Raw genomic sequence first — 72089 nt, 5'->3', positions numbered from 1 at the left:
TATTTCTTTTTTAAGGTCATTTTACATAAACTTTGTTTTGGTCTGTTTTGTAGAATTGGAGATTGAACCTAGGACCTTTGCATTGCACTATGTCCCATCTTTTTATTTTCATTTTGAGACAGGGTCTTATTAAGTTACTAACTTGCAGAGGCTGGACTCAAATATTATCCCTCTGCCTCAGCCTCCCAGAGTGCTGAGATTACAGTTCTGTGCCTTTATATTTGGCTATATGAATGTACTTCTTAAAGTTTTTAACTATAGTCAATAATCATAAAAATAAGGCATCAAATTCAAACATAACAACTTATTAAGCTCCCAATTACTAAAAGCATGAAATAAAGTCTTGACATAACGACTCAGATAGTAAATATTTCTGTAACATATGATAACTGTATTTTAACCTACAAAATTATGCAAGCACATAAACATTAGTGAACACAGTCTTGAATAATCAATGTGTCACAGAAAAAGTCAAGGTGGAAATCAGTTTCTAGTAAAACAGTAATACCATATAGCATACCAGTAATACCATATAGCATACCATATAAGACACAATGAATACAGTCTTCGGAAGGAAGTGAATGACCAGGTCAGTAAAACAGAAGAAGCTCAAATAAATAACCTAATGGTGCACTTCACAGTTTTAGAAAATAAGCACAATCCAATTCAAACTAGTACAAGGAAGGAAATTATAAAAATCAGACGATAAATTGATGTAAATGACACAAAAAAATTCAAAGAATCAATGAATCAAAGAGCTGGTTCTTTTAAAAAATAAATAAACTATACAAAATCCTAGTGGATCTCACAAACATTTAAAGATCCATATCAATACAGTGAGAAATTTAAAAAGGGGAAATCATGATGAACACTGTCAAAATCCAGAAGAGTACTAGTAACTACTCCAACAAATTGGAGGATCCAATAGAAATACTATAGGTAGATCCCTAAATACATATGAATTACTAAACTGAACAAAATTATATTTTAAAAGGCCTCAATAATCCAATAACATTGAAATTGAAATAGAAATAAAAAACTTATAAGAAAGATCAATACTTGGTAGATTCACTGCTGAGTTATGCAAGACTATCAGGGAAAACCTAGCACCAATACTGTTCAAGCTCTTTAATGCAACTGAAGGGAAGAGCGGCCAAACTGACTCATGGGAGCCAGCATACACTGACACCAAAACTAGAAAAAACATTGATGGAAGGAAGGAAGGAACAAGAAAGGAAGGAAAGAAGGAAGGGAAGAAAAAGGGAAGAAGGAGGGGAGAGAGAGAAAGAGAGAGACAGAGAGAGAGGAGGGAGGGGGGGAGAAGACAGCTTCAGGCTAATAAAACTTAAGTTATTATTTTTAATATAATCATTTTTTGAGATCTGCAGATTAGACATTGAAAATGTGGTTCTTATTATAAGTAAATATAAAATGGACAGATATGAAGAAAAAATTCCATATTATCCAGATAGGTACTTCTGACTAATTATAAGTATTAAGTCTCCTTTAGTTCAATAGTAGCAAAAGTATGGATCTCAGTTGAATATTTAAAAGAATATATTTCTCAAATGTCCTCACAGCTAAATTTAACAACATGACCAATATCTCTCAGGTAAAATAAAAATAGAAATATTGCCTAAAAGTTCAAAAGTCTTTTTAAAAGAATATGTATATGATATTTATTCCTCTATGTTATGTTGGTTCCTGGTGCAACTTGTTGAGAACTACCACAGTAGAAATGCAGAAGCCCTGGTTCCTGATGACCGTTGCATGGATCCACCAGTCCTGTATTTCCAATATTCAGACTTCCAGAGAAATAAACTACTGACTAATGATGGTTGTCTTCTGTCTCAAACTAATCCTCACCCTAACAAATATGGAATTCATCATCAACAAATTTGAACCACTGCATTTTTCCATAAGTACAGGGTTTTCACTCATTCAGTCTACTTCACCTGTATCAGACACAAGGACTCTAACAAAGGAGAAAAGTTTTACAGGCAGAGCTAGATTGTAGTAGGCAAAGAAACTGCACATTGAGCCAATTAAAACACTGTGATTAGACTTCGAGTCAGTTCATAACACTCAGTATCATGTGTTTTCATTTTTAATCAAGAATTCTAGCCATTTTCTTAGATAACTGTAACACCCACAGATTAACCACGAATATCTATAAAGATTGATGTCAACGATTTCAGCCAATAACTATGTTGCAATAAAAGCCCTCACTGGCAGAGTAAATACCATCGAGAAAACAAACTTGCAATAAATTGTGTCACTTCCTTTGAGTGTGAACAGCTTCATATTTCTAGTTTTACTTAAGTAAACAAGAAAATGTGACTCATAAAATTGTAGTACTGGCTTAAAGAAGAAGCAACCATCCCTAGGAGAAACAGGATTAGGAAAAATGGTGAGGAAATGGGGATAATAACTACATTGATTAGGGTTCTTGAGAGGAATATAATCAAAATCCAAGTAGGGGTTTATTGGGTAAGCTTTTGAGAAATTTGAGTGTCCACAATGGCCATCTGAGAACAGAAAGAGTAACTACTCAGTTACCTGGAATCCACACAGCAAGAAGTAGACAGATTTCTAGACACATACAAACTACCAAACAATGCAAGAAGACACAAATATACTTAGTGGTTTTTTTTTTTTTAACTAGGGATCGAACTCATGACCTTGCACTTGCAAAGCAGGTGCTTATGCCACCGAGCTAAATCCCCAGCCCCACAACAATGCTTAGAAACCCAATCATAAGCAATAAAATTGACACAGTAATAAACAATCTACAAGTTAAAAAAAAAACCATTGATGGATTGATTACTGAATTTTACAAACCTTTTAATGATGTTATATCACCAATACTCCTTCAGCTCTTTGAAAGGGATGGAGTCTCAAAATCATTTATGGAAACTATTATCTCCCAGATCCCCAAACCAGACAAAGACCTAACCAGAAAAGAAAACTATAGGCCAATCTCCTTAATGAACATAGATGCAAAAATTCTCAGCAAGATATTAGTGAGTAAAATGCAGCACATTATCAAAAAGATCATATATCATGATCAAGTAAGAGATGTAAGGATGGTTCAACATATGTAAGTCTATATATCACATAGAAGCAAGGCTTTTGGAAAAAAAAAGTAAAGAAAACAGATAGAGTAGAGCCATATCTGAATATGATGAAAGCTATATATAACAAATGAATAGCCAGCATCATACCAAATACAGGAAAACCAGAATCATTCCTAAATGATTCTTAACATCAGGAATGAGATAAGGACATCTCCTGTCTCCTCTTCTACTTAACATAGTATTTGAAACATTAGCCAGAGCAATTAGGCAAAAGAAAAACAAAAAAGAATACATACAAGAAAAGAAGAAAACAAATCATTATTAACTGAAGATGACACTGTACTCTATATAGAAGACCAAAAAACTCCACCAAAAGAAAAATCTCTTAGGATGAATAATAAACTTCAGCAACGTATCAGGATACTAGATCAACATGCCAAAATAATGGCAGTCGACATGTTGGTCTGTGTAGAAAACCAGAGAGCTCCATCAAAAAACCCTCTTAGAATAAATAATAAACTTCATCACTGTAGCAGAATGCAAGATCAACATGCCAAAATCATTAGCATTTGTGTACATCAACAATGAACAGAATGAGAAGGAAATTATGAAAATAATACCATTCACAATAGTTTCAAGAAAAGTGAAATACCTAGAAATTAACCTAACCAAAGATGTCTAGAAAGTAAATCACAATACTCTGAAAAATGAGATTGAAGAGGATATTGGAAAATGAAATTATATCCCCTAATCCTGGATAGGCAGACTCACTATATGGCCATACTCCCAAAATTGCTATAAAGAGTCAATGAAATCCCAATCAAATTACCAACAGCATACTCCATATATCTAGAAAAAACAATCCTGAAGTTCATTGGAATTAGAAGAGACCCAGAATATCAAAATCGATTTTGGGCAATAAGAGCAATCCATGAGACATAGCAATACGTGACTTCAAACTACACTACAAAACAGTAGTGATAAAAATGGCATGTTACTGGATCAAGAACAGATACTGCATCAGTGGAACAGTTCTGAGGATACAGAAATTTCCCCCAGACACATTCAGCTATTTTACCTTTGACAAAAGGGCCAAAACCATATGTTAGAGGAAAGATAGCCTATCCAACAAATGATGCTAGGAAAACTGGTTATCTGTGTGCAGAAGACCCTTGAAACTTGACCCTTATCTTCACCATAGATTAAATTGAAATCAAAATGGAACAAAGATGTAAACATTAAAATAGAAACATTAAACCTACTGGAAGATAAAAGCACATGAAGACATAGGAGTAGGAAAAGATTTTCTAAATGGAACTCAATTGCCCCCGAAATAACAGCAAGAATCAGCAAATGGGATTATATCAGACTAAAACATTTCTTGTACAATTAAAGAAGAGACAACTTACACAATTGGAAAAGACTTGGCCAGCTACTCCTCGGACAAAGGACTAATATCTAGGATATACAGAGAACTGACAAAATAAACCAACTAAAATTAAAGACTCAGTGAAGAAGTTGGCCAGAGAAATGAACAGATACTTCACAGAGGAAGAGAGACAAATGGTCAACAAATATATGAAAAATTGCTCAACATTTCTGATAATTGGAGAAATGCAAATTAGTTTTTCCATCTCTGAACATTCATTATTTTTTCGCTAGATTATGAATCTGCTCTTGGTAATGCATGCATTCTTTATGATCTTTAACAGTAGAGTATGTCTTCATATCTGCCAGGATAGATCTTATCTATTTATATTTTCCAAGATTTACTTATCTCTGTGTGGACCTTTAAATTTTTAAACAAATTTTTTAAATGAAGTTTATTGGTACAATTTTAAAATGCATAATGGTCACACTATATAGGGAATTTGTTCCCGTATCTGTATTTCAGTTCCTTTTTTCCCACCCCCTCCTCCACTCCTCAACTTCTCTTTCCCTCCTTATTTACAATGCTTTGTTTCCATTTTATCTAATTATTTTTTCTCCTTACTTTCCCCTCATTTCCTTTTGAGCAGTTATTTTCTACTTCACAAGATCTGTTATACATTTTGGCTCTTATTTACACTTTCAGTTTCTTATACTAGAGAGACAATGTGATATTTACACACATGTGTCTGATTTATTTCACTTATGAGTATAGTCTCAAGGTTTATTTACTTAGCTATAAATGTCTTGAGTTTATCTGGCTTTATGGCTGAGTAGTCCTATATTGTATTAAAAAGAAACATCCTTTTATCAATATGGTGGTTGATGAGCATTTGGGTTGTTTCCAAGATTTAGCAAATGTAAAAAAGTGCAGAATAACAGGGAGAAAAAACAAAATTTTGCTAGCAGATCACAAGAAGTAACTGGAAGTGATACCATTTGACCCACAAATTCCGACTATGAGGGAAATAGTAATGTACACTAAACACTGAATTAGAGCATATGCAGCCTTCTAGAGAAACTCTCCCCAGAAGAGCAAGGCATTGAGACTGGAAGTGTGCCTGCATCTGAGTGAGAAAAACAAAAGAAAAGAAAATCAGCAACAAGAAAATAATGCAGTGGCAAGGAAATAATACCATTAGTCAAAAAATGGGATCATCTCATATTAAAAAGTATAAGTACAACAAACAAAACAATTAACAGAGTGAAGATCCAACCTACAGAATGAGAAATTTTTCCAGCTATTCTTCAAATAGTGAACTAACATCTAGAATAGATGAATAACTTACAACTATTTGACCTCTCAAAATAAAGGATTCAAAAAATGGGCAACTGATCTGAACAGATATTTTTCAGAAGACGTAAAAATGGCCAATAAATACATGAAAAAAATTGAACATCTCTAGTCACTAGAGAAATGCAAATTAAAACAATGCTGAGATGTCATCTTACTCCAGGAAAAATTAAGAAATTAAATAATAAAAAACACTGGCAGACTCTTAGTAATGTTGCTTATGAGAATGTAAACTTCTATGTTGCTAGTAGGAATGTAAACTGGTGCAACCATTACAGAAATCAGTGTTGAGATTCCTCAAAAAGCTAAAGTTACAACTGCTATTTGAGCCAGCTATTCTCCTTCTAGATAGCACCTCCAAAGAGTTAAAAATATCATATCAGACACCCATGCAGACCAATGTTTATAGCAGCACATTTCTTAAGCCTTAAATCTTGGAAACAGTCTATATTCTATCAAAAAATAAAGAAAGAAAGCAGGATATTTATACCCACTGGCATACTTCTCTGACATAAAAAATAGAAGCAAGTCATTTGTGGGAAGTGGATGCACCTTAGAGCGTAATGTTAAGTGAAATAAATCAGGCATGCAAATTTGAATATCACATAGTTTCTCTTATATGAGAAACCCAAAATATAAACAAAGAGGGAAATAAAAGATAGTTCATAGGAAGTAGGGAGATGTTTTTCAAATAGGAAAGAGAATAAGGGATGAAAGGAGGGGCATCAGGAGAAGGAGAAAAGGATGAAAATAAAAAATACAAACATACTCCGAGTAAGTGTCTATTTAACTAAGGACAACTGATTTTGCTTTTTAGGACAGAAGTGATCCAGTATAATCTACCTGCCAACAGGTTACATTCTGGTCACTCCAGCACATGGTGCAATATTGGTGATTCGTTTTTAGTCTCTCCTGGCACATCAGGCATCAGGCATGGACCATAGCTAGTCCAGCGATGGGGAGTGGAAGCCCATGTTGCTGAGCCCACACAGAACTTCCAACCCTGCGACTTCAGTCATGAGCCTACCCCAATGTGTGAAGACAGGGAATACTGAGGAAAGAGGCTGATGGTCGGCCACAGAACAGATCACCCTATCCACTTGATTACTAAAGTCCTCTTCACTGAAGTCACCTTTTTTATGAGCATTTACATAGGACACAAATATCTTCATATCCTTTACCCATACAGAGAGCTCTAATCATGCACATCTGCCCCAAATTTCTTATTTTTATTTCTTACGATTTCTAATTTTCCAGTTATGTTTCTTCCATATCGTCAGCCACCCAGCCAAGCTGTTAGCTGCAGCATGAACTGGTACATTTTTCAAGCAAAATATATGACCAGGGGCATTACCCAAAGTTCTGCCTACTGAAGACCTCCCTTTACCTGTATCCTTCATTGATATTCCAAAAAGGAAATGTCTATAGTGCTGCAGCTGTCTACTTTTTGGAGGTACTTCCATACTGTGAAAATCATTAGCAAATTGGGCCCTAATCTTCTCTTCATCCATTGAGTGATCCTGGGGTGCACTTTATGAGGCCATTCGTGCAAGCTTGGGGACAGAGGCAGTATAACAGAAATAGAAACCATGCACAATTGGGCCACTTCTTCTTGTGACCTGCTTATCCCTTTGAGACTTGCATTTGATGACTCAGTAGGTCAAATAACACCTGTTCATGATGGGTAACTTGGTGTCCCATCGTAGAGTACTCAGTTTCTAGTACCATGGTAACAGGCCAAAAGGTTTTTGTCAAAGAGAGAAGACTTGTGGGCAGATGCTGGCAGAGACTTGCTCCAAAATCCTAAGAGCATCCACTCTGATTCACTGATAAGGGCCTGTCAGAGGCTCCCATTCACATCCTTATCTAATAGTAACAGCTTAAATACACCTGGGTCTGTTGAGATCCTGTTTTCTGTGAGCATTCTGTGAGGATGCAAGTGGAGAGCTCTATTCATATATATCTCTTCCCCAAATGCCTTATTCAACAATCTTCCAGTCATGCTCCTTATAGCCATAGATTATATGCCAAAGTGGCAGAACAGCCAGCACAGCAACTTGGATCTATTTTAGAACCTTTGTTTTAAGGGCCTTACTCAAAACTAGCAGCATCTGGAGTCACTCAGTAAATGGACCAGACATGTGCACTTGATTAATCTACAAGATATTTCCTTGCCAGGCAAGTGCTTACACCACTGAGCTAAATCCCCAGCCCTGCAAGATATTTCATAATCCAAAAAATTCAATGTAACACAATCAACTCTCATATTAACTAAGGTCTGCCGCCAACTTTCTTTATTTGCCCTCAGATTCTAGTTTTCCCTGAAAGATTATATCCAGTGAGCAACTGAATTTGTTTCTTCTTACTTGCCTATCATTATACAGCCATAAAATAAATAAGGGAAATCAGTTTACAGCATTCCTCTGAATCACCCTAATCCAAATATCATTAATGATGATGTTGCTTCAGTATTTAAGTTAGGCTGAGACATTGCTTAAACCATATCTGTCAGATTATGACTTGGTGTGGAGGAATTTAAATATCATTGAAGTAACAAGACAGGAAATAAAAATTTAATACTGCCAAATGAAGGCAAATATCTATTGGGAATTAAATTGCATTGTTCTTGGAAAGAATGGCTTCCCTTCAGTTGAGGACGATTTAGAGATGTTCCTAAACAAAAACAATACCAAGCACAGTACTTGCCATATTTGCTACAAATACCCCTTAATTTCTGTTTTCCACAGTTGATGTCTTTACATTCAAATACCAAAACCAATTAGTAAATTCAGGAGTAAGCTGCTGGGAAAGATAAGTATCAAGTCAATTGGCTCATCTATCACTATTTATCCAGATTTCTTCTCAAAATTCCCACTTCCCCCAGGATCTGGAACCACTCCACATTTTCAATTTGATAGCTTACTCCCAACATCCGGAGAACTCCTTGCCAGTATTCCGCACTGTGTGATTCTGTCCACTCAGGAGGACCTTCTTGTTTTACCTTCTTAGATTAAAAAATTCTCATAATACACACAAGATAAGATGAATCCAATATAAGAAACTTATTTGACCCTCTATGAAACTTGCAAAGCTAGCATACCCCTGTAATTCAAATATTTGTCCTTATATCTTTCAGTGACCAAATTAGTCTTCATCAGATCCAATTTCCCCAAAATTATAAAGTCCCAAAGTTCTTGACTATTACTTTCCCTCTCCTGCCCCCCAAATTGTGATCTTGTAATACCTCTGAAGGGAAGGGATACTGAAGTTATCAGCCAAAGTCTCTTTCAACTCAGAGAGAGGTAAATATATTTTACATTTTTCAAATAAATTTTAAAATAATATTTAAACACTAAATAGCACTGTTTTTATAATCAATTTTTAAAATCTTTTTGAGACAAGGTCTCACTACGGAGTTCAGGTTGGCCGTGAACTCATGCCAATCCTCCTACCTCAGCCTTCTGAGTGCTGGAATGACAGGCATGCACCACCATGCCCAACAAAAATCAAATTTAACTGGAATCAAATTTAAATTTCGTTCTAGGAGTATAATTATTCCAGTGCTGCTTCAGCCTCTCTTGTAATCTTATTAATTCAAAACCAGGCTGACTGAACACCACAGTTTGGGTATGACTTGAATGCCATATCAAAGCTTCACAGGCTGGAAGCTCACTCCTTAGTGTAGTAAGTAGTGAGATGGTGGAACCTTCAGAGGGAAAGTTCAAGGACCAAGCTTGATAACCTTGGAAGGTGCCAGCCTTGGAAGGGTTTAAAGTAGGTCCCTTGGAACCCTAGCTAATTCCTGAGGGTTTGGGTTGCCATTTAAAAAAACAATAGCAAGAACGGCCACTGATTTGGGGGAGGGCTTTCCTCTTGCCACATGACTCCCCTCTCTGTCTTGAATGTACTTTCACCCTGGTGCCATCTATCACATTGCGATATAACCAGGAGGTAGCAGAAGCTCAACCCGTAAGGCTCACAATCTTTGCCTTTTGTTTACGAACTGTGAGCTAAATAACCTATTTTCTTTGTTTGGTAACTAGCCTCTGGTATTTTGTTACAGCAACAGAAAACAGACTGAAACACCAAAAATTTGAAGGTTTGGTATTGCAAAATCAATTATTCAGATCCAGTCAGATTATCTCTATTCAGAATTAGCTGATTACTGTGTAGACAGAGCAATAAATTCATTACCTTCTAATTATCATTCTCTGTACTAGCCCTTTCTCAATCAAAAGCTATACTGATATCATAATTTAAATTATAAGAATAAAGAATCCAATTTATTTGCATGTCAAAAGAATCAAATTATGTGGGTGGCTGAGGAAACCTGTTTGGGCTGATCTGGATAGCAGATATAAATGCAAAGATACTATTTCTTCATTTCTCTGACATCTAGTTTTATACTCTTTCTTGGCTAGTTTCCCTATGTACCCAAATATTGGTCATAATAATCACCTTTTACTTGCTTTTCATATATACAAAGTTCTAGTTTCTCCAGTGTATGTAACACTTATAGAACCATATTAATTAATGTTTCATTGCCAAAACTTCCTACTGTCTTAGTAATAGATTTCCCAAGGGTTGGCTACTCATTAAAACTAGTCCTTGATCATTATTGTTCACAAAATCCCTGTTTTACTGTTTTAGGAGCTATGTATGCCATGGCAGTGTTTCTTGTTCCCTTAGTGTAATTCATCTACGTATGTACTATTTAATAGAAAGTGATTGTGCCTATGATAACCTTTATTTCCATTATTCTCTAGCTGAGATACAGTGAGATAACATGGGCATAAAAAGCACCTAATCTTCCCTCAACTACAAAGTCTGAACCAATGTTCTTCATTACACTAGAAAGCAGAGAATCACTTTGACTGACAGAAAGTAATTATTTTAACAATTAAAGTTGTGAATTTTGATGTGGTAGATAAAGCTTGATGGATACCAGAGAAAAGTACAAAAAAGTCTCTGAAAAGACATAAAATTTTGTAAATCCAAATTTATTAGAAAAGTAACCCCAGTTTTTAAAATTGAAGAAAGCTGATCTTTATGTATATCATTACATCAGAAAAAGAATGCTTCTTGAGTACTTACATTCTATATTTAACCAGAGAGCTTACACTGTATTCTGAAATGCTTTATTCAGCCTACATGTACATTTAATTTGTTTTAATACATGAAAATCGGTGCTTTTAATATTTCAAAAATCTAAACCAAGTGAAAATGGACAGGAGATAAACTGTGAATTAAAATTCACTACCCTCTTTACTGCTTTTCAGAGTTGAATTAGAGGATATAACTTGGGTCGCTCACAAATTCAGGGGCCTGCTACTAGTTTCCCTGAAATCTAATTTGGGACCCACACAATGGGAAAAGTGATGCTCATTGGTAATGCATCAAATTCCCAAGAAAGTGGACATTTCAGCTTATCAAAACATTAGAACAAAGAGAGACAACCACCTGGCTAAGCCATACTTGTCAACATGCTAACTCCACCCGTGGAGACTCAGGCGTTCCCAGGATTCTGCGCTCATCTTGCTGCAAAGTAAATAACGCTGAGAAAGGAAAGAGGGATTACAGGCACTACACCAGCATCTGGTGAGCAGCAGAATGGAAATTTCCTCTCACATGCTTGGAAGTGTGAGATATGTAGTATTAAGCCATTTCCCTAATAAAACAAGAATAAAGCCAACAGTTGGCAGCCAGGTTAAGAAAATAGAGTATCATTCAGTTGAAGTGAATTTCTGAGAAACATAAGGGTGTCAGGGGCCAATTACAACGAATTTTGGTAGCACGTATTACAGATCCAGCAAACATTGTAAGCAGGTTGCAAAGACAGGGCAATAAACATATTGGTAATTTTTGGTTGCTTGTTTTTCCTTTTACCAAACACTAAATAGTTGTTTCGTGGGTTATATACTTTTGAGTTTGACTTTTTTTGTCCTTTTGAGATAGAGTTTTACTAAACAGTTCAGACTGACTTTGAGCTCTCTTTGTGGCTCAGACTGGAAAAGACCCTTCTGCCTCAGCCTCCCAAGTTCTGGGATTACAAGCATATACCACCACACCCAGTTAACAGGTTTGAATATTTTTAATCACACTCTTTCCATCTTAATCACTTCTTATTACCCATATCAGGTCAAATCCATTAATACAGGACTTATCAAGTGTCCAGAGGCATTTCAGTCGTTGGTCCTTTGCCTTTAATAAGGCATGCCATTTATTTTGAAAATATATTTCTGACCAATTGATAATAGACTGTTAAAATTCATCAGATTCAAGAGCCCATTAGCATTCAAATTTTTAGTTCAAAGTATATTTGGAATATTTTAATGTAGGTGATGCTGAGACCTTTGAATAGCACTTTTATTTCAGTTAATTTAATTTGCCTTCCATGGTGCCATTTTGCCCTTCTGTCATTCTCAGTAAGTACATAAAGGAAAATCTTACACAACCTCCAAAAATAGAATTAAATTTAAAAGTTCAACAGACAGCTTATGTTATATTTTCTATAAAGGTTTAATGACTTTTTGTGTAATATAATTATCTATGAATATATAAATTTTGTTTCAGACTACATAGTTACATCATGCAGATAATTGGGGATTTTGAAACATCCTGAGTAACACATTCAGAAGGAATAATGAAGGAGATACTCAGAGGTAAAACATTTATCAGAATCATGCCATTATTTGTTTTTCTAAAGAAGAAAAAAATAAGACTTTAGTGGGGACATGAATTTCAAAGTTGAAGTACAAAGATAGATTTTTCAGGAAATACCAGCAGATAGGCATCTATAGTGTTGTCAGAAACCTTTTCTTATTTTAAGGAGAGCAAATATAGACAAACTGACATTTTCCTAAGTCAAATAAAATTGTTTCATGTTTTGCTGACACTTAGACCTATAGTGCTAATTGAATTAAAACTAAATAGCTTAGTTTGAATTAAAACTAAACAAACAGTTGCAACAAAGTATCTCTTCTAATACTATAATTCTGTAAAATAATTCTAGGACTACTAGCAGCAGACCCTAAGCATTGGAGTTTTGTGGGTTGATTAGTCTTTACAAGGTCCAATGAAAATATAGAGTGATTATCTAAATTTTAAATATTATTACACACAAGTAAATGACACATTGCTGTTAATCTCCCGGGGAAAACTCCCGTTCACTTCAAACACATTTCTCCTATCTTTTTTTTTTTTTTACCTTATAAAGTAGTTCTGGAAATGCTACCTCATAACTATCTTTACAAGATGTGGTTTACAAAGTATGCTGAACGCTACAGCCAAGTACAGTTTTCCAACAGAAAAAGCAAGTTCCTAAAAATGTTAAAGAGCTTACTCATCTGCCTCCCTCACTAGATCTGGCATATGGGACTTCTGGCTCTTTCTCAAAGTAAAAATTACTATAAAAGGCAAATGTTTTGAATTAATTCAGAACACTGAGCTAGCCACAATGGCTCATCCAAAGAGACTCACAAAGGACAACTTTCAGATTGCTTTGGAAAGCGGCAGGAATGATGAAACAAGTGTGTTCAAAGCCAGGGAGAGTATCTTGAGGGATTCATGGCAATGTGTGTTTCCATGTAGCAAAGTGTTTTTGAAGGAATTTTAAACATTGTATTTTTGTCACACATGTACTATCACCTATTTTACTATTTATTCATTTATTTTCTTTTATAAGGCTCCTGTATCCATAGGGGGGGTTACTTGGTTTACTCTGATGTTCATTTTTTCGCAAACACATTTATCCAAAAACATTCATTTTAATCGTTTTTGGACAGTAGATTTCACTGAAAAGATGGAGACAGCCAGATGAGATTGTGTCCTATCCAAAAGACGACCTTCAACGCCGCCTGCAGCCTAACTCCTCTCCATATTCCTCTTCTGTAATTTTGCTCCTTCTTCCTGAGACTCTGCCCTACACCATCTGCACGGAACACAGCTTCTCCTAGCTCTAGCATTCTTCTGCCACTTCTGCTTCAAACTCTGACTCTCTCAGCATGTTAATACCTACAAAGATTCAGTTAATTTTTCACTTAAGAAAAGATTGTGTCCTCCTGTTATAGGATGCTTTGCACAACAGAAATAATTCAGGCAGAAAGCATTCTTAGCAACTTTAATATGTCCAGAATGTTACATTAAGAGAAAAGAAACATAGAGCCCTCTTAAGAAGTAGAATAAGACTCTAAGTCATTTGGAAAAACTTTGTGGAAACCCAAAAGAAAGACAATTAAATTATATATGGTGTGGCAATCTGTAATTGTTAAATATAATTTTAAAAATCTTTTATTTAAAGCAAAAAAATGTATTTTCCTTTTTGATTAAAAAAAGACAAGAAAATTTAGAGTTAAGTGACATGCCTGTAATCACTTTTCTTCAGTGATTACAGATTCATAGATTTCCTGGAAGGAATTTAGAAGCTTACGTAAAGCAAACTAAAACAAAATTAGAAAAATTATACATTAGTATACAAATGATCATAAGTACCATTCTTAACTCTGAGAACTAAGACATAACACTAATTACAAAGTTATTTCAAAGAATAAATAAACTCTTTCAAAACCTTAAGGGAAGAGGGAAGAAAGGGGTTTAAAAGTAAGAAACAACTTGTGTATTTCCTCTCTCTAAGAATGATTGTAAACTGCAGGTGCTACACACATGTACTAATAAAAATATCTTTCAGGAAAAAATATAAAGCAAACACGAGCTTACCCATGTCAGCATTCAGGACACCATATGTAACCAAAGCTTCACTAAAAGAGACAGTTGAGGGAAACTGGGCAGCTCAGGAACAAATCCTTGACCCCACACGTGCCTCCTCTAGCTTATCATACTATTTGTACAGTACAGCCTAACTCTCCTGGCCACTGCCTGTTTGATCAATAATAGCTACTATTTATGCCATAGAGTAGTACATAACTTTCCAAAAGTGGGTTAATTAATGTCTTTGTTTCAAGAACTTAAAGCTGAAATTAGAAGCACAAATTACTTTAGGTTTAACTTCTGAACAAACAGAACATAAACTTCCAGTATAAAGTAACTATTTCCATGAGAAGGGTTCAAAAACTTATATACGAGAGGGAAAGAAGAGAGGGAATAAAGAGAGAAGTGTACCTGCGGTGGCCGAGAGCTCTTCATTTCGTGGTTGTAATGCAGCGTTTTCTGCCGCAGGGTACCTTGTTGTGTTTATCCTTTACAAAGTTCTCTAGCAGTTTCCATTTGTTTAGCGTCTGCTACTGTGAGTTATTCTTCATACTTGGGATAAAAAGGAACTTGAGTAAAGTATCATCGTTCTGTTGCTGGCAGTGTACTTTATTTTCAAGTTTGGTGTTCAGAAGGAAATACATCCCCTAAAAATATACCTGTACATACCTAAACTGCTATGTATGCCATAGAATCACAGTTGGAAACAGAGCCACATTATCCATTTTTTTATCTGAGTGTAACATATTTCTTGGCTCATAGTGGGACTTTAAAACCATTTTCAAATTAATGAAATGGAATATATTCTCAACAAATTCACAGCTAACTCCACAGTGGGAATCTTGCTTTAGATTTTCAAAAGTGAGATCCAAAACTTTGCTAAACTCATGAATCAGATAAATGAAGCCACTGGACATCAACTCTGTCTTGTTACCACCACTAGACCTACAAATCAACCTGAACCTGCCTCTAACATCTAGGTCCCTCCTAGGTTCCACTTTCTCTCTGAAGTTTTTCACTCCATAATCTTTAACTTCCGCTCATTGATGGAACTTTATCATCAGGATGCAAACATTTCTTTAAATTTCTGACAAATGCACACCTGTACCTTCACACACTAACTTAACCTTATAACCTTCCCAGTTACTGTTCCATTTCTTAATTTCCCTTATGAAAGTTAAATTACAAAATTATCTATGGCCTCTATTTTTTTACGTAATGTTCATTCTTAAACAACAGTACTGAGCTTTTATTCTCCATTGCTTTTTGAAATTGCTCTTAAAATTATCAACAACCCTCACTTTACCAATTCAAGATGTACCATTTTATCCTTAATCTAACTTGTCTATGCAAATCCACTTAGTTAACAAATTCCCCCTTCTGTGATGGCACACCACTGATGTTTTCCTATCATTGGTGGCAAAACAAAGCAATCGCCTTTGCTGGTACATCTCATCATCTTATTTAATTTTGGATTGCCTTATTATCAAGTCCAGGGATTCTCTTTCTACCAGCGTGTGAAGAAAGGTGGTAGTTTGTGTTTTTCGGTGCTGACTGACCACATCCATCAAGAATCATGAAGGAATAGAGGATCAATTAGACAAGAAAAACTGGAAAAAATAACTAACTGACGGAAGAGTGGTTGTGGGCTATCTTTAGAGTCAAAATAAAAAAAAGAAGGGGAAAGATTATAGAATAGCTTGAGTTAAAATACAAAAATAGAACTAACAACTGATATAGTAATTCAGCCACTGAGTCCATATGCAAAGGAAATAAGGTAGTGTGCCAAAGAGCCACCTGCAACTCCATGTGTATTACAGGACTATTTACAATAGGCCAGAAATGGACTCCGCTTGTCCATCAGTGACTGAATGGTTTAAGAAAAAGTGGTACATGGGCCAGGGATTTAGCTCAGCGGCACAAACACTTGCCTGGCAAGTGCAAGGTCATGAGTTGGATCCCCGATACCACCCCCCCAAAAAAAAAAATGATACACATGCATATATTCATATAGTAGTGGATTGTAGTAGTGGACTGGTGGCCAACTTAAACACCAACTGAGCTGAGTCATCATGGTGCTGAGCACAGATGGCCTACCTGTGGACAGCTGCCAGCATAAAAAGGAGGCCTTGAGAGGAGGAGTGTGGCATTGTAGGTTCTTCTAAGTATTGCTAGTCACCCAGAGTCAAACACAAAGAAAGCATAGGAAATCTGTCCGCACACCAAAACTGAGGGCCTGGATCCCATGGCAGTATCCTGCATGAGGTTAGCTGAAAACCTAGGGCTCAAGACAGTGATTCAAGCAAGTGAGATGTTATCTTTGGAGGAGCTTGGGACCTTGTTGTTGAGAATGGCTGTGGTACACTTTGGGGGAGTTTTTCCTTCCTTTAAGCATCACTTCCTGGCTCCAGAGGGAAGATCTGTGCTGTTTAATCCCCAGAAGAAGCTTGTCACACTGGCTTCCTGATATGTACTCTGCTGTTCTCATCAGTGGAGGAGCTTGGGACCTCACTGTTGCTGAGGATGGCTGTGGTATTTTTCCTTATTTTGAGCACTGCTTCTTGGCTCCGGTACAAGCCCTCAGCCTACTGGCACAGATCCTTCACCCCACTGGCACAGATGTTCTACTTTCCACTGCTGACCTTTGGGCCTCTCCAGCACAGGTCTGTGAAACAGACTTGAATGAATCATTGTGTGCGCCTGACATTTCCAGTTGAACTCATGCAGGATGTTGCCATAGGACCCAGGCCCTCAGCTTTGGTATGTGGACAGATTTCCTTCACTTTCTTTGTTTTTGACTCTGGGTAACTAGCATAAAATATTATAATAAATTATATGTCCTGTTGTAATTTTTCTCATTGCAACTCCTGACTACAACACATATGTACACATATACACAAGAATACTATTCAGCCTTACATTTTTGACAGTGTGGATGAACACAGAGAATATTATGTTAAGCAAAATAAGGCAGCCCCTTATTTATTTTGCTCAACTTTATTTCCACAAGAAGCTTTTTCAATAAAAGGAAAAAAAATCAAATACATGCATATTTGAAAATATTGTTTCACTTCTACATTTACACTGGCTGTATATTTTTAGGTTCAAAATAATTTATTATCTATTTAAAGGTATCCATGTCTTCAAGTGCTCGTGGTGTTGTTCCACAGGCTAAAGAGATGATTACTAACACCCAGATTCTTATTACTTAGCAGAGAATTTATTTATTCTACTTGTTTCCGAAGGAAGATTTTCTCTTTATCCTTGTGTTCTGAAACTGCATGGAGCCAGGTATTATGGCACACACCTCAAATCCCAGCACTTAGGAGGCTGATGAAGGGGGATTGCCATGATTGTGAGACCATCAAGGGCTACATAGTGAGTTCAAGGCCAGCCTGAGCTATATGTAGAAACCCTGTCTCAAAAAAATTGCATGGAAATATGAACATAGGTGCTTTTTAAATTATTGTCATTTTTCGTTATTCTATCCTCTTTTTGTCTTTCCCATTAAATTCTATAAACTCATTTTTATTTAGTATTATAGATTTTTACCTTATTGATAGCATTACTTCATATTCTCAAGATTTCCTTAAAATATTTTCTTTTGACTTTCCACCTGCTGGTTGATTTTCTAGAATTCAGGGTTAGCTATTAATTTGTCTTGTTATCTTTATTTTCTACTTTCTAGAATTTTAACTTTCTCTTCCAGATCTTCTATTTAGCTTTTATATAAGTATTATTATCATCATATTTTTTGTTGCACATTGAATTGAACACAGGCCTTCTCACTGCACTTCAATTCCAGGTTGTTTTGGCTTGGTTTGGTTTTTTAAGACAGGGTCTCTGCTAAGTAGCTAAGCTGTCAAGGTGGAATCAAACTTGTGATCCTCCTGCTCCAGCTTCCAGAGTATAGCAATTACAGGCACGTGATATTATTTCCAACAATAATATTCTTATGTAATTTATGGGAGTTCCTTTTTGCCAGTCAAAAGTTTATTTTCACTGCAGAAGATTCACTAATTTTGGGCTTCTAAAAGATATAATACCTCCATAAATTTTTGAAGTCAACAAGTAGGATTTTTTATTTTAAAAACAAAATGAAAACATAGGATAGAAATGTTAGAGAATCTCAATAAAGTAGTAAGAAAGTAGCACTAGCTAATATATTACATGTTGTTATCTTAGAAGTAGTTGTTTCAGTTATAAGATTTAGGCATAAAAAGATAATCAAACCATGACAGCACAAACTGTTCTTTTTGATGAACTTACAAAGATTAGAAGTATAGTTATCTGTCATGTATATATATATATATATATATATATATATATATATATATATGTTATCTTATACACATACATATAATCTTTTTTAAATTTTGTTTAAAGAGAAAAAAAGCAAAGCAGAAAAAGGGTAGAAATAGAGTTTCAAAAAATAAACAATAAGAAATGACTAGTTGATAAATTACATATTGTCCTCTTAGAAATAGTTGTTCAAGTTACAAAATTAAAGCAAAAACAGTGGACATTTAAAAGTGAGACTTCAAACAGTTCTGTTCAATGATCCAAAAAAACCTTAGTAATATGATTACTTATCTTACACACTTAAACATACATGTAGTTCTATCCTTCAGAGCACTTTCTTTTCCTCTCCTTTTGATAATAGCAACTACACATTTTGTTTTTTATTACTCCTACAGTTCTATAACACTAGAGATACAATGTAATATTTATAAATATGATTCTCATTTATCTCACTTATGAGGATAGCCTCAACTTGTCTCCATTTAACTATGAGGGCCTCAAGTTCACCTTTTTATAGCTGAGTAATATTACATTGTATGAAAATACCACATCTTTTTCATCCACTGCGGTTGATGGGCATTTTGGTTGTTTCCAAGATATAGCTATTACAAATTGTGCTGCTATGAACATGGGTGCACATACGTCACTGTAATATGACCTTTTCACTTTTTCTGGGAAAATACCCAGGAGGGGAATAACTGGATTGAATTGAACTTCCAATCCTAGTATTCTAAGAATTCTCCATACTGATTTCCATAGTGGCTGCGCCAGCCTACACTCCCACCAACAGCGGAGCAGTGTTCCTTTTTCTCTGTGTCCTCACAAACATTTGTCATCAGTTGATAGCAGCTATTCTTCCCGGAGTGGATGAAATCTCAATGCTGTTTAATTTGCATTTCTTAAATTTGCATTTCTTAAATTACCAGTAATGGTGAACATTTCTTCATGTTATTTATTTGCCATTTATATATCTTCATCTGAGAAATGTGTGTTCATCTCTGATGCCCATTTTTGGAGAACATCTTTGAATTTGGAGGGCTTGATGTTTTTCAATTCTTTATATGTTCTGGATATAAGTCCTTGGTCTGAAGGATTGCTAGCTAAAATTCTTTCCCATACCATGGATTTTCTTTTCACTTTGTTGATGATTTCTTTTGAAATGCAAAACTTTACAATAATAGATCCCAGTTGTTGATTCTTTGAAGTGTTTCCCATGCAGTTTGCATTTTGTTCATAAATTATCTGCCTACTTCTATGTCTCCAAGACTTCTACCTATCTTGTCTTCCAGTAGATTTAGTGTTTCTGTTTTAATATTTAGGTCTTTGATCCATTTAGACTTTAATTTTGTGCATGCTGATAGGCGTAGATATAGTTTCAGTCTTCGGCATGTGGAGAGCCAATTTTTCCAACACCATTTATTAAAGAGGCTATCCTTCTTCCAGTTAACATGTTTACCCCTTTGTCTAATATAAGGTGGCTGAGTGTCTCTATAGTCTGCTCGCATCTTCTCATCTGTTCCTTTGATCCTCAGGTCTATTTCTTTGCTAGTACCATGCTGATTTTAGCACTGTGTCTTTGTAGTATAGTTTCAAGTCAGGAATTGAGATGCCTCTTGCCTTGCCTTTGTTGTCCAGAATTGCCCTTGCTATTCCAGGTTTCTTTTGTTTCCCAAATGAATTTTATGAGTGTTTTCTCTAGATCTGTGAGGCATGTCAATGGTATTTTGATTGGGATTGTGTTAAACTTGTATAACAGTTTTGGCAGTATGGCCATTTTCATAATGTTGGTTCTTTCTAGCCAAGAGCAAGGAATATCCTTCCATTTTCTAATATCCTCTTCAATCTCCTTTTTTAGCCTAGCATAATTTTTAGCATAGAGGTCTTTTACGTTCTTAGTTAGGTTGATTCCTAAGGATTTCATTTTTAGATGTTATTGTGAAGGGCAATACTTGCATAATTTCTCTCTTGGTGAGGTTTTTGTTTGTGTACAGGAATGCCATTGATTTTGAGTATTGACTTTGTATCCAGCTACAATGTTGAATTTGTTTATTACCTCTGGGAGTCTTTTAATGAAGTTTTTTGGGTCTTCTATATTGAGTATTGTGTCATCTGCAAACAGTGATAATGTAACTTCTTCCTTTCCTATCTTTATTCCTTTTATTTCTCTTTTTTATCTGATTGCCCTGACTAGTATTTCGAGAACTATATTGAATAGGAGTGGTGATAGTGAACATCCTTGTCTTGTTCCTGAATTTAAGGTGCAAGCTTTCAGTTTTTTCCACTTAGTATAGTTGGCTGTTGGTTTGTCATAGACGGCCTTTATAAGATTGAGGTAGACACCATGGATTCCAAGTTTCTGAAGGGTTTTATCATGAAATAATCTTTTCCCTTCTTCCTTTTCTCCTTCTCCCTATCCTGGTTGTTCCTTCCTTTTGAGCCCTTTCTTTCCCTTTGATTTTAACAATACCTATTTAATTGGATCTAATTGCTCTTTTGGTTCTTTTATTACACTAAGGAGACTATGATATTGGCACATGAGAGCTTGTTTCACTTATGAGATGGTCTCAAGTTGTATCCCCTCTATAAAAGCCTCAAGTTTATCCTTCCCTGTAGCTGAGCAATACTCCACTGGATAAAAATACATTATTTTTATCCATAGCATAATGGATGGGCATTTGGCTTATTTCCAAGATTTAGCTTTTACAGATTATACTGCTATAAACACAGGTGCACATATATTGCTGTGGCATGATGTTTTCAATTCTTCTGGGAAATAACCAGAATGGGAATAGCTGAATTGAATGGATCTTTAGTCCTGTTTTTGGGATTTTTTAGGAACTTCCACATTGATTTCCACAGTGGATGTACATCTACACTCCCACTGACAGTGGAGAACAGTTTCTTTATTCCCAAAACCCATCAATGTTTGTTATTTGTTAATTTTTGATGGCAGCCATTCTTTCAGGAGTGAGATAGAATATCAACGTTGTTTTAATTTGCAATTTTCAAATGATCAGTGATGCTGAATCTTTCTTCATGTATTTGTTTGCTATCTGTATATCTTCACCCAAGACATGTGTGTTCATCTCAGATGCCCATTTTTGGAGAGGGTCTTTGAATTTGGGGGCCTGATGTTTTTCAGTTCTTTATATGTTCTAGATATAACTCCTTTGTCTTAGGCACTTCTGACTAACATTCTTTCCCATTCCGTGTGTTTTCTTTTCACTCTGTTGCTGATTTACTTTCATGTACAAAAACATTTTAATGAGATCCAAGTTGTTGAATCTTTGAAGTACTTCTTGTGCAGTTTACATTTTGTTCATAAACTCTTTGCCTACTCCTGTTTTCAAGATTTTATCTAGTTTGACTTATAGTAGACTTAACGTTTCTGTTTTTATAGTTAGATCTTTGCTCTAGCTTGATGTTAGTTTAGTGCATGGTGATAGTCATGGATCTAGTTTTAGTGTTCAGCATATGGAAAGCCAATGTTTTCAACACCATTTATTAAAGAGTCTTTCTTCCAGTGAACATGTTTGACCCCTTGGTCAATGACAAGGTGTTTGAATGTCTTTGTAGTTGTGTCTACATCTTCCAATCTGTTACACTGATCTTTAGGTCTTTTTGTTTTGTTTTGGTTTGGTTTGGTTTGGTTTTTGGCCACTGCCATGCTGATTTTATCACTGTAGCTTTGTCGAATAATTTCAAGTCAGAGACTGTGGTGCTTCTAGCCTTGCCTTTGTTGCCCTGGATTGCCTTTGCTATTATATGTCCCTCCTGTTTCCAAATGAATTTTAGGAATGTTTTCTCTAGATCTGTGAGGTACATGACTTGTATGTTGATCAGGACTGCATTAGATCTGTGTAACAGTTTTGGGAGTATGGCCATTTTCATAATGTTGGTTCTTCCTAATCAAGAGCAAGAGATATCTTTCCATTTTCTGATACCCTCTTCAATCTACTTTTTAGAGTGCAATAATTTTCAATGTATACAACTTTTGCATCTTTTGTTAAATTGATTCCTAAGTATTTCAGTTTTTGAATGCTATTATAAAAATTGTTGGTTCCCTAATTTCTACCTTATTGAGTTTCTTTTCTGTGTATAGGAATGTTATTGATGTTTTAGTGCTGACTTTCAATCTAGCTACACTACTGAATTTGCTTATTAACTCCAGTTGTCTTTTTATGGATTTTGGGATCTTCTATATAGACTATCACGTCATCTGCAAATGATAACTTGACTTCTTCCTTTCCTATTCTTATTCTTTTTATTTCTCTCTCTTGTCTAATTGCACTGGATAATGTTTCCAGAACTAAATTGAGTAAGAGTGGTCATAATGGACATCCTTGTCTTATTCCGGATATTAGAATGAAAGCTTCCCATTATTCATTTAGTGTGATGTTCACTGTTGGTTTGTCATACATGGTTTTTATCAGATTGAGGCAGAAAATACCTATTCTGATTTTCTTTAGGGTGTTGAATTTTATCAAAAGCTTTTTCTGCATCTATTGCGATGATCATGTGATTTTTGTCTTTGGCTCTGCTGACGTCCTATATTACACTTATGAATTTGCATATGTTGAGCCATCCCTGCATTCTCGGAATGAAGTCCACTTGGTCATAATGTATAACTCGATGATTTGCTGAATCTACTTGCTAGTAATTTTATTGGGAATTTTTGCATCTATGTTCATCAGGAAGATTGGCCTGTAGTTCTCCTTTTTGACTGGGTCTTTCTCTGGTTTTGGTGTCTGAGTTATACTTGTCTTTAGGAATGAGTTAGTGGAAATTGCTTCTCTTTCAATTGCATTAAAGAATTTGAGGAGTATTGGCATTAAATCTTATCTAAATTTCTCAGAGAATTCAGATGTGAATCCACGAGGACCTTGGCTTGTTTGTGGTAGTAAGTTTTAATCACAATTTAAGTAACATAATGGATTATTCAAAATTTTTATAACTTCTAGATTCACCTTTGGTAACTTTTATGTTTCTAGGAATCTGTCCATTTCCTCTGGGTTTTTCAGCATATACAAATAAAGATTTTCAAAATATGTGTTGATGATCTTCTGAATTTCCACAGGATCTGTAGAAATTTAAAACTTTTCATTTCTCATAGCATGAATTTGAGTTTTCCTTTTCCTTTTCTTGACAAGGTTGGCTTGGGGATTATCAATTTTGTTTATTTTTTCAAAGAACCAAGTCTTTGATTCAGTACTTTTCTGTATTGTTGTCTTAGTCTCAATTGAGTTAATTTTTGCTCTGATCTCTATAATTTCCTCCCTTTTATGAGCTTTGGTCTTGACTTACTCTTTTTTTCTAGAAGCTTGAGGTGTGGTAGTAGGTTATTTGTGCTCATTCTGTTTTCCTGATCTGATGATTCATGGCTATGTATTTCCCTCTTAGGACCACTTGCATTTCATCCCACATGTTCCATAACATTGTATCTGCATTTTCATTGAATTGCAAATAGTTTTTAATCTCCCCTTTAATTTGATCTGTGACTCATTGGTTGTTCAGGAGGGATTTATTTAATTTTCATATGTTTATGCAGGTTTTGAAGTTCCCTTTGCCATTAATTTCCAATTAGATTACACTATGATCGATCAGACAATATGGATGGGATAATTTCAGTGTCTTTGCATTTACTTAAGAATGCTCTATGGGCTAAAATAAGGTCTATTTTTGAGACCATCCCATGTACAACTAACAATAATGTATATTCTGATGCTATTGGGTGGAGCACTCTAAATACTTCTATCAAGTCCATTTCTTCACCGGTATGATACAGTTCTGTTATTTCCTTGCTAATTTTCTGTCTGGGTGATCTGTCCCTTTATGTCAATGGTGTGTTAAAGTCTCCTAAAACAAATGTGTTGTTGCTTATTTGATTTTTCATTTCTGTTAATACTTGTTTTGTAGAGCTGGGTGCTACTGAATTTTGTGCATATATATTTAATCTTGTTACTTCTTCCTCTTGAAGTTTCCCCCTTAACTAGTATGTACTGACTTTTATCTCTTTGGATCATTCTTCGTTTGAAGTTCACATTCTCTGCAAACATATTAATTACCCCTATTTTTTGGGGGGGTTTCCTATTCATGAAGTATTGTTTTCCAACCTTTGACTTTCAGTCTATGAGTTTCCTCTTGGGTTTCTTGTAGACAGCATATGTTTGGATGTTGTTTCTTGATCCATTCTGCCAGTCTGTTTCTTTTAATTGGTGAATTGAGGCTATTTACATTAATGGTTATAACTAATATACTTTGGTTTAATTTGACCTGTTATCTTTCTGCTGTTGTTTCTTTACCTTTTCACTCTGTTTAATTGTCTGCCTTGCTTCATGGCTTTTTTCTATGTCTGTCTAGAATACCTTTCAGTATTCTTTGCAGGGTTGGTTTGGTGATCATGAAGTTCTTCAGCTGTTCTTTATCATGGAAGTATCTTATTTCTCCATCCATTTTGAAGAACAGTTTGCAAGGTACATAAGTCTGGGTTGGGAGTCCTTTTCCTTTAGGATCTGAATTACTTTACTCCACACTCTTCTTGACTTCCTTATTTGTGTTGGGAAGTCTGTTGTGATTCTGAGATGTTTTCCTTTACGGGTGATATGTCTTTTCTAACAGCTTTTAATATTCTATTCTTATGTTGAATTTCTGGGATGGTGATTATTATATGTCTGGGTGTAGTTTTATTTTGGTTATGGCTATTTGGAGTTCTAGATGCTTTAGTGCTCTATCTGTCAATTTCCGTTCTCATGTTTGGGAAATTTTCAGCTATTACTCTTATAAATAGCATCTTGATATCATTTTTGTCCCCTTCTTTTTCATTTATCCCTATCAATCTTACACTATTTTTCTTCGCATCATCTTGCAGCTGTTGAATTGTCATTTCCTGATTCCGTGTTATTTTTAAAAGATCTTTCCTTTCCTGTTCACCTTATCTTCAAGGTCTGAAATTCTGTCTTCACTTTTGTTGAGGCAGTTTTGCCAACTTTCAATAGAATTTTTGATACCTTGTATATGTCTTTGAATCTGGTTCATGCATTCTGTTTGTTTCTTATACTGTTCATTCAGGGTTTCTACCTTTGTGTTGTTCCTCTAATTTTTTAATTATGACTTCTTTAGATGTTTTCAGCATTTCTTTCATTACATTTATCATTTTTTCTTTTACCTGGGAGATAATTTCTGATTTAAGTTCTTTTATAGTTTTCTGAAGTTGTTTCTTTAATTCAGATGTTATCACTTCAGGCATTTCAGGTATAGGGCTAATATTTTCTTCTATGTCCATGGCTCCTAGGCTTGCTTGGGAAGAGCTGGTTTGAGATTGCATTTTGGTATTTAGTTTTATCATTTTCCTATATTTCTGGGTTTTAAGCAATGTTCCAAAGTTTCCCTGGGGCCTGCTGGAAATCACTCCATATGCCCTCAGTCTCTGGGTCTGAATGGAGGTCACTGGGCATATCCCAGTGGGCCTTATGGGACCTCTCATGCCTCCACTGGTGGCATAGGATGCTGGGCAGGGTCCTAACCACTGGGAGCCATGGTCCAAATCTCTCCCAAGCACAAGCATGCTGGAAATCAACTCACACCCTCAGCTCCTAGAGCTGAATGGAGGTGGATAGGTGGAGCCCAGCCAAGCCTGCGGGACCTCCTGTGCCTCCTCCTGTGGTTCAAGAAGCTGGGCAGGGTCCTAATGGCTGGAAGTGATGGTCCAAATCTTTCTTGAGCTAGTACAAGGATGCTGGAAATCACCTCACATGCCCTCAACTACCAGGCCTGAATAGAGGGGTGGCCCTGGATGGACCTTTTTGATAGTAGTTATTGTGAATGTAAGGTGAGTTGTAATGATATTATGTGAGTTAATAAATGTAGAGCACTAAGAATTTTATCTGCCAATAACTATTGGCTAGCATCTTTTCATTGATATGTCAGTGAGATATTGGAGTGGGCTGCATCAGACAGAGCTGACAAAATTACTCTTTAAGCTAGCACTTCATTTTAACATATCAAAGATCCTAACTTCAAATAATTCCCCACAAGACTACAGAAGTCCCATCTCTACATATATTCCTTAAGTGCACTGTGGGATAGGATCTTTAAAACTACAAACTGTGCTCTTTAATATTTTTCTATGTTTTGTCTTCACTCATCCCACTTTCTTTTTCATTCTTTCACAGATAGATTAAAAGTGCTCTACCAGATCTGCAGATATACTCCAAGCATATTTTTATCTTGCAGTAAAACGTGTCTTTTTCCTACCAGACTATAAATGTCTACAAGAACTTTACTCTTTTTCTACTACTTAGCCGAGAGCTTGGAATGCAGGTGACTAAAGGCTAAGACTTGAAAGAACTATTGAATTATTGAGTTCTTAGAAGAGCCAATACTCCTGACCCATTCTCTCCTTATGACTCAAGACCATTTTCAACTCAAACTGATAACTGTAGTTTTAGTATTTTCAGACTGTCATCAACTGCGTCTTTATAATCAACAAACATTTATTCCTCTCCATGCTCAAGAGTGAAAATTTCAAAATCAAGGTACCAGCAGATTCAGTGTCTGGTAGGCACCTGCTTCCTCATATGTAAAAGCTACCTCACATGGTAGAAGGGGCTCACTAGCTCCTTGCAGTATATTTTATAAGGGCATTAATTCCAGTCAAGAGAGCTCTGCATTTCTGATGTACTCACCTCCTAAAAGCCCCACCTCAAAATATCATTATTTTGGTGGATACAATTTAAAATTTCAGTGGGGCCCCAATATTCAGACCAAAACATTATTCAATTTCCCCCTAAATTCTATGTCTTTGTCATACGTAAAATATATTCATTTTTTCCCAATTGACCAAAAACTTAATTTGGTCACCTTAAAATACAAAAATCCAGAAACTGATCTAAATAACATTTAAATAAGATATGTATGAAGCCCAAGGTGAGATTCATTCTGAGGCAAGTTTCTCAGCTTGCCTGCTGAGAAATGAAGCAGCTCCAAGCAGGATTCAGCCCCTGGATTTAAATTTTACTAATTGGCTTTCTGTTTATCTGTGAGTCCGCCCTAGGCCTAGACCCCTTGCCTGGTGACAGGAGCTGATTCATAGTAAGTGAACCTCTATGAATCACTGGTCCTTGCTGAGGCCTGTTGTGGCCTGTGAGGCCAGAGATACGTCAAAAGGCAAGATAAGGCCACAGCTGCGGACTCTCTTGCTCCCACTCCAATTAACAAGGTAGAGACTACAGCTGCAAAGATTACTCTTACAGTCTCACTTCTACCATGTCTTCATGATAAGACAGTTCTACTGAATTGACTTGATTCATTACTTGGAGACGTCCTTGAAGTGACTCCCAAGGTCCTGCTCATTGCCTGCACTTTCCTCAATTTCTCTGTCCTTTGTACTTGTTCCTAATATAAGTGGACTGACCCAGAAAATCCTTTGTCTTTACCCTCAAAGCCTCAAGCTTAACTAAAGGTTTTGACCCTCCTAGAGCCCTATAAATCATACAATTTCTCACTTTTTATTTAACCATAAACTCATTTGGGCGATCGGGCATCTAGGACAGCACCCAATAATTAACCTGTGAAATTAACTATATAAGGACCTCTCAAATACAATGATGGGATGGACAATGGATAGATATTCCCATTCTAAAAGACAGAGAAAAGGAAAAAGAAAGGGTTAATAGTTCAAATTCCAATGAGGGGAAAATCATTAAGTCTTAAATCCTGAGAATAATCTTCCTTGGCTAGATGTTGGGCTTCCATGGTTCTGTGAGGCCCTAGCCAGTAGCAATCTAAATGCAGTCCACAACCCAACTCTCATAGGCTGGAATCGCATGCATGACTTTGCTCTGTCAGGATGGAGTTTTATGCCCAGTAGTTTCACCAACTTAGGGTAGTGCCCCCATGATTTCACTGGGAATTGCTGTTTTCAGTACCTCCCATTTATGGCTGCTGTTTAGCCCCCAAATTCAATAACCACCGAAGTGATAATACCAATAATTGGGGATTTGGAGAGATGCTTAGATCATGAGGGTAAAGCCCATAAACAGGATTAGTGCTACAGTAAAAACATCATAGAGAGTCATCTAATTTCTATCACTATGTGCAGACACAGCAAGAAGGCACTCTGCCTGAGAAAGGGGGCCTCACCAGACAATGCATCTGCTGATGCTTTTACCTTAGACTTCTCAGACTCCCAAGACAGTGAGAAAACAATATTGATTAGAAGTCATACAGATCACTCATGATATTTTTGTTGCAGGAGCACAAAAATAAAATAATCTGTGATGTGTAATTACAGCAAATTCATCACCACTCATATTTCTTCTGGTATTCTGCCGTAACTATTTGTATCCTGACAGCCATTTACTTTTCCATTTTTGTTCCAAAGTTTAGGACTCTTCAGGGAAAAGAAAATTTCCAAAATCTGTGTAAGAATGACAGGTCATGTTGTAGGATTTCAAATGCTTTGCTTTGCTTTGGGAGAAATCCCATTCCTGCCCGTGGATACTTGCCTTTTCATTTCTCTTAATGGGTATGCCAAATTTCCTTGGAGGACTCGTTCTTTGGTGATATCATTCTGAGGATACATTTTCCAGTCCTGGCCTAAGAAAATGGAGACCATAAGAATCCAGGAACGGTATCTTTTCTGCCTTTCATTCTCTGCCCTGCCCATTTTTCTTCTTCCCCAAATTCTTCAGGTTGTTTTCGGCTTCCTCCAAGATCTGAATCTGTCAACTCTATTTTCTTTGATTTTAATTTTCCCCTTTTGTTTGTCTTTTTTTTCCCTGTTTTCAGATAACATGAATGCTGATATAAAAATGCTTTTCTTCTTCACTTACATGTAGTTGATTACTTGAATGGTGACTCCACATTTGAAAAACTGCTTTTGAAAACCTTATTGACCTTAGCCCTTCAGCTGTTATTAACTTCCATTACACATTTTAAGCAACAGTTCTCACTGAAGGTTTGCTTGCTTGTTTTTTAAGTTTCAGATTTCCAAATCAAAAGGCTTTGCTTCTTAGAATATTTAATCACTCTGTGTTACATCCTGCCAGCCATTTTTGTTTCACTTGTCCCTCTTCTCCTGACTACTCCTTGACACACACTCTGAGACACTTTCCTGTTTGGTCTGTCCTTCATGACGTTTCATGAATTGAACCTTCTCCTCCCACTCTTGTTACATTTGACCCTTTCCCATAATTTCCCAATCTGTTTCTTGTTATCATCCAGCTTCGAGATTCCAGTTACAGTCTGGCTGTCTCCTTTTTTCTTCCCTCCTCTGATCTACATTTCCAGCTCCATGTTAGGTTTCTTAACACAAATGTCTCTTAAACATAAAGAATTATTCAGCATGACCCACATCAAACTCTTTGTCTTATCCCTTCTGAATCTATTATTTTTATTCATTTTTGCAGGGCAAATATTATTGTTATCAAAATGCTTAAGAGAGAATTTGAAGGTATTCCATGTCTGCCCCAAATTCACCCAGAATGTATAATTAGGTATAGATCTTTCTAAATTCAAATGCTAAACAATTTGAATCTGTTTTTCTATGCTTACTTTACTGTGTTCTTTCAGGCTCTCATATTCTAGTACTCATCTTGTCAAAAATAGGCTCTTTTTTTCTTTTTGGTTGCTGACACATCCATTATATCTTCCATAATGTGTCCAAAATCTATGTTTCTTCCATGAGTAAATAAATTAAAGGTCCATTCTTTTCTATCACACTTCATGTACTTAAACTCCTGTGGTGTCCAAGTATACACCACTAGCTTTAGCATATGTTACAATATTCTTCCCTTAGGTCTTCTGTCATAATCTCTGACATGCAGGAGTACTTGTGCTGGCCTCATCCTGCCATGCTTTTCAGGCTTTAGATGAACTTTATCTTCCTTAAGTATCTCTCCTCTGCATTTCCATTTTGCTTTTCTATCTGAATACCCTGTCTTGAAAATACTCTAGATATGACACCTTTAAAACATCTGACTTTCAACCTCTGCCCAAGTATCAGCTACATTAAACTTCTAAAGTTCCTGTAAATACACATAGGCATTTCCTATATCTTGTAATTCTTTACAAGTAATTACATTTTAGTGATACTTTAATTGTGCTATTATTATATTTGCCTGCCAGGCTCTTTTAATGTTGTATCTTCATTCATAAATATAGGAACTAAGTGGAATTTGAACCCTGGTTAACAACATCAAAATTTATGAGTTTAAGAATTCCCCTCACTTATCCCAATGTGAGTTCATTTTCATGTTTGTCATGAAAGATGGTAAAAAAGACCCTAAAGGAATTAAGTCATATGACAACTAATGCTTGTTGGAAGTGGTAAAATAGCAGAATTGGGCTAGGACTAATCCAGTTTTGGGAATCTTCCTGAAAAAACAGATGGAGAAAATGCAATGCAGAGGAAAATCCCTGTCACTGAACATGCCTGTGAGCACTGAGCTGTGGGATCAGCAAAGGAAGGACCATCACAAGAGAGCACAATGAAAGAAGCCCAGGGAAGCAGCTTGAAGAGAATTTTCCCATCTACTCATTTATGCCTGGAACAGAGCTGAGACTTACAAGCTGGGATGAGTAGGTCATCCTAAGGAATAAACCTTATTTAGGAATAGGAAGTTCACTATCTGTGATACTTACTGCAGTTTGCCTTTCCATTTTGTAATGACTTGTTCCTTCTTTCCATTAGAAATATTGGTGGTCTTCATGTAGGTGAAATTGAGAAGAATTAGAGAGAAAATCTAGGTAATCATATTATTAACAACTTACATGGCCTTTACCTAATTTTCGACTTCCCTTTTATTTTTAGCTCTTGTCTCTTTTGTCTTTTTACTTTCCTTTACATTTTCTGAAGTATATTTTGGCTATGTTATCATTTAAAATTCTATGACTATTTTATGATTCTACTGTATTTTATATGGGAACTGTGTGGTTCTTGTCCAAGTCATTAATTGAAAAAGAGTTGATGTATTTTCAAGGGCTTCAAGATTATTTAGAATTCCTATGATAATAAAAAGTGACTCCAAAGACATTTTTCAGATATTTGCTAAATAATATTGTGTTGAGTGAATTTCTATGCCTTTATTTACATTTGAAACATCCTTTTCTGGGAAACAGTATTTCACTGGTGCTCCCCAAAAGATGGTCAGGCAGTTCCTATACATGAGATTGAGGGACACTGCAGCAGGCCCATCCTATCAAGTGTGGGTGTCCTTCATTTTCTTGTTCTTTTGGTTGAACAGCAGATTCTATTTTCCCAGGCTTTGCGTTTCCCATTGCAGTGCTTCCTACTTGGGTCTTAAGACTGGTGAAGTTGCCAGTGACATGAGCAATCTCCATAGAATGCTGGTTTCATTATTTCCCTAAAGCTATCTTGGCAGGCACCACAAACTTCATGAGTTAGAGTAATTGAGATTTATTGTTTGGAATTTCAAAATCAACGTGCTTTCCATGTTGGTCCTTTCTGGATCTACTGAAAGGGTAGACAAAAAGGGAGTTTTGGAGGATTATGCACATTTGTGAACCACACCGAGGGGATATAGTTGAAGGATAGAATGTCTTATGGGTTCATGTGGCTAATTCACAAAAACAATTGTTCTCATTTAATGGAGAACAATTAAAATGTTTTAACCTGTATGACTTAGTTACAGATCTTTCTAAATTCAAATGCTAAACAACTTTAATCTGTTTTTCTATGCTTACTTTACTGTCTTCTTTCAGGCTTTCATATTCTATTACTCATCTTGTCAAAATTTGCTCTTTCTTTCTTTTTGGTTGCTGACATTTGCAATATATCTTCCAAATGCGTCCAAAATGTATGTTTCTTCCGAGAGTAAATACATTAAAGGTCATTCTTTTCTATCACACTTCGTCTACTTAACTCCTATGGTGTCCAAGTGTATACACTGGATTTAGCATATGTTACAGTATTCTTCCCTGAGGTCTTCCATCATAATCTCTGACATGCAGGAGTACTTGTGCTGGCCTCATCCTGCCATGCTTTTCAGGCTTCTTTTCCTTGTTTTTCCCTTATTTAATTGCTGTCCCTGCCTGGTAGTTTCTTTATGCTGTTGTTCTGACAAATGTGGTTATTTTACATCTCTATCTAGTGTGTTAAGATTTTTACATATCTATGAAGATCATAATTAGTAAGAGTTTTAAAAACTTAAGGAAACCATCTCATCCATTGTCAAAATCAGAAATTTTTTCACGTTGAAAGCTGTATAGTAATAAGTATAACCTTGGAAATCAAAAACTAAAATGTTTAGATGAAGGAAAAGATACTATGACTCTTGCATAAGTGCTTTCATAATTTTTAACTACTTTTTTCCTATTAATTTCATGGGCTGTTCATCCTTGTTGCCATAGCCTCTGTTTAGCTTATTTATTTGCTTAAAATAACTTAGAAATGGTAAAAGTTTTGGATAGCTATATCATTAACCAGCTCCTTAATTTAGGTAATTTATGTAGGTTCTTGCTGACATCATTGATCTCCCTTAAACAGGAAAAATAGCCACCAACTCTATGAACTCAGGCAAGTCTTTTGACCTGCAAGCATTTTGAAATGTCAAAACACAAAGTTCCATTTTATCACTCAATTTTGTTATGTGGGCCTTGAATCTCCAGCGTATTACTCAATTTTATTAAAAATTATTTAATTTAAACTTGAGAAAAGTTTTATCTAACTTTGGATTTAAAGGTAACATACAAAAGGTCTTTTGATAAATTTCCCTATTTCCTGTCTCTTCTCTAACATCAGCCCTTCCTACCTTCAGTGTTTGCTGTTTTGTGAAGAGTTTGCTCTGGAAGAAAAAATTTACCCTCAGATGTTTTTCAGTCATTACTTCTGCAAGCCCTGGGACACATTTCCCTTTTCTACAGATTTTTCACCATTACCAAACAGTCTTTTGAAATCATTCTAATGAAATGTGCCAAACTCTTTGACTCACTGATATTTCCTACTATGATTCACACCACTTTTTATTTCTAGTAATTTCAATGTGCTTGAAAAGAAATAATACCTCTGTCTGTGCTTTGTTTGTCAAAATGAATGGAACTGTATTGAAGCAAATATTTTACTAATAATATTTGCTTTTCAAGTAATCTTTATGTATCAAGAGATATAAAATAAGAACACAAAGATAAAGAATAGTCTCCTCAAAATGTATGAATTGAATGGGAAATTTATTTTGCCACTCTGAACTTAGATCCCTTAACTTTTTCATGAGACAATATAATTCACTAATGAACTTGTTGTTATCTGTATATTTTTAGATCAAATACTTAAAAGACTTTCTCCAAAATAGCACTGTATCAGTGTTTTCAAATTTCTGTAACAGGGAAACTTCTTTTGTGTCTGGAAAAAATGTATTTACTTTTACTATGCATAACATTCCGAAATATTTACTGAGTCCAGAATTTATGTACAGAGATACTGATTTTTATATTTAAAAGTTTATAATGGAAGGCAAATGACCTTTGTAACCATAAAACCCTGAATTTGTTCCATAATTAATGTTAAATTCTAAAGTTCAAAGTCCTACCTACACTTCACAGATATAACTTACCCTAAGGCAAAATTCTTCAGCTATCAATTCATAAAACAAGATAAGTTTTGTGTCTAATATATAGTAGTGGGTCAGCTATGATATCAACAGTCTCACTCCAGGAAATAGAAATAGGGAAGGAGGAAATGAGTGATAAGTTCCAAGCAAGTCCAAAACCTAGCAGGCAAGTTCCATTAGGTTTTATTCAAGAATAATATGCTTTGGATTGGTGCATTATCTTCCAGACAGCTTATGGTAGCTTTTGACAGAGTATTTCCCTTTTAGAATTTTTTTTACTGATTAAGCTTATTGGTATATTTTAGGTATACATAATGACCATATTCTTCATAGAGAATTTGTACCTCTACATAATATAAGTTGATTCTTATTTTTTCCTATTCCATTACCCTCCTTTCAATCCATGCTCCTTATTTAGAAAATCTTTGTTTCCATTGTTTCCTTTTTCCTAATTTTTTCCTTTTTCTTTTCTTTCTGTCCTGCTCCCTAAGTCCGCTTTCCTCTTGAATATTTTCTTACTATTTCACAATATCTCTTATATATGTTGGTCCTTATTTACACTTTCAGTTTCTAACACCACAAAAACAATGCAATACTTACACAATATGTACAATTTTTTCATTTAAGATTATGGTCTCAAGGGGCATACATTTAGCTAAAAATGCCTAAATCTTGTACTTCTTTGTGGCAGAGTAGTACTCCATTGTATTAAAAAATTTATCCATTCATCAATTGATGGGCATTTGGGATGTTTCCAAGATTTAGTTATTACATACTGTGCCACTAAAAACATGGGTATGCATATATTGCTGTAGTATGATGCTTTTAATTCTTTTAGGAACAGATCAAGAAGGGAAATAGTGGAGTAGAATGGAACCATTAGTCCAAATTTATTGAGAAAACTCCACACTAATTTCCACAGTGGTTGCACAAGTCTACACTTCTCAACTCTTGGTGAGAGTGTAGACACCAACAGTTGAGAAGTGTCCTTTTTCTCACACTCCTGCTAATATTTGTCATAGGTTGACTTCTTGATAATAACCACTCCTTCTGAGGTGAGAAGCAATCTCAGAATTGTTTTAATTTGCATCTCTCAAGTAATCAGTGATTTTGAACATTTTTTCCTATACTTATTTGCAGTTTCCGGTTCTTCATCTGAGAAGTGTCTATTTCAGATGTCCATTTTTAGGCTGTGGTAAATTTAGGTGTCTGAATTTTTGTTTTTTTTTTTTTTCTGTTTTGTTTTTTATATATTCTAGATAGTAGTCCTTTGTCTGAGGAACAGCTGAAAAATTTTTCCCATATTGGGTTGTTTCTTCACTCTGACAGGGGTTCCTCATACTGTGTGAAAGCTTTTTAATGATATCTGATCCCATTTGTTGATTCTTTATAATAATTCATGTACAATCAAGGTTTTCCTCATAAAGTCTTTGCCTGTACCAATGTCTCTGAGAGTTCTACCTATTCTCTCTTCTAGTAGATTTAATGATTCTGTCTTAATATTTTAGATCATCACTTTAATTTTAGTTTAGTATGGGTCTAGTTTGAGTCTTCAAACTTTGAAAAGCCAATTTTTCCAGTATTGTTTCCTAAAGAAGCTCTGTTTCTTCCAGTAAAGGTGTTTGGCACTTTTGTCAGAAATAATGTGGCTAAATATGTCTGGAGTTCTATCTTCATTTTTAAATCTGTTCCATTGATCCTCTAGTCTGGTTTTCTTTCTTTCTTTCTTTTTTGGCCAATATGATGCTGTTTTTATCACAATGGCTTTGTGGTATATTTTCAAATCATGGATTGTGATGATCACTGCCTTGCATTTTTTGCTCAGAATTTCCTTTGCTACTCTTCTGGATTCAAATGAATTTTAAGATTGCTTTCTCTAATTCTGTAACACATGCTGCTGGAAATTTGATTGCTTCAAAGCTATGTAACATTATATTTCTACCCAAGAACAAGAGATGTTTTTCCATTTTTTTGATATCCTCTTCAATCTCCTTTTTCAGATTATTGTAGTTTTCAATGTAGAGGTCTTTTATTTCCAGAATTAGATTTATACCTAGGTGTTTTTGTTTGCTTGTTTGTTTGCTTTTGTTGTTGTTTTTGATGTTGTTGTGAAAGATGTTGTTTCCCTAATTTTCCTCTCAGTGAGTTCGTTATTCATGTACAGAAAGCAATATTGTTGATATTTGAGTACTGGCTTATATCCAGTTACATTACTGAACTTGGTTATTACATCTAGAAGTCTTTGGTGGAGATTTGGGGCACTCTATGTAGAATATTATGTCATTTTCAAAAAAAATGATAATTTATCTTATTCCTTTCACATCTTTATTCGTTTTATTTCTTTCATTTGTCTAACTGCTCTAGCTGTTTGCAGAACTATGCATAATAAAAGTGGTGACAGAGGGTATCCTTATCTTGTTCTTTATTTTGAGTGAAAGCTTTCAGTTTTTGTCCACTTTGTATGATATTGGTTGTTGGTTTATTATAGATGGATTTTTTATCATATTGAGAATTAAAGACCACTTGATCCAATTTTCTATAGAGTTTTATCATGAATAGATGTTGGACTTTGTCAAATGCTTTTTCTGCATCTATTGAGATGATCGTAGAGGTTTTGTCTTTGCCTCTGTTACTGAGGTGTATTACACTAATTGATTTGCATATGTTAAACCATCCCTGCATGTCTGGGGTAAATGCTACTTGGTCACAGTGTATAATCTTGATGATTTGCTGCATTCTGTTTGTAAGTATCTTATTGAGGATTTTTTCATGTATATGTATTAGAGATTGACCTGTAGTTCTCTTTCTTGATTGAATTCCTCTCTGGTTTTGGTATCAAGGTAATGCTTGCTCTCAGGAATGAATTTTGCACTATTGTTTTCCTTTCAATTTCATTAAAGAGTTTAAAAATATCAGTATTAAGTCTCTTCTAAATTTCTTGTAGAATTTAACAGTAAATCCATCAGTGTCTGGACTTTTCTTTGTTAGCAGGTTTTTTTTTTATTATATCTTCAATTTCACTGACTGATATTGATTTATTTAGATTTTTTTATTCTAAAATTTTCTTTATTCTTGATTCAGCTATACTAATTCATATGTATTTGGGAATCTGTCCAACTTCTTCTGCATTTTCCATTTTATTAGAATACAAGTACTCAAAGTAGGAATAGATGAATTTCTGCAGAACATATTGTGATTGCACCATTTTCATTCCTAATTCAATGGAGTGTGTGTTTTATTTCCTTTTTTTATAAAGTTGGCTAAGGGTTTATTGAATCTATTTAACCTTTCAATGAAACAACTCTTCATTTCATTGGTTCTTTATATCATTTTTTTAGAATCCATTTCTTTGTTATTGCTCTGATATTTATAATTTCCTTCCTTATATGAGGGTTGGGGTTGATTTACTCTTCTTTTTCTAGAATTTTTAAGTTCAACAATAAATTATTTACTTGAGCTCACTCTGTTTTCACTGCTATAAACTTCCCTTTTAGGACTGTTTTCATTGTGTCACATAAGTTCCACTATGTTGTATTGGCATTAACATTTAATTATAGAAACTGTCTAATTCTTTAATTTCATCTGTGACCAATTGGTTATTCAAAAAGGTGTTACTTAATTTCCATGTGTTTATGAAGTTCTTGTGGTTTCTTTTGGCACTGACTTCGAATTTCATTACACTATGGTCTCATAACATGAATGGAGTAATTTCAACTCCTTTTCATTTATTTAAGCATGTTCTATGAGCTAGTTGTAGTTATTTTGGAGAATTTTCTGTGTGAAGCTGAGAAGAATGTATTCTGATGTTATTGCATAGAACATTCTGTAGATATCTACTAAGTCCATTTGTAAAAAAGTTTGGTTCAGTTCTAATATTTCTTTATCATTTTATGTAGTTAATCTGTCTATTTATTACAATGGAGTATTGAGGTCCTCCATTCAAATTACATTAGTGTTTGTTAGATTTTTCAAGTCTAATTTTTGTTTTATATAATTAAGTGTGCTGGTATTTGGTGCTTATATATTTATGATTGTTATATTTTTCCTCTTAAATTGTTCCCTTTACAAGGATCTAATGACTCTCTTTGTCTCTCTTAATCATTCTTGGCTTGAAATGAACTTTGTCTGCAAGTAGGATAGCCATGTCTACTTTTTCCCAAGGTTCTGTTCCATAGAGTATGGTTTTCCATCCTTTGACTTTCTTCTATGAGTTTTTTTTTAATTAAATGTATTTCTTGTGTATACCACCATGTTTGATCTTGCTTCTTGGTCCATTCTGCCAGTCTGTTTCTTTTGATTGGTGAATTGAGATCACTAACATTGATAGTTATAACTGACATGTATTGACTTATCCTTGTCATGTTATTATTCTGTTGCTGGTTCCCTTTATTATCTTTTTAACTGTTTGCATTATTTGGTGGTACCATTTTGTTGGGATTCATGGAATTGTAATCCTTGTTATCTCTTTCTAGAATATCTTTCAGAACATTTTGGAGTGCTGGTTTGGTGTTCATGAATTTCCTCAAGTTTTCTTTATCATAGAAGAATCTCATTTCTCTACCAATTTTGAAAGACAATTTTGCAGGGTACCTCAATCTAACTTGGAAGTTGTTGTCTTTTGGGACTTGAATTACTTCACTCCAAGGTCTTTTTGACTTAAGGGTTTGTGTTAAGAAGTCTACTGTGATTCGGATGAGCTTTCCTTTATAGGTAATTTGTTGTTTTTCTCTAACAACTTTTAATATTCTGCTTTACTGAATTTCTGAAATTTTGACTGTTATATGCCTTTCTGAATATACTTTTTGACCATGGCTAATTGCAATTCTATATGCCTCACTTATCTGTATATTAAGTTCCTTTTTCCTGCCAGAAATACTTTCTGTCATAATGTCTATGAACAAATTTTTTATGTCAATTTTGCTCTCTCTTGCTTTTTAATTTGCTCTGGTCAATTTTATGTTATTCTTCTTTGCATTATCTAACAGCTATTGGGTAAATTTCTCATCTCTTACTACTTTTAAGAAATCTTTCTTTTCATATCACTAACCACAACCTTGTCATCTATATCTGAAATCATGTTCTCACATTAGTTCATTCTGCTGCATATACTTTCAATGAATTTTTAATCTCCTGGATATACATTGGAATCTATTTTATGTATTTCTTCTCTTTCTTATGCTGGGTGTTCATGTTTTCTGTTATTTTCCTAAGCACCTCAATTTTTTATCTGTATCTGCTCTGGAATCATGCCTCTCATTATAGTCACCATCTCTGTAATTATCTGAGGAATTATTTCTAATTTGAGTTTTTGAGAACCTCACTTATTTGCTTTATTACTTCTGCTGTTACCACTTTAGAGAGTCCAACAGATGCCTTTTGGCCCCTGGTTTTGCCTTTGCTGAGCTGAATATCTAGGTTTTCATCTTGTTTAAATGTCTTTTCATTATCTTTCTGTTTTTTTAGTTTAATGTCTAAGTTAATGCTTGCAAATTACCTATGGCAAGTAGCTTTATTGCTAGTATTTAGAACCCTTAGGAAATGACTACTTCTAAGAGGTGTCTTCCAGGTGTAGCTGTAGGTTTCCACCTTTATTTCTGCTGAAGGTCAGGCTTGTTCTAGCCAGCTTGGAACCAGACCTATTCATCCTGCAGTAGTCCGTGCACTTCCTGAAGGCGTGAATTGGCTGGGAGCCACTAGATAGAGCCAGCCCAAAGTTGCTCTGAGTTCTGAACTCAGTTGGTCCCTTCTCCATGATGGCTCCTGGCCCAACTCTTTCTTGTAGATTTCTGAACCAAAACAGCTCACCAGTCACTGAAATCTGCCATTATCCACTGGTTGTTCCACTGTTCACCTCTACATGCAGGACTCTGGGGTCACCAGCAGTCATAATGTGTCTGGATTTTGAGCCACCCTTCCTACACAGGGTTTAGGCATAGAGAGAAAGTGCCACCTGCCACCTCCTCCTTCTTCATTGAATTTTCTCTCTTCACTCTTGCTATGGGCTTTATTTTCATTTCTGATTTTTCTTGGGTCTTGGGAACCCACTTTCTTCCTTTTTCTTTTCCTCACATTGCTATAATCCAGTTTCTGAACCCAAAATCTCAGAAAGACTCTCTCTGCTGCTCACCACTCTGCCATCTTGTCAGAATCCTCACACTTTGGGATTATTGAGAGGACCTTGCCTTTATAGGAGCAGCAATATCCCCATATTTCTCTATGAGGATACTGCTCCTACAGCTTTCCACAAGGGCCTCATCCTCTGAAGGAAGAAACTATCTTTCCCTCATGTTGAAATGTTAAATTTCTGAATCAGAAGTTGGAAATATTTCACTGATTTCTAAATCAACATTGATGTTATGCTTTCCTCTGCTTGAAATTTATTTCACATTGGTAAATGAATAGCTATCAGATCTGGTAATGTAGACTCTGACAAGCCAAACAGCCTTCTTTCTTTCCATACTATTATATTTTACAGTTCTAGTTCATATTGGCAGTGCTCCAGCCGTTCAACCCCAACTCTCTTCCTGGTTTCTCCTTAAACAATAGATTATGTCTATTATAGAATCACACACATGATTAACCACAAGAGTTTACATTATTCTCAGAAAATATTTTCTTATTTTTTTGTAGTCTAGGCAGGATAAGATTTTTTTCTTTGCATCTCTTAACTTTTGGTTTCTTTCTGTTTTTTCAATTAATCCCTCTTTTCAAATCTTATTGAAATCATTAGGGAAGGACTAAACTACACCTTGAACATTTCACTTGAAAATATTCTCTGCTCAATATCCAACTCATCACTAACCTCCCACAAAACAAACACAATTCATCCAAATGTGTTGCTACCTTATACCAAAATCATTATTTCTTCAGTCTGTAATAACTTATTCTTCCTTTCTAAAATATCATCAAAATAGGCTTAAGCATCAATATTTCTACCAATATTCTGTTCATAATCATTCACAGCTTGTCTAAAAAGATGTAAGCTTTGTTTTTAGGTTTCTTCTTTTTTTTTCCTGAATTCTCAACAGAATCATCACTATCATTTATATTTCTATCAAAAATCCCTTCAGAGTAATTTGGGATTGTATTTCACAAGTACCTAAAAACTTCAGTCTTCACTCATCTCTCAGTTCCATAGACACTCTACATTTATAGATATTCTTACTGCAAAAATCTCTCTTAGTCTTCTTATGTTACCCTAATAATGTCAAACATCTTTAGACTAGCAGCTCCTTTTTGGAACCAGATACCAATTGTCTTTTGTAGAAGGTAATTTTTCTTCTAAAAATAGACTAGGGAAGGGATAGTTTAAGGATTATTCAAGCACATAACATTGATTGTTCACTTTATTTCTATTACAATATAATATGTTATGAAACAATTATAAGACTCAACGTAATGCAAAGTCAGTGGAAGCTGTAAGCTTACTTTCCTATAACTAGATAGTCTTGCCTGGGGGTGATGGGAACAATCACACCCAAATTAGGGCTTATGTCTAGACTATACTATAATCTCATTTTGATCTGCCACCAGATACAGCTTAATTATCACTTGTCCCACCTTATGACATAGTCTTAATTACTTCCTTATGCAGTCACATTTGGGGGTAGGGTATAATATACAAATTTTAGAGAAAAGGGTGCAAACAGTTCAGTTCTTTCCAATAGTACAACAAATCAGTTTTACCACTTTGCTTACATCCTACTGATCTACCCACAGCCTGAAATCACTATACAGTAGGTATTAAAAGCAGTTTAAAATGAGAGTAAGTAATATTCTACCTTGCAAAAAAGTTTAAGATCAGAGAAGTGACTACAATAAAAGCATTCTTGTTCCTTAAGAGATCTGAAAAACATGTCATGGGAGTTCAGTGGAAGAAATAATCTGTAGAGAATCACAAAAACCTTCATAGTCATGTATAAAGAAGACAGGAGAATGTACAGGACTTTAGGGAGGTGGACTTCTCAATTATAAGTGGATGATTTCTAATAGAAAGGAACTGTATAACAAAGGCTCAAAAAGAACAAGACATTATATCAGGAAACACAGGTAGTCTAAAACACAGGATACTGCTAAAATACAAGAAGAATAAGGTTGGAAGTGAGCCGTAAATCCAAAACTAAAGGGATATAAAATTTCAGTTCAATTCAGTTCATTTCAGTTTAGTTCAGTTCAGTTCAGTAGCATGTTATAAAATGTATTGAATCCTAGGCTAAGAAATTTACAACTGTTGGAGTAGCCATGTGAAACAAATTAGTTTTTGAAAAAGAAAAACACCATAACCACAAACAGAGTTTACAATTTATAACTAAGTAGCAAGAGTAAAAGCATGTTTAAATGTCCCCAAATTTAGACAAAAGCAAAGAAGGATGTGATTACAAATCCTGTGCAGTAAAATGCATTGTATACTCATTAGTAACTCATGTTTTATGATACTACTATTTAAAGATGAAACTCAACCACCCTTACAATTACTATTCCCCATATACTCTAGCAGTTTAAACAGTATGTGGTACAAAAGACGAGCAATATAAATATTAAAAAGCATTTATAAAAGTAGTTTAATCATTATTATTAAACTATAACTATATATAAACTTATGCTAATAACATTATTTTACAATCGCAAACCTATAAAATTGCATTGAAATCATATAATGCTTCTTAGAAATGTCCTTACTTTGCCAAATATATTATGATATTTGTCTAAATATAAATATTATAACAAATATACTCAAATACATTTCAGTTGTTCCTATACCCATATGAGGAAATTGGATTTCCTAAACCATTATTAGTACCTAGGTTCAGAGAATAAGAAATATACAACAGAAAAAATAGAGCATCTCCCTGCAATAACCTCCTCCTCTGTGGGGCAGAAAACTATTCCACTTGTTCTATCTCACTGCCCTAGTTCTAAAGATCAAACTCACTGAAAATAATCAAAAAGAAAAAAATTAAGTGTAGGCCAGTACAATACACCATATGTTTGAATATCTAAAAATATTCGGAATTTTGTTGTGAAAGGCAAAGAATACATTAAATTCTAGAATTAATATAATGACTATATAGATCTATAAACTATACAAGTTGGATTTTGGAAATTCAAAGATTTTGGAGATCCATTATATTTGTGTCATTTGTTAGGCAATTGTTGTGGCTCTGTATTTTCTCCACAAATTAACTATTTTACTGGAACACCTATAAAATAAATTTATTTTGTTTAACTGATTTGATAAAATTGCATTTCAAAACATTTGGTTGCGCTCCCCACTCCTATCCCTGTCACTTAGCTCTGGTATATGTATTTGTAAATTGTGATGTCATTGTCACCATATTTAAATTTACTTAGCAACACTAATATTTCCTAAAACTCAATGCAGAAGAGAAGGCACTGTGATTTGGGATTATTTTGTTGTCATTTCTTTTGTTAAGTTCAGGATCTCACTGAATGGTCTTTGAATCTGTGTAATATTGCTTGGAAGCAGGGAAAGAAAAGATGTTTTCCCTCTTTTTTTCTGTCTATAGGAGCTTATTTCAGATTTTTAATTTTTTAATGTAAACTAATACTCTTTACAAGCAGTCAGTAGAAGCATTATTGGATGTCTTTGAAAACCAAAAAGTAATAAATTAATCCTCATATTTTCAAAAATAAAATAAAAATAAATAAATAAAAAATATGGAAAGGAGATGTCAGCAAAATTGTGAAATAGGAAATCCTAGATACTTGTTTCCCCTGAAAACATGCCAATTCAACAATAATAGAGTTGGAAATACACTTTGTGAGGAATTTAGAACCAGTTGAGAGGTATAAAACCAGTACACTGTAGTTACAAGAATATTTAAGACACTTAAATATCTCTCTGTACACTCAGCACATGATCACCAAACCAGCTCTTCACAGTGCTCTAAAGAATATATTAGAACAAGAAACAAAGAACACAAGCACAAAAACACCAACAGAAAGAAGCCACAAGACAGAGCCAACTATTAAAGAGGGGAAAGTCAGGGAGCCAACAAAAGGAAAATAATATGAGAAAGATAAGCCAGTACATATCTGTTATAACCATCAGTGTGAATGGTCTTAACTCCCTAATCACAAGAAACAGAATGACAGAATGGGTTAAGAAGCAAGATCCAACAATATGCTGCATTCAGACACACATTTAACACAAAAAGAAATGCATAGACTGAAAGTCAAATGAAGCACAATACTTCATGTGACAGATCCCATAAGAAAGCAAGTACCTATTAGCCAGTAGCTAACAGGGTAGCTATTCTATTTGCAGACAATGTGAACTTCAAGCCAAGACTGATCAAAAGAGACAAAGAAGGTCACTGCATACTTGTTAAGGGAAGACTACAAGAAGAGGAGAGAATCATAAATATATATGTACCAAAAGCCAGTTAACTACCCAAAACAAATAATAATGAACATGAAAAATCAAATAAGCACTAACACAAGTGTAATGAGGGACCATAATTACCCACTCTTACAATTAGCTCAGTTAGACACAAAATCAACACAGTAATATAAGAATTAAAACAGATCTGTGGACAAATGCAGTTAGTAGATGTATGCAGAGTATTCCACATCAGAAAATACATTATTCTCAGCTGCATGGGGAATATTGTGCAAAATACACCACATGCTAGTCCATAGAACATCTTAACTAAATGAGAAATTGAAATTGAGAGAAATTATCCCACGCATATTTTCTGACCACAGTACAATGAAATTGGAAACCAATGGCAAAAGAAACCACAAAAGGCAAATAAACACATGGAAACTAAACAACATCCTCCTGAATAACCAATGAGTCACACAGGAATTTAAAGAAGAAATTAAATAGCATCTACAATTAAATGATTATTGTGATAAATATACTAGAACTTAAGGGATGCAATGAAAGGAGCCCAACAAGTGAATTCTCACATCAGGAAAGCAGAACGAGCACAAATAAAGAACCTCAAACTTGTAGAAAAGGAAGAACAAATTAAACCCAAAGTTCATATGAAAGAGAAAGTTATAAACAGACCAGAAATTCATACAATTCAGACTAAAAAAGCAATACAAAAAAATCAATGAAATGAAGAGTTAGTTCTTTGAAAGTTTAAATAAAATTAATAATCCCCCAGCTGACCATTTTAAAAAGAGGACAGAAAAAAACTCAATATCAAACAATTATGAATAAAAAGGATGAAATCACAACACATTCTGCAGAAATCCAGATCATCAATTTCAGGACATGTACTCTAATAAACTGAAAACATGGGAGAAATGGACAGATTTCTAGACACATGTGAATTGTTAAACTGAATCAAGAAGGTAAAAAATTGAAATAATTCATAAGTCAATGAAATTGAAATTTTAATTAAAAACTTACCTACAAAAAAGCCCAGACCCTGATGGATTCACTGTTAATTCTATGAGAAATTTAGAGAAGATCTAATGCCACTAATATCAGAACTCTTTAGTGAAGTCAAAGGAGAAGCAATGTTTCCAAAATCATTCCTGGAAGCAAGTGTTACCCTGATAAATAAAGTACAGAGGGCCCAAACCAAAAAATTAATTAATTAACTAATTTATTAATATTACAGGCCAATCTCCCTAATGAACATAGATGCAAAAACCCTCAATAAGAGATTGGCAAGCATAATGCAGCAAATCATCAAGATTATATACCGTAGCCATGTAGCATTCATCCCAGAAATGTAGGGATGGTTCAACATATGAAAATCAACTAATGTAATACACTATATTAGGAGAACTAAAGAAAAAATTACATGATCATATCAATAGATGCAAAAAAATTTTGACAAAATACAACACCCATTCATGAAAAAAAATTCCTACAGAAAATTGGAACAGATAGTCTTTATCTCAATCTGATAAAACCTATTTATGACAAAACAACAGCCAACATCATGTTAAATGGTCAAAAATGGAAATCTTTCACTCTAAAATCAGGAAAAACGCTGTCCACTGTCACTACTTCTATTCAATTTCTTTTCTGGAAACATTAGGCAAGAGAGAGAACACCTCTGTAGCACACATTTTCCCCTCCAGAGCCAAGAAGTGATGCTCAGCGTAAAAACCAGAGCTCCCCAAAGTGAACCACAGCTACTCTCAGCAATAAAGTCCTGAGCTTCTACAATGATAATGGCCAAATTCACATCAGGGAAGACGCTCCACAAGCTCCTCCAGGGGAACCAATGGCTGCAAACAACACTTTGGAAAAGTCGCAAACCATAGTCTTCCTCTCACATCTCCTTTTATGCTGACAACAGTCCTCAAGTGGGCCATGTATACTCAGCACCATGCTAATTTTATTCAGCTGGTGTTAAGTTGACCACCAGTTTTTAATCCATAACACAGATTAATGAAATCCCAATCAAAATACCATTAGCATATCCCGCAAAACTAGAGAAAACATTCATAAATTTATTTGGAACCAGAAATGACTAGATTATTCTGGGCAACAAAGACAGGAGAGGAGGCCTCACAATCCCTGAGTTTGGAATTGTACTATAAAACTCTTGTGATTTAAAAAAGCATAGTATTGGTAAAATTATACCTGAAGATCAATCAAACAAATTAGAAGATGCAGAAATTCTAGACACATTTAGTCACCTTATTTTTGATAAAGGTGCCAAACACATTCACTGGAAGAAAACCTCTTTAATAAATGGTGCTGGAAAAACAGGCTTTCCATATGGCAAAGACTAAAACTAGACCCATGTCTCTCACCAAGCACTGACTTAAAATTGAAATGGATCAAAAACTCTAAATATTAAAACAGACACACTAAATTTGCTGGAAGATATAATAGGCAAAACTCTTGAAGACATAGATGTAGAAAACAATTTCCTAAACAAAACCCCAATTGCATAGGAAATAATCAATAACAAAGGAACAATAACTGGGGTTTCATCATATTAAAAAAGCTTTTGCACAGTAAAATAAATCACCAATAAAATGAAAAGACAACCAACAAAGTAGGAAAATATTTGAAACTGTTGTCCTTTAGACAAAGGAGTTATATCTAAACCATATAAAGAAGTGAAAAGAATCAGATGCCCCCAAATCCAATCCAAAAGACCCAATCCAAAAATAGGCATCTGAGATGAATACACACTTCTCAGATAAAGAAACACAAATGGCAAATACATGTATGGAATTTTAACATCACTAATCATTTGAGAGATGCAAATTAAAACAACACTGAGCTTCCATCTCACCCCAGAAAGAATGACTATCATTAAGAAACCAACCAATAACAAATACTGGAGGGGGTGTGGGAAAAAGAAACACTTCTCCACTGGTGGACCTGTAAACTGGTGCAATCTCTGGAAATCAATGTGCATATTCCTGAAAAATCTAGGATTAGAAGTCCTTCTGGAAGAAAGTCTCTTTAATAAATGGTGCTAGAAAAACTGGCTTTCCATACGGCAAAGACTAAAACTAGACCCATTATCTCTCACCAAACACTGACTTATAATTGAAATGGGTCAAAAACTCTAAATATTAGGACACACTAAATCTGCTGGAAGATATAATAAGCAAAACCCAACTATTCCCCTTTTAGGATATCTTCCTGAAAATATTAAAGATATTATATTACAACAACATATGCACACTCATTTTATGGCAACACAATTACTAACAGCTCAATCTTGGAAATAACTCAAACTGCTATCAACCAAAAAATGGATAAAGATGTGGGGTTTTTTTATACAATAGAATATTTACTCTGCCATAAGGAAAGATAACGAGATATTTCTAGGTAAACAGATGTAACTTGAGACATACTCTTAAGTGAAACTAATTAGTCTCAAATGTGTAAATATCATTTTATCTCACAGGTGTGAGAAACTAGTAGAGTAAATAAGCACCAAATGTACAATAGATAGTGTGAAATGGGAAGAAATTTTTCAAAAGGAAACAGGAACTTGGGTGGAGGAAAGAAAGGAAGGGAAACAGAATAAATAATGATTAAAAGTGGATAAAGTGGAAACAAAACAAATTGAGGAGAAGGGGTTGGAGGGAGGAAGGGAAATAAAAGAGGAATCAAAATATATACATCATGAATAGGTACAAATTTCCTATGATTAATGTGACCATTGTGTATGTTTAAAATTTATCAATGAAGTTAACTAAAAAGAAAATTAAAGAAATCTTAGGGAATTACTTAAAACCATAGGCACAGTCTGGAAATTGGACTCCAGCAACATAAGAAATAAATAGACTACATCAAAATAAAAACTTTTTCCAACTTCAGAATGCTAAGGCAAATAACTGATCTTTGACTTGTTAAAAACAATAGTTGTCATTTTTTTCTACAAGTATCTCTACTAATAAAATAACAAAATAATATATGTGAGCTATTCTCCAATACAATACAAAATGAATTAAGACAGGTTCTGCACAGTAAGAGAATCAAGAGACAGTCTACAAAAAGAAAGAAAAATCTTTACCAGCTACTATTCTGACAGAGGTTTAGTTTAAAGTATACAAGAAATTCAAAATATTTAACACTAAAAAAACTATCAATTATCCATTCAGTAAATAGGGAAATGAACAAATATTTCTCAAGAGAAGTATAATGGCCAATAAATGTATTAAAAAGTTCAAAAAATGTTAGCATTTAGAGAAATGCAAATCAAAACTGCATTGAAATTATATCTCACCCTAGTCAGAATAGTGAGAATAGCTATCATTAAAATACAAAAGCAAAAAAAGCTAATGAGGATGTTGGGGGAAAGGAACCCTTTTACACTGCTGCTGGGAATATAAATTAATGTGCCTATTATGGAAATAATTATGAAGGATCCTCAAACAGTAAAAAAGCATTTATCAGATGACTTATATACCATTATACCATTTGTTGATATATACCCAAAAGAATTAAGTCAACAAGCAGTGATAGTGAACATTTTAGAATCTTCAAACAACCCGCTGTCACAGATTTGCCACCACTGATCCAAAGATATGTACAGAACAATTTTTATTGTGGCATAATTCACAAAAGCAAAGATGTAGGACCAAAATTGGTCAATAAATGAATGAATAAAGGAGTTGTAGCATATTATTCAACTGTGAAGAACAAAATTATGCCACTTGCAGGAAAATGGATAAAACAGGAATCTAAACCAGACTCAGAGAAAACTTTACAAGCAGTAATACTCTTTTGACAGAGAATTAGTATCCATGTGACTGTAGTTATGATTTCCAGCTTGACTACATTAAGAAACACCAAGCAAATTAACCACATACACTTCTGGTTGCGTCTATGGGATATTTTCAGGAATGACTACCATTCGAGCAAGCATGCCGAAGTGGGAGAAGAAACCATCTTGATTGCTGCTGATACCATCTAACAGGCTTGCAGCCTGGCTGGAACAAAAGATGCAGGAAGTTTAATTTTGAAAAGCTTCATTCTTCTTGAACTAAATCATCTTTTGCTTCTAATTCAGCTATGAACGTCAGATGCCAAGCTTCAGTATTTCAAGCTGGACTAATACCAACCACTCTCCAGTGAATTTCCAGGATTTCAGTCTTGGACTGTAGCTGGTCTTTGATTTTCTTATTCTGTGCCTTCAAGATGCTTGGGCTGAGCAGCTGCTAAAACCTCTGGCTCTCATTGTGAAGATGACCATTATGGACTCTTCCATCTGTGATTCTGTAAGCCTATGGCATATATATCATATATACCATAAAGAGAGAGAGATACCACATATGATTATATATATATATATATATATATATATATATCTCGACATGTTGATATACATAGCAACAATTACATAAAAGGCATTTCACAGAATGTAGCATGCTTTTTGATGAAAAAGAAAGATTTAACTATATATCTAAAAATGAAAATTAAATCAATGTAATATAGACCATAACTAAAATGCTCATAGCTAACATCATATAAGTAGTGGAAAGTTGAAAGCTTTTTCTCTGAGATAAGGAATAAGAAAAAGATGCCTTCTTTTGCCATTCTATTCAGTGTATGATTGGATGTTCTGGGTAGAGAAATTAGGGGAAAAAAGATACAAAAGCATACATACCAATAAGGAAGAAGCAAAATTTTATTTTCAGGGGACATGATTTTAAATCTATAAAGCCCTAAAAATCCACAACCTTTTCAAAAAACTATTAGAATTAACAAATGAATTCAGAAAAGTTGCAGGATACAAAATTAACATCCAACAATCAGTTACTTTTAATACACTATCAGTAATATCCAAAAGATTAGTAAAATAGCCATATTTACAACAGTATAAGAGAATGAAATACTCAAGGATAAATTAAGGAAATGAAGGACTTATATTTTGAAAACTATCAAGCACTAACAAATTAAATTAAATATAATTAAACAGAAATACTGTGAAATTTATTTTTAAAATGCACATATTATTCAAAGTGATTTACAAACTCAATGTCCACATGCACAATCACATGAAACAAGAATTGGTGAGGATGTATAGAAACTGAAACACCTCTATATTTTTGGTAAGAATGAAAAATGGTGCAGCAGTATGGAAAATATAATCAAAATTTCTATATTAAAAATTGAAATACCTTCTTATCGAGCAGTCTCATATCCAGGTGTGTAGTGGATTAACTAATGGTCAACTTACAATTCATGGAACAGATACATCATCAGAAGAGTCACTAGATTTTTCTCAAGAAGACAGAATGGGCCTACCTGGCAAGTGCAAAAACCTGAGTTCAATTCCTGGTACAAAAAAATTCATAAAAAGAAAACAGAATAAGAAAAAAGAAATGTGCAGTCCCCAAAAGTGCATTTGGAATCATGTGCATGGGAAAATATGGAGCCCAGGTGTTCTTTATGTTATTTTCAAGGGGATACATGAGATTTTTTGCATATATACTTCCTGTTGAACACATAACTATCTAATCCTATAAGTTTGGGTATGACTGCAAGTGAAACAAATATGGGTTATTTAAAATATGCATTTATATAAATCCCTCTTCCCAGGTCCTGTGTTTCATATCATCTGAGAGATACTTTAGATTTCCAGAAAATTCTTAGCCAGAAAGCAGGGAGAAACTCACAGGTCCATGATGAATTCTAAGTGCTTCAGTACCCACAGTTTAGGCACTACAGAGAAAGCAGGAAAGAGGAGTCCTTGTAATGACACATCATGGAATTAAGTATTACATAGACATCAGTTTACATTAGCATGCAGAAGAAATGAAAGCTTGAAGAGGTAATTATTTTATTAACTAGATATGCAATGTGAGATGAGATCATCAGCCTTCAATTATAGATTTAAGCAAACAACTTTCACTGAAACAGACACAACAGTAAGATACACCTGAGTCTACTCAGTTGTATTTAAGGATGCAAATTGAAAACAGATATTGAAAATTAGTTACATTAAAGATGAGTATGTTTCCAAGAAAATAGATGCTGTGATTTAGATCTGGAGTCTGCCCCAAAAACCTCATGTTCAAAAGTGGATATTTTGGAAGGTTGTAAGATCACCGTTGCGAAGAAGAACCAAGGAACAAGCTCTCATGAAAAATCAAGGGGTTTTATTATCCACGCATGCGTGGGACTCCCTGACCACACTCCGGTGGGGAGAGTGCCCGGGTAGGGGAGTGCAGAGTATATAAAGCCGAAAACTGCAAAGCAAGCGTTGGTTACAGAAGCAGATGGCATTGGTTAATAGGAGTCATGTCATTTGCTTATTGGTGGGTGAGCCATCTGCTGCAGGTGGCTTGATGTTTTTGAAAACTCATATCCTGTCTGGTAAGGTCGATAGTTCACGGTGCTCTTATTTTTGGGGATGTTGGACCACAACTTCCCTATCAGGCCAGAACATCTGGTTGTTCTGACAGTGTGACAAGGCAAGAGGGGGTTTCCTAAATGTTTTAACTCTTCATTCCCCCATTTTCTTGTGAGGATCTCTAATCCTAGAGATTATTAGTAGGTATTGGGTCATATTGGTATCTCAAGACCATCATCTTTACCTGGGAGACCTGTAATTGCACCAGATGTGTAATCTTGTTTAGAACGCAAGTGCCAACAGTAAGGAAGGAATAAGAGCAAAGCAACTAAAGGGCCTAGGAGGGGTCAACATAAGGAGCTAGCCCTTGCCATAGGGAAGAGAAGGATGTCCCCGAAGAGTATTCTTTTTCTCTAGTTTTGATATTTTCTCTGAGTTTGGACATGGCGTCTTTTACTATGCCTGAATGGTCAACATAAAAACAGCACTCTTCTTTTAGAGTGGCACATAGGCCGCCCTCCTTTAGGAGGAGTAGGTCTAGTCCCCTCCTGTTTTGGAGAACTACTTCAGCCAACAAGTCTATTTGGTCTTGAATGACCTGAATGGTACTAGATAATGCGTGCACATCACTAACAATCTGGTTGGAAGGTTGGACAGAAACCCCTACTCCTGTTGCCCCCATATCTAAGGCTCCTGATATCTCTAGGCCTACCAATAAGGAATAAATTGAATTGCCCTCTTTGAGTGGCCTGTGATGTAATCTAAACTAGGAATGGGGACAGACTCATCCCGGGTAGGATCTCTATATCAGGCAACAGGACAGCTGTTACACATATCCCTGTCCAGTTAGTTGGGAGGAAGGTATAGGCCATATTTCCTCTATAAATAAATACTTGTCCTTTGGCCGGATAAAGGAGGTAGTCTGGTTAACTATGGAACTACAATTAGTAAATGTAACGAACTCCACGTCAATGTTGGAGGTATTGTTATGAAAACCTCCTTGGAGACAGGGAGAGTCCTTGAAGCCTACTGGTTGTACTCTAAAGGGGGGACCAGCACTACAATTTAAGTAATCTTGTTTCTCCAGTGTAGCCCGAGAAACACTGCTGGGGATGGCAAGGGGGATGGGGGAGCCCTGTGCCATGCATAACCAGCAATTCTTCAGCCAAAGTTGGGTTGGAAGCATTTAAGGCTTTATGAGTGGCCTCTAGAATATCATAAGTTTGAGCATCCAGACCAACTCCCCGAGATTTAGGCAGCTTATTTTTAATAGCAGCTTGACTCGTTCCTCAACCACCAGAGTTTTCTGATCTTATCTTGTGGCCCACCCCTATCAGAGACATGTATAGGGGCCACCCTGCTCCAGCACACTGATTTATCAACCATGCTGAGACATGAGGCTTGGGCATACTTGGAACTTCCTATCACTGTCGGATTTGTCAACCAATCACCTTTAACTCTTTCATCCCTTGTCCTCATAAGCTCAGCAATGAAGTAAGTTTTGCTATCTATGCCTATACATTCTTGTACAGAGTCATAGCAGAAGGAATGCATTTCTGAATACTAAGAACAATTCTGAGGGCATGGCCCTCACTGGCTGCCTCACACGGGGCTTTATCATTCACATCCACCTTTTAGTCAAACCCCCTGTAACTGAGGGTATAGCAACAAGGAATGTTAACTTGTCCCCACAATCTGTCAGAAGACTGTATGTATACAATTTATCATTTGTGTGGGAAGGATCTCAATCCTTGTTTCCTATTGTATGTATAATTTCCCCCAGTTGGTGTCTTTACCTTTAGGAATATAGTCCCCTCCACAATCACAGGAGCTCCCACATAAAGATCTTAACAATTGTTCTTTGCTTACAGGGGGACCAAAGCCACTGTGCAAGGTCGGCATCAATGTTATTAAAATCAAAGCAAGCAAGCTAAAACAGTTCATGACCAGCATAATCTAACTATGCCTTAGTCAATTTTAACTTTAAGGGGTTACCAGTCTGCTGTGTAGTCCACTGAGTATGTCCCTCGTTGTCCGCTGATTCCAGTGGCTTTACGTGAGTGTAATGCATCCATGCAGTTTTTCCTGCTACCTTGATGGCAGTGGGGGTACTGAGCACCACGGTGAAAGGTCCTTCCCAGCGGGGTTTGAGGGAGTCACAGTGGTGACATTGCACCAAGACTGGTGTCCCTGGCTTGATCGGCACCGTGAGAGGTGTCTCTGAAGGCAGATCCGGGTGTTTTTGTCTAGTCTAAACAGCTGGTGGATTGAAATCAACACAGGTTGGAGAGTCTGCCGGGACTTAATGAGATCTTGATTATTTATTTTAGCTAGTTTATTTTCTGGCAATCTTGGAACCAATGGCAGGGGCCTCCCAACATGGCTTCAATGGGGGAAATTCCAGAAACATATGGGGTACATCTAGCTCTTAGTGCAAAGGGAAGAAGGCTCACCCAATTATTGCCAGTTTTTGAAGACAGTTTAGCTAAAATGTCCTTGAGACTTTGGTTCATACGTTCTACTTGCCCTGAGCTTTGTGTGCTGATAGGCACAGTGGAGTTTTAATTAATCTTTAATGCCTGGGCTAACTTTTGGGTGACTCGGGCTATGAAAGCCAGGCCATTATCGGACCCCATTGATAGTGGGAGGATCTCATGCAATAGCCTTTTAACTACCACTAAGGCTGACTCAGACTTAGTAGGGAAAGCCTCTACCCAGCCAGTAAAAGTGTTTATTAATACCAAGAGATAGCGGTACCCCTGTAAATTAGGCTTTACCATGCCATGAAGTCTACTTTCCAATGTTCTCTTGGAACAATTCTTTAATGTCAGGTGGTCTCCAGCATAGAGCTCTTGGCTGAGTTGACTAACAATCACTGTGGGCATCTGGAGCTCAAAGAGGTGGTCAGTTTGCAGAGTTTTGGAATAAAAAACCGAGTTCTGAATAATTCCACAAGTTTAGTTTTCTCTGAATGAGTAGTCTGGCGAGCCCGGTGTAACAGCTCCCGCCCTAGTGCCTCCAGTAACAGTACTTGTTTATCAGGTAACTGGTACCAGCCCCCTGGGGTGGGGGACTTTGCTCCAAGTTGAGATGCTAACTGTAGGTCTTTTTTTGTGTAGATTGGTTCTGACAAGGTCGGAGGGACTAGCATCAGAGCAGTTACTTCCTTGGTTGGCCCCTCTGATGTGGTTGCTATTTTTCGAGCGGCTTGATCTGCCAAACTGTTCCCTAAGATGACAGTGTCATCTCCTGTCTGGTGAGCCTTGTAATGAATAATAGCAACTTGTTGAGGCAGCCAGACATCTGCCAGCAAGTCTAGAATCTGTGGAGCATTTTTAATCTTAGTCCCAGATGAGGTTAAGAGACCTTGCCCTGATAGATGGCTCCATGTACATGTACAATAGCAAAAGCATATCTACTTTCAGTTAAAATGTTTACCCTCCTTCCTGTGGCTAGTTTTAGCCTCTCAGTCAAAGCAACAAGCTCCGCCTTTTGGGCAGAGGTGCCAGGCTCTACCCACTTAACCCAGAGTACCTCCTTTTCGGTAGTCACTGCTGCCCCGGCCACTCGTTTGCCATTCTGGATGAAGCTGCTTCCATCGATGAAATAGTTGTTGGCATTTTCCCAAAAGCTGGTTGGTAAGATCAGCCCGTAGGTTCTGCTGCAGTTCAAGAATGTCAGCACACTCATGGAGAGGTGTCCTTTGTTCCTCCAGGTCATCATCAGGCATAAGGGTGGCTGGGTTTAAAGCTGAAGAAGTCTTGAATATCACTGACTCTGGGTCTAGAAGCAGGGCTTGACAGTGTAGAATTCTGGCATTCAAAAGCCTTTTTTTTTTTCCAGGAGAGGTTTTGATAAGAGTCTCTAAACTATGAGAGGTTACCACAGAAATCACTTGCCCAAAGTGAGTTTCTTTGCCTCCTTAAGTAACATTGTCACAGCAGCTAGTATTCTTAGGCAAGGGGGCCATACTCCTGTCCCTGGATCAACTGTTTTGGAGAGGTAGGCTATAGGCCTCTTCCAAGGGCCAATGTCCTGAGTTAGGACTCCTTTGGCAATGCCCCTGAGTTTGTCTATGAACAAGGTGAATGCCTTGGTAACATCAGGGAGTCCCAGGGCTGGGGCCTCTGTCAAGGCCCGCTTGAGCTGCTGGAAGGCCTGTTCACATTTACCAGTCCAGTTCAGTGTTTTGAGTTTCTCCCTTACAGGAGTCATATAGAGGCGAGCTTTTCAGTAAAATTTAGCCTACAGCATCCAAACGCCCCCAGAAACTCTCGTCTGTTTTTTTTTTTTAAATTTTTCTCATAGAGCAATTTTAACACCTTGGTTATCTTTTTATGGTAGCTTTTTGTAAATTTTCTAGTTCTCAAAGACCTTTGGTGTTATCTCTATTAACTGGCTGAGGAGCATTTCCTCAAACCTCTCAAACCTTTGCAATTTTTTTCTAACATGTGGGGCCGACTGAGTTGCAAAGAGAACAACTGGCGATATTGGGAAACCTCTTTACCTCTGGATGTCCAATCGGGGTGGGACAAAAGGAGAACATGGTTTTGGCATTCCGGATCAGAGATCTGGCTTCATTTGGATGGCACACCGCTTTTTTTTTCCCCCAGGATGTCACGTGGCAGGCCATCATTTTACTGAAATTATATTCTTAACAAAAAAAGGGCTTTTTCATAGGTAACAAAACTGTGCTGCATAATCTCCCAGATGTTTACAGCACATGCAAGAACTTGTATCTTATCTCTAGTATCACCTATAATCTCATTTTAATGGAAACATTTTGCAGCAAAGTACAATCTTATGAATACTCTACCAAAACTGATCTAATACTGTCAAATTCTGAACACATTTACTTCTTGTCAAACCTGTTATTTGCAGTATTAAAAACCAAGACAAATAAAATTCACATCCTCTTGAGCCTTCTACAACTTACAATATACCTCCCAAGTTAAGCTTTTATCTTTTTTTCACATTCTGGCACAGCCAGACATTTTTACTTGAGGACAAAATCACTTTCTTTGTCCCTCTTTTTCTTACTATTACCAGCAATTACCTTTCCTCTCACTTCTCAGACAACATCAAAACTCTTAACAACACCCTTGAAGTCACCTTTCAGTAGTCTAAAACATACTTAATTATTTTATGTCTTTTTACCACATAAAAATGCTGTATTTTTAAAAACAAAACTGTAACCTTTTAACTGGCTCAAATATAGTACGATCTGGTTTTTACTTGGTAAAGTTGATATGATTCTTAAAAACCATAAATATACATGTATATGTGCACATTATGTTTACATTTTAACCAGAAAGAAAAATACTCCTTTTAAAAGGCATGCCGAGGTTGCAAGCAATCAATTGAAGACTTACATATTAAACAAGGTGCCACAACATTAAAGACACAAACAAAGGGTGCTTCGTGCATAGTTTGGTGAGCTAAAGGAAATAATTCTTATTATGAACCTTGAATCTAATAAGCCATATGGATCCTGCAACAGAAATGGGCAACAAGCCCCTAAGTTAGCAACAAATTTATACAGGCAAACAATTCTAAAGTACAAAAACTCTGAACGTTAGTAACTAAATCCCTTAGTCCATTTTGGGCTCTTAGAAGGGGTTCCTAGGAGAGAATGTTCTGTTAGATTTGGGGTAACCAAAAGGAGAACAGTTAAAACAAATGGACACACAAACAGACATATAAGACAAGACAAACTACAGCAAAATGGCCTTTGCTCAAAAATTAGTCAAATTTTGGGATCTGGAGGAATTAATAAATTAACCAACGGAGTGGTTCCCCACCTAGGGCAGAGTCACAAATGGCAAAAACCAATTGACTCTGTCCTCAGGAGGTTTTCACTGCCAAATTGAGGGCGTCCCCTCCAAATTACAAATTGACCATGGCCCAAACAAACCCTCCAGAGTATTTACTTTCAGATGTTCAGAAATGAGTCTGGGATCTTGCTCCCATCACGGACCGAGCCCCCAAATGTGATAACTCTGACCCCGGTATGAAATTCAAGAAAGCAAGAAATTAAAATTTGGGAAGCAAAGGCTTTATTTCCAGGCCTGGTGATACAGTCTCTCTAGGGTCAACCCAAAGACTGCGCACCTGACAGCTAAAAGTCAGGGCTTTTATTTTGTGAATCCACAAACAGCTGCTGGTCACACAATGTAAGGAAGGGGATGGAGGTGTGACACACTACAAAGCAGAAATGGCAACCACCTTAGTTACCTTACTTTAGCACCTTTTACAACTGTTATTTGTAGAGGGCAACAATGGTTACCATATCAGTTAGGTAAGATTTTATAATTCTTTACACAGGAGAGCATTGATTAACACATCAATCCTTTGCCCAGAGGGAAAGAAACACGCAGGTATTGCTATGATACAAACGAAGCTATTACAATCTAATGCAATTAACACAATTTGTGGCGGGCTACTGGGTAGAGAAGGGGGTTGTCAGGAGCTGTTACCTCAGGCCTTTGTTTTATGGACTTTTAGGAAGTTAAAACTTAACCTAGTTAGATTTGAAGGGGGAAGAGGAGGGAAAGCAGCAGGCGGGCTTATACAGAACAGGCTTCACGGCATGATAGTTAGGAGGCTTTAAGTTATTACAGTTCCCTTACTTCCGACCAATGGTCTAGAGTAAGGGAAAGAGGGGTTGAGACACTTTGTCCCATGACGGGACAAACAAAAGACTCCAACAAAAGGACATAATTAGGTAATACGATATACACCACACACTTTGGCCAGCCACACTCACACAGGATCGGTGAATCCACCGCCAATGGGGGGGAACGAGAGACCCCTCCTGACAAACTGGGAGTCCAAGGGACAAATGGACTCCCAAGAAAACCCCTTTGGGGCGTCCCCCAAAGAAACTGCCCTGTTTTTGGACCACGAGTTTTAGAACAAATCAATCCGGGGCAGTCAAGGCAAATGATTGATCACAAAATGAAACTAAACAGAAGGGCCGTACTTACCCCGAGAGGCACTTCGCGGCCATTGGGGCCTCCAGAACATCTGGTTGTTCTGACTATGTGACAAGGCAAGAGGGGGTTTCCTAAATGTTTTAATGCTTCAAGATGACCAGATCTAGGGTGATATTCTCATCAGTGGGTTAATCCACTGATGGGTTTATAGCTCAGTGTGCTCATAGAAGGTGTGGTGTGATCAGAGGCTGGTCACTGGGAGCATTGCCTAGCAGGATGTATTCTTGCCTCTGGCTCCACTCTTCTCTCTCTGCTTTCTGGCTGCCATAGGTTGAGCAGCTTTCCTTCACTGTGCCTTTCCATCATATTGTTTCAGCCTTGGAGCCAATCAACTATAAACTGAATCCTCTGAAAATCACAAGCCAAAATAAACTACTCCTTTAAGTTGTGGGATATTGGGAATTGTGTCCCAGCCATGAGAAAGTAACCAACACAATGAAAATTTTCCAAGTTTATGAAAAATTCAATAAATAGACAATCTGAACTAAAAATTAATTTTAAATCCCATAATTCAAAAGCTTTGCATTCAGGAATTGTCAGGAATAATTTCTAGGAAAACTTCAACCAGTGGATCATCATTATTCTTACTCTTTTCCAGAACAAAACAAAAATTTTAAAAACTACTTAATTTTTATAAAACCAATATAATTAACTGATGTCATAAACCAAACATGAGTACCACAAAAAATGGGAAAATGAAAGTAAAATAATTGTGAATATTTATTAAAATATTGGCAAAATCGACCTGCTGGTATAAGTTGTTCAACTAAAAAAAAAAAATTAGGCTCAGGCAATTCTTCAAGTGTGTGCAGAGGAGTAAAAATTTCTCTCAACCACAGGCAGCAGGATAAAGTCTCAGCTTGAGTCTCAGGGCCCTTAGCTAAAGGCAATGCCAGTCTTGGTGGATTGAACATCTGAGCAGGCTGGGTGGGTGAGGCAGATGTGTAGGAAGTAGATGAGTGACCAGCTGCAACTAGCTCTTCCCATTCTGTTGCAGTTTGCAGAGCATGGCCAAGGAATTATCACTACTGGACATGTACTTCAGCAATGGGCTATCTCTGGCTTACTGGCCAGATAATGGTTCATGCTTGCTTTAGAAGTCTTCACACTAGTGATGAGGTAATGTCATTGTAACTGACAAATGCTTTTCAAGCAAAAGCTGTACCTTTATTTTGCAAGACTCAATGTTAAAAGTACAATTGATTTCACAATGCATAGTAAATGTAAGCATTTCAGTTACTAATGACATAAAAAGAAAAATGCTTTATCTTAAAATATAATTTTCGTTGGTGTAAAGTGAAAATTTTTCATGAATATAAAATGTGTTTCAGAACTGAACCTCCTACCAGTATGAAAAAAGTTTAATATGATGACTGCTAAGAACGTCTGTGTCCCCGCCAGTATTCATGCTGAAACTTAATCTCCAGTGCGACAGTATTCAGAGGTGGTGGCCTTTATCGGTAATTAGCAACTGCTCTTTTTCATGAGTGGGATTAGTGAATTTATAAAGGGCTGGAGGAAACCATATAGGCCCTTTTGCTCTTTCATCCTCTCTGCCACATGAGGACAGAGCATGCATCCTTCTCAGAGGACACAGCAAAATGATGCTGTCTTAGGAAAAGATGCAAACGCCTTGCAAATGAGCCTTGCCGGCACATTGGTTTAGCCTTCTCAGCTTCCAGAGCTGTAGGAAATACATCAGCATATTCCTCACATTTCCATTGTTTATAAATTCCTATCATCACACATGTTTGGTTATAGCAAAGAATTTAGACTAAGACAAAGAATTTGGAAGACAAAAACAAACTTTTAATCAGGGAATTGTGTTTAATAACTTCAAGCATAAAACCTGATTTAAAAGCAAAATTATGTCCACAAAAGCAAGATAGACTTTTTCATTATAAATTCAGAAATAATTTATTTGTAGTTTTATTCAAATTCAGTAATTCATCTCAATATATTGCATTTAATTTTTCTTGCAAAGAAAATACATGTTTTTTTCATATTTCATTCAGATAACCTGTAATCTCTTTCAGCTTATCAGCAATATCAGCAAGTATTATGATTTTCCATGACAGAATAGGATGGAAAAAACATCAATATATTATTATGACTCATAGTAATATATCATGGCTAAACTATTGTCAAAGTAATAGACATATTAGAAAGTTTATTATAATTACTTTAAGAAAAGTATGCATCTCAAGAAATGCCAGACTATCCAGTGAAATCCAACATCTATTTCTAATTTTAAACAATAGAGTATTACATTATTAACAAAATAAGAATCTTTATTTAACATAAACTAATAATCAATTTTTCACTACAATTAGACATTGGAAGAAATTCTACAAAACAGTTGATTTTCAGCCAGGGGCTCAGTAGGAAAGAAGGTTGTGTAGACAGATCAAGTTAAACTGTGTAAACTTTGAGGAAATCATTTTTTTTTCTTTTTAGAAACAAGGTTTATCTATGTAATTCAGGTTGACCACAAACTCATGGTGATCCTCCTGCCTCAGCATCCCCAGTGCTGGGATTACAGATGTGTGCCACCACACTCAGCTCTTGGAGGAAATTGTAACAGGAATTCTGAAGTGCATCCTTTCCTAAAATTTAATGGAAAAATACTCTAAAACTATAGGTGAGCAAGGAATTACTGCCATTATTACTATATAATTCAGTATTGTTATATCATCTTTATTTGGTAGATGAGTAACTCATTGAAATGAATATTATGTATTTGAATCAATATTATGTTTTGTCATGAAACAATTAAAACAAGGGACTATGTACAAATTGGAACCCTTGTGACAAAACAACCAATGTGAAACACATTTGTATGTGTACTACCTAGAATTTTTAAGAAATCTACTTAAGTAATATCTGGAAAAAAGCACAGACATGTATGGTCAAATTTGTTCGACTTCTCATTCACTACCCCGCCAAAAGAAAAATCTCCGATGTCTAACAATGGGAAGTTAGTTATGATTCACTCACAACATTAAAACATTATTAAGATAGATTAATTAAACAGCACATGTTCCAGCTGTGCAACAAAACATGAAAAACCTTAATGGTTTAAACAGCAATGATATTTATTTTTTCACAAACACACAATTTTGTAGACTCTGGCAGATACTGCTTTGTATCTGCTTCAATCAGTGCCAACTAGGGTAGCGGAATGTTGAAGGATGAAGGCATCATATGTCTGGTAATTTCATGGAGCTGGGACACTGAGGGCAGGGCAGATGCAGGAATAAACCTTATTTAGGAGTAGGAAGTTCACTATCTGTGATACTTACTGGAGTTTGCCTTTCCATTTTGTAATGACTTGTTCCTTCTTTCCATTGAAATATTGGTGGTCTTCAGGTAGGTAAAATTGAGAAGAATTAGAGAGAAAATCTAGGTAATCATATTATTAACAACTTACATGGCCTTTACCTAATTTTCTACTTCCCTTTTATTCTTAGCTCTTGTCTCTTTACTTTTCTCTATTTTTTTGAAGTGTATTATGGCTATGTCACCATCCAGTATAGTTTCTCCTCTTCTTCTCTCCAGTATAGCTCTTTCAGGACAGTAGGTGTTTTACATGTACACTTGTGGATGCCAAGACAGTTGTATTTTCCAAAAGAGAAAGATCAAAGCAGAAGCTTTCATAATATAACCTAAGAATAATCATGGATTACTATTTCAAATAAATTCACTAGAATCAAACCATTATGACCAGGCCATATTCAAAGAAGGACAGTATTAAATTCAAAATTTTGATGGCATAGGATTGAATAAAAGTATCAAAGAACTCTCAAAAAGCTGTTTTAAAACATCAACAAAATGTGTACTTACTAAATGAAGTCACACAATGTGCAGGTTAAAACATTTAATTTCTCCATTTAATGAGCTGTATTTTCTGAATTTAGGAAAATATTTAGCCACATGAAGCCATAAGATATTCTATCCACCAACTATATCCCCTCTTTGTGGTTTAAAAATCTTGTGCACAACCCTCCAAAACTCCATTTCAGCACCACCAGAAAGGACCAACATTGAAAGCACAATAAATCAAAATAATTTTAAGTCATGAAGTTTGTGGTGCCTGCCAAGATAGCTTTAGGGAAATAATGAAACCAGCATTCTATGGAGATTGCTCATGTCACTGGCAACTTCACCAGTCTCAAGACCCAAGTAGGAAGCACTGCAATGGGAAATGCAAAGCCTGGGAAAATAGAATCTGCTGTTCAACCAAAAGAATAAGAAAATGAAGGGCACCCACACTTGATAGGATGGGCCTGCTGCAGTATCCCTCAATCTGATGTGTACAGCCTGCCTGGCCATCTTTTGTGGAGGAGTAAAAGTTCACTCAACAGACTTCCGGGAGAACATGGCGGACAGATAACAGCAACTACCAGAGGCTCTCTGAAAGGCTCGGCTCAGAAGTCAGGAATGATGCAGACTAAGGAGACATGAGCCGGTAGAGATATGCTCTGCTGACTCAGGAATGAACTGGGCTGAGAGAAACCAACTTGGATTGCAGTCCTGGTGCTAAAATAGGAACAGAAAAGACTCAGTGTGGAGGCTGGACCCCGCGCCATTGGAAACCGTGATTTCGGTTTCCCGCCGCTCGGCGGCTGGCTGCCTCCACAGTGGCTCAGCAAGGAGAGACGCGCAGAAGCTCTGGGAACGGGAGTCTGCGAACGGAGTTGAAAACAGGATGGACAAGGAGGCGTACACTGAATTGTGGCGAGGTGAGTGAGAGAAAATGACACTCTACCACAGTTTGACTCCAGCGGAGGACTTTCTGGGCTCGGGCAGTCCTGTAAGAGCAGGGCGCAGTGGTGACTCCAGCCACACATTTTCCTCTCGGATGGGATTGGTGAAAAGTGCCTGGCCTGCGTGACGCTGCGGGCAGACTTGGTAGGCTGGCCTAACCCAGATCCCAGAGCCTGACGGTGGCCCGGAGGGGCAACTGACTTCCGTGTAGGCTGCCTAGTCTGTAACTCCCTGGTGCGCAGCAGTGGGCAGGAATACCTAGCCAGCGCAATTTGATCAGGCTGTGGCTGACAGGCGGGGAAGCTGGGCCTCCTATGTAAGCTTGCATATATATAAGGAACAGAGAATATGGGGAAGGGAAGCAACAAGAAAGGCTCCTTGGCCCCCAATTCTGAAAAACAGGCAATAGCGGACACCATACCAATAGATATTAAGCGCCATATAGAGAGCCTCATAGACCAATTCAGGAATGAAGTTATCAACGACCTGAAGCTAGAAGTATGCAGAATAGTTAGAGAAATGCTAGGCACCACCCAGGAAAAAACAGATGGTGGAATGGAAGAACAGAAAAAAAGGGGAGAATTGTTTGATGGAGAAAACAGAGAAAGCATAGAGTACATGAAGCAGGTTCAAAGGGACTATCAAGAAATTAAGAAGTCTATCCAAGACTGGCATAACAGCTTGAAAGAAACTAAGGACAGACTATCTGAACTGGAGGGCAAACTTGTAATATGGGAGAATGAAATGAAAAACTTCTTAAAAATAACAAACAAAACAAACAGCAATAATACAAAGACAAGAAGATGATAAGAGGAGCCATAACTTAAGGATTAAAAACACAAAAGAAGAAGTAGGGACACAAACAAGTGAACTACAAAAGCTACTCACAGAAATAATCCAGGAGAATTTTCCTAATTTAGCAAAAGGTAAAGATACTCAGATGTATGAGGCATCCAGGACCCCAGCTACCTACAACCCTAACAGAGAAACACCCAGGCATATAATAATAAAAATTCCAGAAATTCAATACAAGAACAGAATATTAAAAGCTGTAAGAGACAAGAAACAGACCACTTACAAGGGAACACCCATCAGAATTACAGCAGATTTCTCTGCACAAACCATCAAATCACGAAGAGCATGGGGGGAAATAATTCAAGCTTTGAAAGATAATAATCTCCAGCCAAGATTGAGATATCCTGCACAACTGTCCCTGGAAATTGATGGAAAAACAAGGTGCTTCCAGGATAAAGAGGAACTGGGGGAATTTGCAACCACCAATCCAACCCTACAGAAAGTATTGCAGGATATTCTAAAAAAAGAAAAATACAAAGAACCCAGAAATAGTGGTGGGGAGGCCACAATGAATGGAGCAGAGAACAAAATGAAGAAGACAAACTGACAGCTACTGACAGAAAAAGAGCTCAACAGAAATGAGACAGAGAAGATTGGATGATAGGAACAGCTATTTTGGAGAAAATGACATCTTAATAGGTAATACTGATTTAGTATCATCTTGTTTTGAAGTCTCATCTAGCTTTTGTTCTTCTGTCTCCAATGGTCTAAACAGGTTGTATCTTATTGGATTTTATTATGTACAATAGTATAAGCAAAAACCTTTTAAAGACAAGGAGATTATACAGAAACCATTGTTCATTTTCTGTTAGTCGATTCTAAATACTCTATAGGGGCTGGGGATTTAGCTCAGCGGCATAAGCACCTGCCTTGCAAGCAGGCGGTCGTGAGTTCAATTCCCGGTACCGATAAAAATGAAAAAGACAAAAAAAAAAAAAAAAAAACTAAATACTCTATAATGCTGTCATTCTCTTAAATGGTTTTACATTGTTTTGATATACTTAATGCTACAGTATACAAAGTTGTACTCAAGGACTTCAAGGAAAGTGTCAATATGGTAACTACTTTTGGGTCGGAATTATCTGGTGGTGAAACACTATTCTGCTTAAATGGTTATGTTTTGATCTGCGCTGTTTTGCTGTTATGCCCTCTTTTATCTCAATCTCCACTCCATTATTTACTTTTTTATTTTTATCCGTTTAATTAAAGGGAAAAAATAGCAGGATATAATATAGTAACCCACTTTGACTTTCTATTATCTCGATTTGAAGCCCTGTATTACTCTCACCATCTTGTTTTTGACTGATGTTCCCCTATTCTGTTTTGCTGGATAGTATCAGGTTCGAAAGTCTAGGCATCAGCTGTGAACATAATGAGATTCATTATAACGCCCATTCTCGTTGACTTTTATCTACTTTTGAAGACCTACAATGTCTCCAATGTTTTGGTTTTGTCGGTTTTGTTCTTTACTGTTTTGTTCAATTGTATTATAACTAATGATATAGGCAATTCTATTAGAGATAGCGGGAGGCATTATGGTAACCATTGTTGATCACCTTGTATTATGTTTTTATATTATCTATTATGTCCACCCTTTTGACTTGACTGATTCTGTTCTGTTATGTCTCATTTGGTTTTACTCTCTTCCAAAAAAGCAATAAGAACCGTGGGAGCAATGAAACCCAAAATGTGTAATAGTCATTGTACAAAAGAGAGGAAAAGAAAGTGCTCTAAACTATATAACTGCATGTATATTTAAGTGTATAAGATAGAAAATGATATCACAGAGTTTTATTGGATCATTGAACAGAACTGTTTGCAGTATCATTGTTGGAATGTCCACTCTACAAGCTTTAATTTTGTGACTTGAACAATTATTTCTAAGATGGCAATATGTAATCCATTAACTAATGTTTTCCTACTGTTCATTTTTTTCTTCTGTAAATCTGTATAACTTGTAGCCTTTCACTGTTTTTTTCTTTTCTCCTTAAATTAAAAAAAAAGTTCACTCAACAAAATATTATTTAGCAAATATCTGAGAAATGTCTTTGGAGTCATTTTTTATTATCATAGGAATTCTAAATAATCTTGAAGCTCTTGAAAATGCATCAACTCTTTTTCAGTTAATGATTTGGCCAAGAATACAGTTCCCACATAAAATAGTGTAGAATTACAAAATAGTCATAGAATTTTAAATGGTGACATAGCCATAATACACTTCAAAAAAAAATAGAGAAAAGTAAAGAGACAAGAGCTAAGAATAAAAGGGAAGTAGAAAACTAGGTAAAGGCCATGTAAGTTGTTAATAATATGATTACCTAGATTTTCTCTCTAATTCTTCTCAATTTTACCTACCTGAAGACCACCAATATTTCTAATGGAAAGAAGGAACAAGTCATTACAAAATGGAAAGGCAAACTCCAGTAAGTATCACAGATAGTGAACTTCCTACTCCTAAATAAGGTTTATTCCTTAGGATGACCTACTCATACCACTTGTAAGTCTCAGCTCTGTTCCAGGCATAAATGAGTAGATGGGAAAAATTTCTTCAAGCTGCCTCCATAGGCTTTTTTCATTGTGCTCTCTTGTGATGGTCCTTCCTTTGCTGATCCCACAGCTCAGTGCTCACAGGCATGTTCAGTGACAGGGATTTTCCTTTGCATTGCATTTTCTCCATCTGTTTTCTCAGGAAGATTATCAAAATTGGATTAGTCCTAGCCCAATTCTGCTATTTTACCACTTACAACAAGCATTAGTTGTCATATGAGTTAATTCCTTTAGGGTCTTTTTACCATCTTTCATGACAAACATGACAAACAATGAAATCCCAACTCACGTTGGGTTAAGTGAGGGGATTTCTTAAACTCATATATTTTGATGTTGTTAACCAGTGTTCAAATTTCACTTAGTTCCTTTATTTATGAATGAAGATACAACATTAAAAGAGCCTGGCAGGCAAATATAATAATAGCACAATTAAAGTATCACTAAAATGTAATTATGTGTAAAGAATTACAAGATATAGGAAATGACTATGTGTATTTCAGGAACTTTAGAAGTTTAATGTAGATGATACTTGGGCAGAGGTTGAAAGTCAGATGTTTTAAAGGTGTCATATCTAGAGTATTTTCAAGACAGGATATTCAGATAGAAATCAAAATGGAAATGCAGAGGAGAGATACTTAAGGAAGATAAAGTTCATCTAAAGCCTGAAAAGCATGGTTCAATGAGGCCAGCACAAGTACTCCTGCATGTCAGAGATTATGATAGAAGACCTAAGGGAAGAATATTGTAGCATATGCTAAAGCCAGTGGTATATACTCGGACACCACAGGAGTTTAAGTACATGAAGTGTGATAGAAAAGAATGAACCTTTAATTTATTTACTCATGGAAGAAACATAGATTTTGGACACATTATGGGAGATATAATGGAAGTCTCAGCAACGAAAATGAAAAAAAGAGCCTATTTTGACAAGATGAGCACTAGAATATGAGAGCCTGAAAGAAGATAGTAAAGTAAGCATAGAAAAACAGATTCAAGTTGTTTAGCATTTGAATTTAGAAAGATCTAAAACTAACTATACATTCTGGGTGAATTTGGGGCAGACATGGAATATCTTCAAATTCTCTCTTAAGCATTTTGATAACAATAATATTTACCTTGCAAAATGAATAAAAATAATAGATTCAGAAGGAATAAGACAAAGAGTTTGATGTGGGTCATGTTGAATAATTCTTTATGTTTAAGAGACATTTGTTTTAAGAAACCTAACATGAAGCTGGAAATATAGATCACGGGAGGAAAGAAAAAAGGAGACAGCCAGACTGTAACTGGAATCTTGAAACTGGTCTGAAGATTGGGGCCCCACTGAAATTTTAAATTTTATCCACCAAAGTAATGATATTTTGAGGTGGGGCTTTTAGGAGGTGAGTACATCAGAAATGCAGAGCCCTCTTGACTGGAATTAATACCCTTATAAAATATACTGCAAGGAGCTAGTGAGCCCCTTCTACCATGTGAGGTAACTTTTACATATGAGGAAGCAGGTGCCTACCAGACACTAAATCTGCTGGTACCTTGATCTTGAATTCTTCACTCTTGAGCACGGTGAGGAATAAATATTTGTTGATTATAAAGACGCGGTTGATGACAGTGTTTTTACAACAGTCTGAAAATACTAAAACAACAGTTATCAGTTTGAGTTCAAAATGATCTTGAGTCATAAGGAGAGAATGGGTAAGGATTATGGCCTCTTCTAGGAACCCAATAATTCAATAGTTCTTTCAAGTCTTTGCCATTAATTACCTGCATTCCAAGATGTCTGCTAAGTAGTAGAAAAAGAGTAAAGTTCTTGTAGACATTTATAGTCTGATAGGAAAAAGAGGCATAAGTTTTAATGCCAAGATAAAAATATGCTTGGAGTATATCTGCAGACCAATTACAGCACTTTTAATCTATCTGTGGAAGAATGAAAAAGAAAGTGGGATGAGTGAAGACAAAACATAGAAAAATATTAAGGAGCACAGTTTGTGGTTATAAAGATCCCATCCCCACAGTACTCTTCAGGAATATATTGAGAGATGAGACTTCCAGTAGCCTAGTTGGGGATTATTTGAGGTTAGGATCTTTGATATATTAAAACTAAGTTCTAGCTTAAAGAGCCATTTTGTCAGATGTGTCCGATGCAGCCCACTCCAATATCTTATTGACGTTATCAATGAAAAGGTGCTAGCCAGTAGCTATTGGCAGATAAAATTCATAGTGTTCTACATATATTAACTCACATAATACCATCACAACTCACCTTACATTCACAATAACTACTACCAAAAAGATCCATCCAGAGCCACCCCTCCATTCAGCCCCAGGAGTTGAATACGTGAGAGGTGATTTCCAGTGTTCTTGCACTTTCTTGGGGGAGAGCTTTGGACAATCATTCCCTTCCACCTGGACCCTGCCCAGTTTCCTGAACCACTGGAGGAGGCAAAGGAGGTCCCCCAGGCCTGAATGGGCCATGTCTAGCCACCTCCATTCAGACGTGGGAGCTGAGGTAATAAGGTGATTTCCAGGGTTTGCATTGGGGGAGAGCTATGGACCATGGCTCCCAGTGGTTAGGACTCTCCCGAGCATCCTAACCACCAGAGGACACACATGAAGTTCCCATGGGCCTGACGGGGCAATGGCCAGTGATTCACCAATCAATCCTGGGAGCGGAGGGCACATGAATTGATTTCTAGTGCATTTGTGCTCAAGGGAGAGCTTTAGACCATCACTCCCAGTGATTAGGACCCTACCCTGCATCCTAGGCCACCATAGGAGGCACAGGAGGTCCCATTGGCCTGAATGGGACATGTCCAGTAACCTTGGTTCAGTCCCAGGGGACGAGGGTGTATGGAGTGATTTCTAGCACACCCGGAGGAAGCTTTGGAAGATCGCTTGAAACCCAGAAATATAGGAAAATGACAAAACTAAAGACCAACATGAAATCTCAAACATCAAGCCCATCCCAAACAAGCCTAGGAACCACAGAGAATGAAGAAAATATAAGCCATACACCTAAAATGTCTGAAATGATAAAAAATGAAATTAAGAAAGATTTCAGAAGCAAAAAGAACTCAAATCAGAAATAATCTCCCAGGTAAAAGAAACGATAAATGTAATGAAGGAAATGCTGAACACATCTAAAGAAGACACAGTTAAAAAAATTAGAGGAACAATGCAAAAAAGATGGAAACCCTGAATGAGCAATATAAGAAACAAACAGAATGCATGAACCAGATTCAAAGAGATATACAGGAAATCAAAAATTCCATTGAAAGTTGGCAAAACCACTTCAACATAAGTGAAGATAGAATTTCAGACCTTGAAGACAAGGTGAACAGGAAAGGAAAGATCTTTTAATAACAAGGAATCAGAAATGACAATTTAACAGCTGCAAGATGATGCAAAGAAAAACAACCTAAGATTGATTCTGACAAATGAAAAAGAAAGGAATAACACAAATGATATCAGGAAGCTTTTTACAAGAGTAATAGCTGAAAATTTCCCAAACATGAGAATGGAAACTGACATATGAAGCACTAAAGCATCTAGAACTCCAAATAGCTATAACCCAAATAAAACTACACCCAGACATATATTTATCACTATCCCAAAAATCCAACATAAGAAAACAATATTAAAACCTGTTGGAGAGAAAAGACAGATCACCTATAAAGGAAAACCTGACTCACAGCAGACTTCTCAACACAAATAAAGAAGTCAAGAAAAGCATGGAGTGAAGTAATTCAGATCCTAAAGGAAAAGGACTCCCAACCCAGACTTATGTACCTTGCAAAACTGTTCTTCAAAATGGATGGAGAAATAAGATACTTCCATGACAAAGAACAGTTGAAGAATTTCATGATCACCAAACCAACCCTGAAAAGAATACCGAAAGACATTCTAGATAGACAGGAAAAAACCACTAAGCAAGGCAGACAATTAAACAGAGTGGAAAGATAAAGAAACAACAACAGAAAAATAATATGTCAAAAATAAACCAATATATATCAGTTACAACCATTAACATAAATGGCCTCAATTCACCAATTAAAAGAAACAGACTGACTGAATGGATCAAGAAACAACATCCAAACATATGTTGTCTACAATAAACCCATCTAACCCAAAAGGAAACTCACAGACTGAAAGTCAAAGGATGGAAATCAATACTTCATGCAATAGAAACCCCCCAAAAAACAGGGGTAGTTATTCTGTTTTCAGACAATGTGAATTTCAAGCTAAAAATGATCGGAAGAGATAAAGAAGATCAGTACAAACTAGTTAGGAGGAAACTTCAGGAGGAAGAGATAACAATCTTAAGTATATATGCACCAAATTCTGGAGCACCCAGCTATACAAAACAAATATTAACAGAAATGAAAAATGAAATAAGCAACAACACAGTTATAAGAGGAGACTTTAACACACCATTGACACAAAGGCAGAGATCACCCAGGCAGAAAATCAGCAAAAAAATCACAGAAGTGTATTACACCTGTGAACAAATGGACTTGATAGACATATATGGAGTGTTCCACCTCACAACATCAGAATATATATTCTGCTCAGCACATTTGACATTTCTAAAGTAGACAATATAATAGCCCACAGAACACACTTAAGTATGCAAAAGAATTGCAGTTATCCCATGCATATTATCAGATCATAGCACCATGAAACTAGAAATTAATGATAAAAGAAACTGCAAAAATACCACAAACACATGGAAACTGAATAATACACTCTTGAGCAATCAGTGAGTCACAGAGGAAATTAAGGAAGAAATTAAA

This window comes from Cavia porcellus, unplaced genomic scaffold, assembly GCF_034190915.1.
Source record: "Cavia porcellus strain 051 isolate PalLab524CR breed Dunkin Hartley unplaced genomic scaffold, mCavPor4.1 scaffold_2, whole genome shotgun sequence".
Classification (NCBI taxonomy): Eukaryota; Metazoa; Chordata; class Mammalia; order Rodentia; family Caviidae; genus Cavia; species Cavia porcellus.
Note: the sequence above shows the minus strand (reverse complement) of the source record.